Genomic DNA, 72,089 nt, shown 5'->3' on the forward strand with positions numbered 1-72,089 from the left:
GGAAAGAGAGGAGCCAGTAGGCTAGGTCAACCAGAGGTAGAAAGCTTCAAGGACAGAGCCAGGCAAGGGCGGGGCCAGGCAAGGGCGGAGACAGGCAAGGGCATCAAGAACCGCACTGTGGGAGGTTCTGCAGCTCCTGGGGCTATAACTGTGCTCATTTTCCAAGAACAGGCTCGTGTCCAGGCAGCTTTGGATTGGCCAAGCCGCAGCACACAACCTAAACCTCAGCAACCAGGGCCACTTAATCCCTTCCTTCTCTTATTCAGAATACCACAAATGCAGTTCTAAGGAATACTCAGGACCAGGCATAGAAAACAGAGAACCAAGAAGCCCCTGGTACCCAATCAGCCTTTTTAAATGATAAATTAATCAATATTTAGTAAACAAGCAAAAAACAATAGGGACGCAAGGCTGTGTCTTCTAATGTTTTTAGACATGTTAAAAGCAAGCCATCCAAAGTAGAACTACCTGTCTGCTTCATGACAGTCATTCAATGGGGTATGGTAGAGTCTCAAAGGGACCTGTTGGGGGACTCAGAGTCTGTTGAGAAAACAGGGGCAGCTCAAGACAGTCACAGTCACCTTCATCAATGGCTGCAGTGTAGCCAAGTCTCAGCAGGATGCTAGCCCGGGAAGCCAGCTAGCTGGGAGTCTCTTCCTTCTTCTTCCTTAAGAGAGATCCTGGCTGGGCATGCAACTTCTCCAGACACCCATGTGAAAAGAAGGAGGGGGCATTCTGTCCTAAATCATGAACCACAAGGACTGCTTTTGCCACAGGGAAGGGCCACGATACTTTTGTACCAAGAACTTCAAGTGTGTGGCACTAAATCGACACTTGAGCTGCGTATGCTCAGCCCCTGCTTCCATGTGCATCTGGTAGAAAAGGGGTCACTGACAACCCCTGCTTCCTTCGGGACAATTCTTCAGCCGAATCTCCAGCCAATGGCTTTCCTGGTGTGCCCCTCCCTAACAACCTGTCACTCTGTTCAGCCTTGACATGGTCTTTGTTTTCCTCCTGTGACATCTGTCGACACTTCATCACATCAGCATCCTTTTTTGATAGAAGCCACTTACTTTTAAAGACAGTGCTTCCCAGGTCAGCTCTGAGCCTTCCACCCTCCATTTTCTAGAATCGCAGGAGAGTTCGCCGTGTCCAGTTTCAGCACCTGAACTAAAGATCCCCATGCTCCAAGCTTATTCTGTAGCTTACCTTTCCTTTCCCTGCTCTTCCTAGAACACCCTCCTTGAGAGCAATTCTCCTTTTCCTTGTCTCTTTGGGGGCCTGAAACACTGTTGTTACAAGGAATCAGTTCCAACTTTGGGGATAAGCAAACATTCATTTGAAGCAGGGCTTGACGGTGTAGCTGGTGGTTGTGTCTCTTCAGGTGGATGATTTGACGTCTTCTTGACTCTTCTGTATAATCAGACTTTCGGTTGCCATCAGAGGGAGACATGGCCAGTGTGTCTCATGGTGACTAGAACCTAGCTGCTGGCCGGAACTCTAGTGTGTCATCTTTATTGCTTTGCGCATGCACAGTTTGTTCTAATATAAAGTTAATCGAGCTCCCTATTTGCCGTTCTACACCTGCCTAGCCACTTTCAATAAGTCCCTATCACTGGATACGATCCCGACTCTTGTCTGTGCTGCACCTGCTGTTGCTGGTCTCTAGGTGAACAACCAAGGAAGTGATGAGGAGGGTGAACCAGGATTTGGCGAGGATGCCTCTGGCACCTTTACTCTCACGTCTGGCACTGATCTCTGATCGTTTGCTTATCTCATGACACCTGTCCATCAAAAGGATGTCCTTGGCAGTAGCATGGTGTGTCTGGGCTGGGAAAGAGGCCCATGGACTTGCTATCTGGGATGCTGCTGGCTGGTGGAGCACAGTGAGAGTCAGGGTAGGAAGAATCAGGCATGTCTGCTTGGATGCTCTGTTTCTATGGAAACTTCTTACCCTCAGGCCAAGGTCCTACAGGGCAGGTGGTGAGTTGAGGAGGAGTGACTTATGCCGAGAAACTTCCAGAAGATGTCTTTCCATGGCAAATCCATATGCTAAGAGTGATCTTTCTCCAGATGCAAGAATATAATTGAGCTCTGACACAGGCCAAGCAATAGCCAGTGATACATTCCTGGTCCCCAAGGTGCCCAAAGTCAGCAAGAGCCCTGGCCCTGCTACAGAGAACCATCTGGAAGTACCTGGATGCTGAGTGACATGGGCAGAACACTGCTACAGACAGGGCCGTGAAAAGCAAGCTTGGGCTCATTCAAGAAGTACTGTGTAGTGCCTTAGATGACATAGTCACCAGACCTGAAGAAAAAGACAGGAGAGTGAAGACCTTCGTGGGGAGACACCACACTTAAAACGAAAAGAGCTTTACGAACTTGGGCCATATCTATAGAAATGAGGGGAATAGCATGGGTGAGAAATCGCACCAGACCCTGGCAAGTGTAGACGTAACCTAAAGGGTGCTGGTGGTATCTTGCAGAAGTAAAAACCAAGCCAAACTAGGGGCTGCAGGCTTGGGTCCATGTCCCAACAGCAGAAACTGGTCACTCATTTGTGAGCAAGCCATTGGACTCTCAACCTTGGTTTCCCATCCTTGGAACGAGGCCACAGCATCTCTCATGAGGGTTGAGGCGAGACCAGAACAGAGTCTGCAATAATGGGATCCACCGTCTGCAGCCGTGAAATCTAAATAGACTGTCTTGTCATGCTCCTGTCTCAGCTCTGCTCAGGAAAACAGGTGTGTGTGTATGTGTGTGTGTGTGTGTGTGTGTGTGTGTGTGTGTGTGTGTGTGAAGAAATTATGATGCCAACTTTTAGCTCCTTTCCTATTGTTCTATGACATCAAGAAGTCCTTTCTAAGTGGGCACCTCAGCTTTCAAATGGTAAACTGAGGCAGAGAGAAGGGTCCATGTTTGCCTGGATCTCATATTCTATCATCTGTCGAGGGGTGCAGAGTTCTATTCCAGCTGCACGGTTGGACTCTGTGCCCGAATACACAAAAGAATGTGTGGGCAAGTTGCCCTGTTGAGGGCAAGTTCTTGACTTAGGCAGAGGAAGTCAGGGGATGGGAGTGGGAGCAGGTGGGACTCCAGTCCTCATTGCTCATAAACTTGGCAAACTTTTCTGATGTTGGGAGTCCAGGATCAACCATTGCCTTCTGCCTCCATCAGGGCTCTCCTGGAGGTACTGTGGTAATCTATTCTGGCACCTGTCACAGCCTTAGACAGTCCCTCGTTGCAACTCAGGCTGGTGGGCAGCTCACAACTCCACCCAAGATCCATGAGAAGGTCAAAGGTGTGGGTGAGTCCCATGACTTTTGTCTCTTCTGTCCTGGGCTCTTTCCTCTCCCTTTCATGACTTGATTTTTGTAATGAGACTGAGCCAGTCTCTTGTACCAGAATTTTTCTGCTGGGCCAGAACCTCTTCTAAGACACCTTCTGATTTGAAGCCACCCCCCTCATGCACACACCTCTCTCTCTCATACCTCTCTCCCAGTGTCGCCCTCCCCATAGTGCTCCGGCTCTTTCTCCCGCTCTCTCATCTAATCTCACCCCACTGAGATCCCCAGCACCCTGCCTGCAGGATGGGAGCTGGGAGGCGGTGACTAATGTGCTTGGAGGTGAGTCATCCGCTAAATATAAAACCCACTCACATCCCTGGTTGCAAAAATCCTGAGACTCCGCATCCTTCTCCTTCCCCTCTCCCGCCTGGGGGCGGGGCACGGAAAACAAGTAAACACCACCATGCAGCTGCAGTGGCAGGAACATCACTCTGTGCCCTTCAGCTCCGTCCTGCCAAGGCGGCCAGTGCCCCTGGTCTATACAGGTCGTCTGGGACAAGGAGTGAGACAGGGAGGCTTGACCCGAGAACTAGCGTTAAGGAGGCAGGCATTTCTTGGGGGTTCTTCTCTCGTCTGTTTGTGCTCCTTTGTGTCAAGTGGCCTCAAACTGCTCTTTCTTCTGCAAAGGTGGTCACTCTCTGAACACACTCATGCCTGGCAGAGTCCAGGAAACAATCCTGTGTGCAGTATTGAAAGGCAGGGTTTGGGGACAGTGGGCCAGGACGGGTGACACCTGCTTCTTACACACATTCTTATTAGGGCTGACAGCTTGAATTTGGGGATCTTGTGTATGGATTCACACACACATATATACACACACTGTATCATTGACTTTATACATGAACACATGTATGTAACATCCTATATGCATTTAATAGTTGCCATTGCCTTTGTGTCCGATGGCATTTTCACTGGTTCACGTGAAGTTCCCCAGCTAATGTTCTTGCACACTTCTGAGATTAGGGCCCTCAATATTCTCCCTTGAGAAGGCTGGGGAGACCAAAGTTCTGTAAGATTCAAGCTAAGTGCCCCAAAGAACAGTGCCAGGACCTACGGCCTATATGCCTGTGTGTGTGTCATGTGCCTCACCTGCAGGCTAACCTTGAACTCTTCTGTTTTCTGTGGAACCAACCCATGCTAAGAAAGCGATCTTGGGTCTCAGCGCACATGTGCGTGTGTCCACATGCACTTACACATAAAACAGCATCTGGGAGGAAAAGCACGCATCTTGACTACCTTCAGATTTAGTCTCTTCTCCGAGCTCCATTCCATTCGACTGTACCCTACGCTTCTTAACCTTGTTTCACTCTGATTTGACTTTCTTAGTTACAGTGGCCATCACGTTTGTTCTGTGACCTTCCCCCCAGAGGTCAAGCTGCACCTATGAAAGTCATTGAGACATTGGAGTGTGCTCACGGCTTCAGCGGACAGTGGAGAGCTGCATCCTCGTCCTAGAGGGAGAGACTACCTCTGTGACTTTAGACAAGTGTCTTCACTCCTCTGGGGCCCATTTACAGAACCTGTTTGTCAAGGGGTCTTATAGAATGGCCTGGAAGCAGAGACCTTCCTTTCCTATAACCATCACAGATTTGGATGAGGTGGCCTCCCTGAGTGTGAGGTGACAAGGACGTGGCCTATGTGTGATGTGGGGAAGACCCAACAGATGGCCTGGCAAGCGTCCACTCTGGCTCCAGGGCACACTTTTCATTGTTGCACGGGGCATAAGGATGACATAATTTCTAACTTGGGAGTATTTGGGTGAAAACTCAAATTTTCTACGTAAAATGTTAATTTCATTTCTTGTCTCCTCTTATATTTGTCCTGCTTTGGGTTTGAGGAAGCCCAAAGCAAGACCATTTGAACTGAGATTAAGAGGTAAATACGGACAGAGAAATGCAGAGGAGCCGTGGGTCAGAATCCTCTGCCCAAAGGGACCAGGCCTACTTTCTGGTCGCTGCTGCGTCACTGGGTGGCTGCGTGAGTGCAGACCTGACGGCTGCCCTGTCCAGGAACCCATGGTCAGACAGGAGGCACCTGGGTGGGTCTTCTCTTGCATGCAGCTTCTAGAAAATGAGACAGGAAGAAGAGGACAGGTTGGTTCCAGAGCTAGCCCACGAGTCACGAGTGGGGAACACTTTGCTTTTCCTAATTCAGGGAGCCCGTCGTTCTCCAAAGCCCAGCCTTGTGTGCCTGTTTACAGTCATCGCTACCTTCTGCGGTGGCTAATGTTGGGTGGGGTGTTTGTGGGAGGTCTACCTGCCTAATTGTCATAGAATTGCCACAGAGGCCATCCATGGGCATTGCCTGATGTCACCAGTGGGGTTCATAGGAGACATGGCTCTCTTGGATCTCACTGAGAACCAGAGACTCAGAACTCTCAGGCTTTTTACTTCCAGATCTCAAAGGTCAGGCTGGCTCTGACTCTAAGGACAGTCAGGGGTATATCCAGGCCCTCTCCCTCTCTAGCATTGAGCTAGGCAATAGAAGGATGGTCTGTCTCTCCCAACCTCCAGGCATCCCAGGTCAACCCTGGCCAGGGAAATAGGCTCCATCCTTGTGTGCCTTTGTCGGCTTCTTGTGGCTATAATGAAGTATCTGAGGAAGGCTAACTTTATAAAGAAAAGAGGTTCATTGGACTCCCAGTTTTAGGGCTTTCGAAATTCAAAAAGCATGACACCGGCTGTGGTGAAGGACGCATGGCAGATGGCAGGAGTGCGTGTGGGAGGGAGGATCACACCTCAGCCAGAATGAGATAGAGCTGGGCTTTCGTAACAACCTTCCCACTGGAGACTCATGGGGAGCGTCTCAGAGTTTCTAAGGGGGGCACACCGCATCGACCTGAAGACCTGCTAGAAGCAGCCCCATTTTACATGTATGCATGTGTGGCGTTTGCGCATACATCTTTGCACATATGTGGGTGAATGTGTATATATTCTGCATGTGTGTGAAGGTCAGAGAAGGACACTAAGTGTCCTCCTTGTCAGCTTTCCACCTGACTTGTAAAGGCAGGGCTTCTCATTGATCCCAGAGCTTACCAGTACAATTAGTCAAGCTACACACTTAACTCCAGGGACCTCCAACACCCCCACCCCACCCCCATCCTCTGTCTGCCCCCAGAGCGCTGGGATTACCACCCAGCATTTCTATGGATGCTAGGGATTTGAACTCAGGTCTTCACGCTTGCTCACAAACACTTCCCACAGAGCCATATCTCCAGCTCCTAGAGTTCCACCTCTTAACAGTGCCTTAGTACTTCCCAAACCTTCAGCCCTGGAGACCAAACTCCCAGCATAGGATCCCTGGGTTGGCAAGCAGCACCTCTCTGCAGTATCATTTCTCCAAAACACAGCTTTCCTGGGGGAGGGGCATTATGGGAGGAGCACTCACCTGAGTCCTCTGACGATCCCACATCTCAGCATCCTCCCCTCTCTGGTAGGGGCTGGTGACCTTTGCCCTCTACTCTACTTTGGAATAAAGGGAGTCATGAGGGTGTCTTAGAATGCTGAGGCATATAGGATGAGAATTCTTGTTACTTGTGCCTCGGTGTCCTTCCCTTCCCCTACCGCCACCCCTTAGAAGTCACTTGGAGCCCAGTTTTGTAACTGGGCACTGAATTCATGCTCTGAAAAACCCTTGAGGAGTTAGCGCACCCCCTCTACTCTGTGAGACAATCCAGCCCCCGGCTGACGGCCAGACCCTCCGAGGAAATGGAATGCTACGCTACCCAAGAACCATAGTAGACTCTGGAGACCTTGCTCATGGGTGTTCTCTTCCCCTCTCCCTGAAGCATGGCTGCTGCCACCCCTGTCTGGGACTCCTTGCAGAGGGGAAAGGAGTACCATAGATTGTCACAGTACAGCAAGACAGGTTTGTTTTTCTAGAAGCTTCTGAGAGCAGCTTTTGAGAAAGAAGCAAGCACGCCTCTGTTTCCTTCCCCCAGAAGGAAGCACGCACTGAACACCTGCGCTGGACCCCACACTCTTTCTAAATATGTTTGCCCCTAGTGCCGGGCACATGTCTCAGGGGAGGGACGAGCACCTGCACCCTGCCATTCGTCTGACCCCTGGCGATGGCACAGACTTACTGCCTGCCTCCTTCCTGTCTGATCTCAAAAACCATTCTATGACCTTCTCATTATTTCAAGCAAGAGAACATCACAGAAGCTTCCAGTGCCTTAGAGTAGGAAGGGGCATCAGCTTGCAAAGCCTCCCCTGCAGTTGTTGCAGCTCAAACAGCTCTGCCGGCTCATGCTGAGGTCAGAACGGGCACCGTGGACTGAGAAGTGGGGTGCTGGTCACTCAGGGAGAAAGACCTGTCACCTCGTTGCTGCAGAGGGAACGGTTCTGCTAGAAAATGGCCTTGCCCAGCAGTGCCCCCTAGCCATATAACAAGGTACTCGTGACCACTGTATCATCTGGGCACACAAACCTGCTATTGGTACGAGAGGCAGTGACTAAGAAGGCAGGGCCCTATGGTCTGTGAGAGATTGTGTCAATGACCTTAGCCTAGCCATGAAACCACTGCTCAGCTACTAAGTGGAAGAAATGTGCCTGGCATGGCCCTCTGTCCTCAGGACATCTGAGTTCTGGGCTGCCTTTACTTTCATGAGAGCCTGGCTGCTTGCACTCACCCGGGCTATTCGCTGTGGTCCCTGCCATTGGCCTCTGCTGAGCCCTGTCTACTTCCACGGCTAGGAATCCCAATGAGGTAGGGACTGGAGAATAACGCAGAGAAACTGCGAACAGCCCGGGGCTTGCCCTACAAGGTCTGAGTCGGCTCTACCAGACCTTTGAGAAGGAGGACGTTAGGGCCACGGTCTAGTTTCTTTCCACCCGCCCTTGTCATTCTGCACAGTGGAGCAGCTGGGATCGCATCGCTGGGACCTGGGAGAAAGGAGGTGACTTCCAAAGAGAAGTATCAGAGGTTAGAAGTCCCTGAGTGTGTAGATCCCAGAGAACAGGACTGGGAGATAACTGGTGTAACCCCCCCCTCCCCCACTGAGATAATGAGACACGGGATTTGAGTGACAGTATGAGACCCAGGACCTGGGTGGCAGCGTAGCGCTTCACCCCTACATCCAGGGAAGATGGCCGATGGTGACTCCTTCCGTACAAGCCAATGAGTCCAGGGCCTGAATGTGTTCAGGAGCCAGCAAGGGTCAGGCCACCGGCATTTATAGATTGTCTGAGAAGGCAAAAGGAGACGAGACACGTTTGGCAGTCAGTCGTGTTTGTTTGTGGCAGCTTCTCCCGGGGTTCAACTGGCATCTCTAACTCCCAGGCTTCACTCCTTCCAAAATCCCTGCTCTCATGGTTGGCAGAAGCCACACCGTCTGTGTTAGAATCCCTGCCTGGTCATATTTCGGCTGAATGACCGTCACCTGCTTAACTAAGCACTCTTACTCTCAGTCCCTGCCCCTAAAAGTGTGACGTGACGGTGCTTACTGCCTACCCTGAGATGCCCGAACATGAGCCAAGGACACAGGCACCCAGTCGGCTCATGGGCCCGGCCAGGACTCTACACATTTCAGGACACACAGTGAGGGCCTTCTGCTTCCACTTAGCATGTAGGCCCACTCCACCTCTTAGCAGCTTCCTGGTTGGCTGTCATGCCTCCTTCACTAGGGAGCAGCAAGGTGTAGCTCACTCAGTGCTACCTCTGTATTTTGGTGCTGTTGCTTGGAATCAAAACACGGAAAGAAAGGGTCTCAATGCTTTTGTTCCTCAGCAGCAGAACAAGTAAGGATCACTTCAGCTTGCCCTGTGCACCTAGAGTAAGGACCCAAGATGTCTACTTCGTGTTTTTTTTTCTCCATGTGGTACCTCTGTGGCAATCCCTGAGTTGGATAGATTTTGGCAGAGCCATTTAACATTCGGCTCAGCCTGATGCCCAAGGTGCCTTTGCAGCCCGGCTGGCAGAGTGGTTGGGGCTGCCTTGAAAATATGGGAAGTATCTGCCCCCTAGTGGCAAGGTTGGGAACAACGGCTGCTGCTTCCTACCAGGCTTTGGCAGCCTCTTGGCTGTGAGACTCCAAACTTCACTGAGATGTGAGTTGAGCCACTGTACACACAGAAGCCCCTCCCAAAGAGCTGAGAACCAGGCAGCTCCCCTGTCTCAGGTCCCAGGAGTTTACTAAAGAGGCTACTGTGTGAAGGTCTCACTCTTAAGGAGCCTCATAGGTTGAAGGGAGGTGTTTACAATAAACAGTGCTGGCAACTTCACGTGCCGGGGAGGGAAACTGGATCCCAATACCGTGTGCAGAAATAAACTCAAAATGGATAAAGACTTCGGTGTAAAGCTTGAAAGTGCCAGCCTAATAGAAGAAAACAGGAAATTTCTTGACCTTCATTTAGGCGATGGTTGTTGTCCCCAAACATGGGTAACAAGTGAAATCAACACACACATTGTATCAGACTAAGGCACTTCCAGATAGTCACAAAACAAGCAACAGAGCAAAGAGACAGATGGGAAAGCAAGAGAAAAGATTCCCAGCCCCAAGTTGCTAGGGGCTAGCGTCTACAACATGAAAGGGACACAGGACACTTAACTTTAAGTAATAAAATGCCTGACTGAAATGGGAAAATGGTCTAGAAGAGATCTTTCTCGAGGAGACATGAACATGAGTGAGAGGTATGTGAAGGATAAGTACATTCACCAATCAATGAACACAGATAGCCCAAATCGTGGTGAGTTACCCAGGACGTCTGATAGAATTGCCTGCGATAGTCAACAGTTAGCAAGCATTGATGAGGATGTGGGAAGGCAGCTGCCACGCGCTGTTGGTGGCAATGCAGATATAACCATGAAGGGCAACAAAAAAATAAAAAACACGTCGACTACCACGTACGTTATCCCACTTTGGCTTCACGTCTTTATCTAAAGGAAATGAAGTCAGCAGGTCAAAGAAACACTTGCCCTCTGCGTTTATTCTAGCTCTGTGAAGTATGGCCAAGACCTGGAGTCAGCAAGTCTATTACACACAAATGGATAAAGGTGTGTGTGTGTGTGTGTGTGTGTGTGTGTGCACATACACACAATGGAGCATTTTTAACCTGGAAGGGAAAGCAAATGCTAATGTACTCTGTGCCACATGTAGACTTAACTTTGTGTTAAGGAAAGCAAGTCGGTTGTGTGCCTGCATGCGTGCTCGTGTGTGTGCATGTGTGCATGCGTGTGGGCGTGTGCACGTGTGTGTGTGCACATGTGTATGTGTGTGTGCTTTCATCTACGTTGAGAACCTAAAGTTGTCCTCAGGTACAGAGAGTGGAAAACAGGATGGTGAGAGGCTGTGGGTAGCTTCTAAGCTCCAGGCGGGATGGATGGAGCCCGGTGGAGAGAGCATGGTGACCACGGGTGATGATGCTAGTGTGAACCTCCATTTTCCTAAGACAATCTGAATGCTTTCGTGACACACAAACTGAGCGACAGGGATGTGAACTGGCTGACTGTACCAGTCACCTCACAATATACACACATCAGAGCTGTGAACTGGCTGACTGTACCAGTCACCTCACAATATACACACATCAGAGCTGTGAACTGGCTGACTGTACCAGTCACCTCACAATATACACACACATCAGAGCTGTGAACTGGCTGACTGTACCAGTCACCTCACAATATACACACACATCAGAGCTGTGAACTGGCTGACTGTACCAGTCACCTCACAATATACACACATCAGAGCTGTGAACTGGCTGACTGTACCAGTCACCTCACAATATACACACATCAGAGCTGTGAACTGGCTGACTGTACCAGTCACCTCACAATACACACATCAGAGCTGTGAACTGGCTGACTGTACCAGTCACCTCACAATATACGCACACATCAGAGCTGTGAACTGGCTGACTGTACCAGTCACCTCACAATATACACACATCAGAGCTGTGAACTGGCTGACTGTACCAGTCACCTCACAATATACACACATCAGAGCTGTGAACTGGCTGACTGTACCAGTCACCTCACAATACACACACATCAGAGCTGTGAACTGGCTGACTGTACCAGTCACCTCACAATATACACATCAGAGCTGTGAACTGGCTGACTGTACCAGTCACCTCACAATATACACACATCAGAGCTGTGAACTGGCTGACTGTACCAGTCACCTCACAATATACACACATCAGAGCTGTGAACTGGCTGACTGTACCAGTCACCTCACAATATACACACATCAGAGCTGTGAACTGGCTGACTGTACCAGTCACCTCACAATATACACACACATCAGAGCTGTGAACTGGCTGACTGTACCAGTCACCTCACAATATACGCACACATCAGAGCTGTGAACTGGCTGACTGTACCAGTCACCTCACAATATACACACATCAGAGCTGTGAACTGGCTGACTGTACCAGTCACCTCACAATATACACACACATCAGAGCTGTGAACTGGCTGACTGTACCAGTCACCTCACAATATACACATCAGAGCTGTGAACTGGCTGACTGTACCAGTCAACTCACAATATACACACACATTAGAGCTGTGAACTGGCTGACTGTACCAGTCACCTCACAATATACACATCAGAGCTGTGAACTGGCTGACTGTACCAGTCACCTCACAATATACACACAGAGCTGTGAACTGGCTGACTGTACCAGTCACCTCACAATATACACATCAGAGCTGTGAACTGGCTGACTGTACCAGTCATCTCACAATATACACACACATCAGAGCTGTGAACTGGCTGACTGTACCAGTCACCTCACAATATACACACATCAGAGCTGTGAACTGGCTGACTGTACCAGTCACCTCACAATACACACACATCAGAGCTGTGAACTGGCTGACTGTACCAGTCACCTCACAATATACACACACATCAGAGCTGTGAACTGGCTGACTGTACCAGTCACCTCACAATATACACACATCAGAGCTGTGAACTGGCTGACTGTACCAGTCACCTCACAATACACACATCAGAGCTGTGAACTGGCTGACTGTACCAGTCACCTCACAATATACGCACACATCAGAGCTGTGAACTGGCTGACTGTACCAGTCACCTCACAATATACACACAGAGCTGTGAACTGGCTGACTGTACCAGTCACCTCACAATATACACATCAGAGCTGTGAACTGGCTGACTGTACCAGTCATCTCACAATATACGCACACATCAGAGCTGTGAACTGGCTGACTGTACCAGTCACCTCACAATATACACATCAGAGCTGTGAACTGGCTGACTGTACCAGTCACCTCACAATATACACACATCAGAGCTGTGAACTGGCTGACTGTACCAGTCACCTCACAATATACACACAGAGCTGTGAACTGGCTGACTGTACCAGTCACCTCACAATACACACACATCAGAGCTGTGAACTGGCTGACTGTACCAGTCACCTCACAATACACACACATCAGAGCTGTGAACTGGCTGACTGTACCAGTCACCTCACAATACACACATCAGAGCTGTGAACTGGCTGACTGTACCAGTCACCTCACAATACACACACATCAGAGCTGTGAACTGGCTGACTGTACCAGTCACCTCACAATATACACACATCAGAGCTGTGAACTGGCTGACTGTACCAGTCACCTCACAATATACACACAGAGCTGTGAACTGGCTGACTGTACCAGTCACCTCACAATATACGCACACATCAAAGCGTCAGAGCTGTGAACTGGCTGACTGTACCAGTCACCTCACAATATACGCACATCAGAGCTGTGAACTGGCTGACTGTACCAGTCACCTCACAATATACGCACATCAGAGCTGTGAACTGGCTGACTGTACCAGTCACCTCACAATATACGCACATCAGAGCTGTGAACTTGCTGACTGTACCAGTCACCTCACAATATACGCACATCAGAGCTGTGAACTGGCTGACTGTACCAGTCACCTCACAATATACGCACATCAGAGCTGTGAACTGGCTGACTGTACCAGTCACCTCACAATACACACATCAGAGCTGTGAACTGGCTGACTGTACCAGTCACCTCACAATATACACACATCAAAGCTGTGAACTGGCTGACTGTACCAGTCACCTCACAATATACGCACACATCAGAGCTGTGAACTGGCTGACTGTACCAGTCACCTCACAATACACACATCAGAGCTGTGAACTGGCTGACTGTACCAGTCACCTCACAATATACGCACATCAGAGCTGTGAACTGGCTGACTGTACCAGTCACCTCACAATACACACATCAGAGCTGTGAACTGGCTGACTGTACCAGTCACCTCACAATATACACACATCAGAGCTGTGAACTGGCTGACTGTACCAGTCACCTCACAATATACGCACACATCAGAGCTGTGAACTGGCTGACTGTACCAGTCACCTCACAATATACACATCAGAGCTGTGAACTGGCTGACTGTACCAGTCACCTCACAATATACACACATCAGAGCTGTGAACTGGCTGACTGTACCAGTCACCTCACAATATACACACATCAGAGCTGTGAACTGGCTGACTGTACCAGTCACCTCACAATATACACACATCAGAGCTGTGAACTGGCTGACTGTACCAGTCACCTCACAATATACGCACACATCAGAGCTGTGAACTGGCTGACTGTACCAGTCACCTCACAATATACACACATCAGAGCTGTGAACTGGCTGACTGTACCAGTCACCTCACAATATACGCACACATCAAAGCGTCAGAGCTGTGAACTGGCTGACTGTACCAGTCACCTCACAATATACACACACATCAGAGCTGTGAACTGGCTGACTGTACCAGTCACCTCACAATACACACACATCAGAGCTGTGAACTGGCTGACTGTACCAGTCACCTCACAATATACACACATCAGAGCTGTGAACTGGCTGACTGTACCAGTCACCTCACAATATACGCACATCAGAGCTGTGAACTGGCTGACTGTACTAGTCACCTCACAATATACGCACACATCAGAGCTGTGAACTGGCTGACTGTACCAGTCACCTCACAATATACGCACATCAGAGCTGTGAACTGGCTGACTGTACCAGTCACCTCACAATATACACACATCAGAGCTGTGAACTGGCTGACTGTACCAGTCACCTCACAATACACACATCAGAGCTGTGAACTGGCTGACTGTACCAGTCACCTCACAATATACGCACACATCAGAGCTGTGAACTGGCTGACTGTACCAGTCACCTCACAATACACACATCAGAGCTGTGAACTGGCTGACTGTACCAGTCACCTCACAATATACGCACATCAGAGCTGTGAACTGGCTGACTGTACCAGTCACCTCACAATACACACATCAGAGCTGTGAACTGGCTGACTGTACCAGTCACCTCACAATACACACATCAGAGCTGTGAACTGGCTGACTGTACCAGTCACCTCACAATATACACACATCAGAGCTGTGAACTGGCTGACTGTACCAGTCACCTCACAATATACACACAGAGCTGTGAACTGGCTGACTGTACCAGTCACCTCACAATATACACACATCAGAGCTGTGAACTGGCTGACTGTACCAGTCACCTCACAATACACACATCAGAGCTGTGAACAGGCTGACTGTACCAGTCACCTCACAATACACACACATCAGAGCTGTGAACTGGCTGACTGTACCAGTCACCTCACAATATACACACATCAGAGCTGTGAACTGGCTGACTGTACCAGTCACCTCACAATATACACACATCAGAGCTGTGAACTGGCTGACTGTACCAGTCACCTCACAATATACACACAGAGCTGTGAACTGGCTGACTGTACCAGTCACCTCACAATATACACACATCAGAGCTGTGAACTGGCTGACTGTACCAGTCACCTCACAATACACACATCAGAGCTGTGAACAGGCTGACTGTACCAGTCACCTCACAATACACACACATCAGAGCTGTGAACTGGCTGACTGTACCAGTCACCTCACAATATACACACATCAGAGCTGTGAACTGGCTGACTGTACCAGTCACCTCACAATATACACACATCAGAGCTGTGAACTGGCTGACTGTACCAGTCACCTCACAATATACACACAGAGCTGTGAACTGGCTGACTGTACCAGTCACCTCACAATATACACACACATCAAAGCGTCATATTGGACACTTGAAAAATGGACCTCACAGAATCTGGAGAACTAAAATTGTCCTTTTGTTTTCCCCTAAAGTCACACAGACAAGCCTGAGTACGCCTGGGGTTAGCATTCCAGCCAATGAGGTATTTTCTGGGGCACAAGCAGGGCTCCTAAATTTTGCCTTTCCCCTCAGAGATGCAGGAAGCTCCTGCCATTAGCCAGGGTTGGATTCCTGGCTTCATATACATTCCGTTTTGAAGTGGTGTCAATAATTAGACCCCGCTGTAGAAACAGACCTGGAAGACAGTGAGTGAGTTAGACAGTTGGTGCCTGCTTCCTCCACCTAGCAGTCTTGTGACCTTGGGCATGTCATTGGAAATCCCTCAAGCCATGCTCCCAGAACTCATGAGTTGCAAGTGAACTGGAGCATGCAGCCCCTGGGGCTTTCTCTTGCCATGTGCGGCTCTATTCCAGCCAAGCTAATGGGCTGACTTTTGGAAAGGTGGCTCAAAGACACTCCTTTCATTGCACAAAGAAAGGAAATAAAATCATAATAATGAACTTGACACAACTTGCTCAGATCCAGCTGTACACTATATCATCTGTGGCTGTGGATTAACCCCACATTGCAAGACTTAAGAAGACAATATTGTCACGTTTCCCTTGGATTCTGAGGTTTTAAGGGGATGGATGGGGCCGATTTTTTGTTTAATCTGATTGTTACTAGAGCTAGAATGTCCACAGTGGTATCTTCCCTTTTATGTCTGGTCCTCTGGAACCAGCCAGGGACTGATCAGGCATTTCTTTCTAATGGTGACTCCGCCTGCGTCCTTGAAACTTCCACTTGGTGACTTAAGACTGCACGAACCACAGGAGGTTAACAGAGAATTGCACCCCAGTGTGGATGTCCTTATGGCATTCTGGTTGTGTCACATGTGGCCAAGGGAGGTCACACGTCTAACTCAACCAGGGGTCACTGTTGGAGGAAGCCTCAGAAAAGCAAAAATCCTGGGAAGTGTGTCAATAGCCAGTTCCTGTACTGATGTGAGAAGCCCCTCAGAAAGAGGTGTGGCTACATCCCCAGGAGATTTAAGACTCAGGATATATTTTGTTGGATTGTGCTGCCCAGAGATGATTTTCAGCTAAGAAATTATAATGCTTTTTTCCCGGTTTTATTTCTGTTGCTGTGATGAGTACTCTGACAAAAGAAACTTTGGGGGAAAGGGGATTTTTTTGTAACTTTGTAAGTCCAGGTTATAGCCCATAACTAAGGGGATGCTGCAGTGACAAGAGCTTAAAACAGCTAGTCACACCATATCCACAGACGAGAGCAGAGTCACACCACATCCACAGACGAGAGCAGAGCCACATCATATCCACAGACGAGAGCAGAGTCACACCATATCCACAGATGAGAGCAGAGTCACACCATATCCACAGACGAGAGCAGAGTCACACCATTTCCACAGACGAGAGCAGAGTCACACCATATCCACAGACGAGAGCAGAGTCACACCATATCCACAGATGAGAGCAGAGTCACACCATATCCACAGACGAGAGCAGAGTCACACCACATCCACAGACGAGAGCAGAGTCACACCACATCCACAGACGAGAGCAGAGTCACACCACATCCACAGACGAGAGCAGAGTCACACCATATCCACAGACGAGAGCAGAGTCACACCATATCCACAGACGAGAGCAGAGTCACACCATATCCACAGATGAGACCAGAGCCACATCATATCCACAGACGAGAGCAGAGTCACACCATATCCACAGACGAGAGCAGAGTCACATCATATCCACAGACGAGAGCAGAGTCACACCATATCCACAGACAAACACAGAGTCACACCATATCCACAGACAAACACAGAGTCACACCATATCCACAGACAAACACAGAGTCACACCATATCCACAGACGAGAGCAGAGTCACACCATTTCCACAGACGAGAGCAGAGTCACACCATATCCACAGACGAGAGCAGAGTCACACCATATCCACAGATGAGAGCAGAGTCACACCATATCCACAGACGAGAGCAGAGTCACACCACATCCACAGACGAGAGCAGAGTCACACCACATCCACAGACGAGAGCAGAGTCACACCACATCCACAGACGAGAGCAGAGTCACACCATATCCACAGACGAGAGCAGAGTCACACCATATCCACAGACGAGAGCAGAGTCACACCATATCCACAGATGAGACCAGAGCCACATCATATCCACAGACGAGAGCAGAGTCACACCATATCCACAGACGAGAGCAGAGTCACATCATATCCACAGACGAGAGCAGAGTCACACCATATCCACAGACAAACACAGAGTCACACCATATCCACAGACAAACACAGAGTCACACCATATCCACAGACAAACACAGAGTCACACCATATCCACAGACGAGAGCAGAGTCACACCACATCCACAGACGAGAGCAGAGTCACACCATATCCACAGACGAGAGCAGAGTCACACCATATCCACAGACGAGAGCAGAGTCACACCATATCTGCAGACAAGAGCAGAGAGAAATGAACGAATGCACTCACTTGTTTGTTCGCCTGGTTTAGCATGATTTCTTCACACACTCTTACGCAGTTTAGGCCCGTCTTCCTCGCCCAGGGAATGGCGCTGCACTCCATTTTCTCACATCTCTGAACAGTGAGACAACTCCCCACAGACCAGTCCACAGGTCTGCCTACTGTAGACAACCCCTCCCTGAGACTGTCTTCCCAGGTGACTCCAAGCTATGTCAAGTTGACAAAGCTGACCATCCCAGCTCTCATAACCTGATGTTCCAGAGAATAACAAAGCAAGGGATGAGCAGAGTCTTTCTTGTCCTGGGATGCAGGCTTTAGGAACTCGCTGTCCCTGCTCCAGCTTACAAGCTGATATCCCCTCGCAACAATCCATTACTTCATCCCTGCCGGGACGGTTGTCTGCACCCCACACATAGCGTCCACCTTTCTCCTCTCTTGTCCTCCAAGTTAGCAGTGGCAGAAAGGCCACAGCAGGAACACTGGCAGTGGGGTCCGTGATGGTGAGTGCTGGGGATGGTTGTCAGGTTGCTTGTCTCTAAACACAAGCTGAAAATTGATGGTAATAACAATGATAATAGCAACAAAACAAATTTAATGTCCAGTGTTAGTTAGGTATTATCATTATTTATTTTGTTTTTAATTATTTTATTATTCTATATGTATGAGGGTTTTGGCTGCAAGTCTATGCGCCACATGTGTGCCTGGTACCTTTAGAGGTCTGAAGAAGGTAGAAGGTATAAATGGGCTATTGGCCATTCATTTCTTTATTACACCAATCACAGCAATGTATCTTCACACAGTTTGCTAATATCCCACAACGTAATGATGTATAGGAATAATAATAATGTATTATTCCAAGGCATCAGTTTTACTGATTTTGCTTTTATTTATTGGGTAGAATTCTGGGTTAATCAGACTCCCCAGACTGTTAAATTGTCCATGTATTATTTTACTTATGCATATGTTTATCCTTTGTGTTTCATGCCCCTCATGGGCTCACAAGCTCACAGGCTTGTTATGTATACACATGCCTCCAAAGCATGGATTGTGATCTTATATGTAACATGCTGAATTTGCAGAAAAGGTAAAAGTAGACAGTTTTGTATGGATTTTAGGCCCGCTCAGAGTTAGAGATGCAGAAGGACCCTGGAGGGGGCGTGGTATTAAATCTCAATGGCATCTGTTTTGTTTCATTCCTATGGCAACACTGATAAGCCAGGCACTGGATGGACAGTGTCTGGCTCTGTAGGTCCAGCCTTTGGGGACTCCCACCTTCCACTTCACCATAAATCATGGGAGGATTTTTATTTATATTGCCATCCCATGAGAGTATAACCCAGTGGCTGTTAGTGGAGCCACAGAGTTATGTGGCCATCACCCTCCTTCTGGAATGTCCACATAATTCCCCAAAGAAACCTCATCCCTATTTATAGCCTTGCCCATTTTCTCCCTTCTTCTCTTCCCTTTCTTGGCGTGACCACTGGCCAACTTTATGTCTCTCTGGTGAGAAATAAAAACAGACCTTCTTCTTCTAGACAATTTATCTAGCAGGGAATCCTATAATGTGTGGCCTCCTATGGCAGGCTTATTTTATTTACAGTAATATTCAAGGATCATCCATGCTGTGGCATGTATCAGTAATTCACTCCTTTGCATGGCTGAGTAGTATTCTGTGGCACACACGCATTTTGTTTGTCCTGCCATTTGTTGCCTCACTGGGGGGAACTGGGCACTGGCGAGAGTTGCATTTGAAAGCTGGAAATCAAGGATACAACCAAGTCAGGAGGATTTCTCAGTCAGGAGGCTAAGGAGACAAAATTAATGTTTTAGGAAGTTACTATGGCAGGCCTGTGGCACTCAGGTCTGCAGGGAGGCAGAGATAGGAGTGAAGCTAAGCAGACTACACCAATCAGGAAAGAAACGTCAGGAAGACCCCTGTGTTGGGTTCAAACCCCATCTCTCTCTGGCTCCCCCCAGTTCCACTCACTCGCTTTTTCTCCTCCCCTTCCCTCTTTCCAGCTCCCTCTCTTGTCCCTCTTTCAGCTCTTTTCTTTCTCAGTGCCTTCTCTCCTTCTCTCTTCTTTCTCCCTGTCTCTCTCTTTCATTCTCTTCCCCCTTTCTCCTTCCGAATTTTGTTTCTTCTTCTCTCCCTCTATTCTTAGTCCCCTGACTTCCCCTCATTCTCTTTTTCCTTCCTTTCTTTCTCTCTACCACTTCCTTTCTGATTCTCTTTTCCTCCCCCTCCCTGCCTAGTTCCTTTTCCCTCCCTCCTGTGCTACTCCCTCTTTCTTTCCATCTCTCCCTCCCTCCCTTGCCTAGAGCCACCAGCCTGGAAGCTGAGCTCATCCCAGGCATAAGGCCAGGGTGCTTTCAGTCCTGTCTCCTCTTTCCTTCTGCATGGCTGTTGAGGATCAGCTGGTCACACGCCTTCCTGGAATGTGCATGATGATAATTGCCTCTTGCACAATTATCTGCCAAGCCCTGTCAGTAATGAAATGAATGATTTAGTTATCCTTGTTAGGAATAGCCCACAATGCTCAGAAACTCATTATGGCAGCCACGAGGCTGGCAGGAATGCCCTCGGAGGCACCTGCGAGTGAGTGGCTTTTACAATTAGCTCTCTCTTCTCTGCCAGATACCACAATCCCACCCTGCCCCCACCAGGAGCCAAGTGCAGGAAGCTTTATAGAGGAAAACCAATAAACAAGGTTGGGGCTAAGGTTCAGCTGCAGAGCTTGCTGAACAAACACGGCCTTGGGTTTGATGTCCATCACCGCAAGAAATAGGAGGCTGAGCAGAACTCCCTCTCTGCCAGCTTCCATCCACACAACATGAAACCACTTTCTCACACTGCATGGGAAGGCTTACCCAAAGCTCTGTGGAGATAAGCGCAGTGTAGAGGCCACCAGGGTTCTGAGGGAAGCTTGCTTAGCCAACTAAAGGCAGGGCTCAAGTGGGCACATCCTATGCCACCTTCCCATCCCCCACTGCCTCTCTGGAGGCTTTCCTTGTCCCTCTTTTCATAGAGGTGCTTCAGCCTTGGCTCCTGCAGCAGTTTTTCTCTACTGACTATAGCTGTTGAGTTTCAAGGGTAAGAAGAACAAAGGAAAACAGAGATGGGTGTGTGCATGGGCATGGGTGTGGGGAAAGTTGAAGCCAGGGATGCAGACAGAGATGCATGGTGTTGAAGGAAAGCTGTGCCACATGCCCATGTGCTCTCTTGTCTTCTGGAAGATTCTATTCAAAAGTAACTTCTTTGGGATGGGAAAGAGCGGCCTAGAGCAGAGACACCCCCTCCAACACACATACAGTGGCAGTTTGGTTTTGAAACAGAACCATTGCTCATTGACCACTCTCAAGGCAGCATACCTCAGAGGCCTGCAGGGCAGGGAAGGTTCCTGAACCTAACCTGGCTCTGATGTGGGAAGTCCTTCTGTCAATGTGTTGCTTTTATTAGTTAATGAATAAAGAAACTGCTTTGGACCTATAGCAAGGCAGAACTTAGGTATTCAGGGAAAGCTAGACTGAATGCTGGGAGAAAGAAGGGCGGAGTCAGGGAGAAGCCATGGATCCACCAGAGTCAGACATGCTAAAACTTCACTGGTAAGCCACTGCCACATGGTGATACACAGATTAATAGACATGGATTAAATTAATATGTAAGAGTTAGCTTATAAGAAGCTAGAGCTAATGGGCCAAGCATTTAAATAATACAGTTTCTGTGTAATTATATCGGGGCTGAGCAGCTCAAAACCAACGAGCGGCTCACTCCCTCCAACCTGGCTCCACTCATTTCATGGTTTCAGTCTGAAAAAGCCATGCTCATACCCACCTGTACTTAATTCTACAGCCTCCAGAAAGTCATTCTATAAAAATGTTGAGGCAGCTTACAAAGATGATGATGAAACAACTGGACCAACAAGATTCTGTAAGAGGGATAGAACGTGCAGATTCCCCTGAGGTTGCCAAGACAGGGTCTGCCCCTGAGAATCTCTGCTGTGACCAGAGAGGCAGCCTTCAGAATGGAAGAGGTACAGCCTTGACTAATTTTGAGACTGAAGAAGACACAAAATCAGTAGGAGCTGAGTGTGTGTATATAGCGGTGTTCCTAAGAAAGGTCTGTCATGAGTCTCCCCAGGCAACACCAGCACGGTGGCCAATAAGAGCTGGGGACATGACATTGACTGACTCTGTCTTCGCTGCTACCACAGTCATTTCTAAGATCTAATGAAAATCACCAAGGGTGCTCTTCTATCACAATGAGGGATTTGGTGGTGGTGGTGGGAACAGAAACATCCTCCTATTTGCATGGGATTGAGGACCATTTCCCTAGGGTGCCTTGTTCCCCAAAAGACTACCAAGGTTTGTTTATTTTATATCCCCAAAGTTAGAAAACTCTTTCTTTGATCTCAATGGAAGAGGCCTTATCAGAGAGGGAAGGTGGGAGGGAGGAAGGAGAGAATTGGGATGGAGAAAGGGGCAGAGAGAGAGAAGGGGGGAGAAAGAGAGGGAATAGCGGAGGGAAGGAGGGTGTGAATGCAGGAGAGAGGGAGGCAAAGTAGTGGGGGGTGAAGGGAGGTAAGGAGAAAAGGAGGAAGGAAAGAGGAAAAAAAGGAGGAGGGAATAGGAGGGAGGAGAATGGAGGAGGGGAGGAGGGGAGAAGAAGAGGGAGGAGGATGGAGGAGGAAGGGAAGGAGGGAGAGAAGTGGGAGGAGGAGGGGGAGGAGGAGCAGGAGGAGGGGAGAAGAAGAGGGAGAAAGATGAGGAGGAAGGGGGAGGAGGAGCAGGAGGAGTAGGGGGGGAGGAGCGGGAGGAGGGAGAGGAAGGGGGAAAAGGAAGGGCTTTATAGATGCTTGCACTGGATGATTGTCAGATCCAACAGAAAAAAGACTATTTTGAATGTGCATCAAGGTTGATTATGCTCCACCCTGAAGGACAGTCCCTGACCCAGTGAGCACAGTGCATCCCACTTACCAAGTGTGTATCTCTGACCTCCAGACTGTCTGGACCTAAATCTCAGCCTCACAAACTGTGTGATGTTGGGCAAGTTCCCTAACCTTTCTGTGCTTTGCTTCCCTCATTAGTGAAAGCTTAGTGTAGGTACAGTTTCTCGTTCTCTGCCTCAGGGAAGAACCATGTCTTACCTGGGGACCCCAGGGATGACTTAACCCACTCAGCGGTAAGACAGATGACCAAGGATCTCCCCACGGGCTGCAGTAGCTGTTCTGAGAACAGGTGGGCTAAGCAGGGCTGGGGGCAAAGCATGAGGGTCTTTCTACTGTTTTGTTTGGGGTGGACAGAGATCTTGGGCAGCATTTAATCACACTTCCTCCTCAGTGTGGAATGCCAGTAGACACACCTCTCCCTAGTGTGGATGGCCCATAAGCCGATGGGAGCACTTAATGGGGGTGGGGCTCAGTGAGCACTGGACTTCCTGGTAGACATCTAGCCCAATTCTCTTGCACTGACCTGCTATCCCTAGAGTAATGTGACTTCTCAGGATTTCAGGTCCTGCATGGCGGTCTCCCAAGACTCCCATGGCAATTGTAAGGATTGGGAGTGTGAAGACCCAGGGCTGGCAGCGGATGGCAACCAGCCTTCAGATGGCAGAGGTTTACCTTCCAAGAGCATCATCTCCAGGATTTGGTCCTAGGATGCTTGCATCAGGCTATTCAGGGTAGCCAGTGATCCAGTCCCCACAGGGAATTCGCAGCCTGTCTCTAGGATTAGACTTTGCATGGTACTGACAATGCTTGTCATGGGTGTGAACAAGAGCAGAAGCAGTGGGAGGTTTTGTTGCAGATGGACAAGGGACTTGGGTTAACACGAAGCAGGATGTGAGTTGTCAGACACGGAGAAGCAGGTAGTGAGTGTCAGGGCACGAGAGGATGAGACTAGCCCATGCGCAGAGCAGTACGCAGGTCTCAGGCCCGGAGGCTCTGGAGCAAGGGCCACCTGCAGACACTTTTGGAGCCTTCAAATGTGATTCTTCTGGGTAGGCAGTGGCACATGATAGGATGGTGACGGGTGTAAGGACTTGTGTTCTGGTTGGAGACCAGCTGAGAATCTGTGCAGGCAGGGTCAAGGGCACACAGGGGTGACTGCACACGCAGTGTGTACCCACAGGAGTGTGCAGCCCGGCAGGTGCAGCCCGGCATGGTTCCAGGCAGTCACTGTTTTTTCCCCATCTTGAGATCGTGCCATTGTCCTGGCCCCAGGTGTAGAAACTGGAGAGTTCCTAGCCGTGGTCCTTGGTGTCTTTACAGGGCTACAGTGCACAGTCTGTCAGAAGAGGAAACTGAGGCATTATTTCGTAAAGAGCCTGGTAGGAGAAGATGCCCCGGGGTCACTGTAATGCCAGATGCAAGTGTTCACAGACTGCATTGGCTCCTAAACTGGGGTGCTGTCCTTTGTCTTTGAAACGAGGAGGGTGAATGTGTGTAGGAGAGGTCTATGGACAGCCGTTTAAATCTCGGCTCTGTAGGTTCAGGTTAGGGGAAGTCGTGGGAGGAAGAGGAGATCCGGAGTTTGCAGTGACTACAACTGTCCTGCAGGTCATTGCTACACAGGGAACTGAAGGAGAGATAAGGATTCCGCAGGTTGAGACAGACAGAGGCCTGATCCTTCATCTCTGTGAGAAAGGGGCAGGGAAGAAACAGACTCAACACTGGGACAGGAAGCCAGGATTTACGCAGGGTCAGACAGGCCACAGGGCGCTGGAGAGGCCCGTGCACACAGCTTCTAGGTAGTGCCACTGATTTTACTTTGATGGTTTATTTATTTATATTTTATTATATTTTGAGACAAGATCTTGTCATGTAGCCCAGGTCAGTCTTGAGTTCATGCCTACATGGTAAGAGCACCTTTGCAAGAGACGATGGTCTGAGACAGTCCACACCGGGACGGTAGAAGACTGTCCGCCTCCTGTGGTGCTCTCTATCCTGAGGGCCTCCTGATCCCTGTCCCCTATTCCTCTGGTGCCTCTTTCTCTCTTTGACTTTAAGAAAAGCAGGGTGAATGGTCAGAGTGGACACAGATGGCTTTGTGTCCACAGATGGAGTAACTTTTGCCACCGTTCAGCCATGACAAGTTCTTACGTTCCAGGGTAGGGTGTGTAGATTAGAAATGTTAGGTAGGAGGAACAGGGATGTGAAAGAAATACAGAGACATAGGATCGTACTGGGAGGGCAACTCGGTGAATATTGAATATTGAATTCGCCTGTATTAATTTTCATATACATTTATACCCCTATACAGAAGTGGGGGAAGAAAGCAAAAGACAGCTTTACCATGACACAAAGGACAACCAGAACAGTTGCTTGCTTCAGTACTTGAGATATCAAGCCATTATTTCCTGAGTAAAGCATTTTGAGGCAGGAATATGCAGTGAACACACCTTAGACCAAGTATCCTGTAGGCAGCCACTCCCAATATCAAATCCTCCTATTTTAAAAGAAGGAGCACAGGAATAGGCTTGAATTCTCTGGCCTTTGGTCAGGGTGGAGCAGATCCACCTCTATGGGCCATCTTGATGTCCAAAACACCAAGCAACCACACCTGACGTCAACAGCTTTGAAAGAGCAAACATAAGCTCAAACTCTCTGACCTCCAGTCAAGGTGGAACAGGCTCACATCTGTGGGCCTGCATGTGAGTGTGTGAATGCGTCTGGGCGTGTGAATGTATGTGTATGTGTGCATGCCTGAGAGTGTGTGAGGGGACAGGACTCACCAGCAGACCAGAGCACAGGGTCAGAGAGCTTCCAGGTGAGGTGGGGCCAGAGGATGCTTCAGCCGGACTCCTGACAGCCTTCACAGCTGGAGCAACAATCCTGGTGGCACTCACCGAGGAGCCAAGAACAGCCCCTGGAGGAGTAAGTAAACAGTGAAGGACCAGAGGGTTCTGTGGGAGGAGGAAGGAGTCAGGGATGCTCCGTCGGAGCCAGCCTTAAAGTATGAGATGAGAGAAAAACAGAAGAGGGGGCTCCTTTGCACCTGCGTGGCCCTGACCTCCACCCCTTACTTGACGCACTTATCTCTAACCCTGTCCCTTGAATCCTGTTATCTCGAAGCCACTGCCATAGACTGCAACTTTCAAATAGAGCAACCAAGGGTGGACACAAGGACCAATGTGGCCAATAACATGCTTTGCAGTGTATGGACGGTGCATGTCCAATATCCCAAAGCAAGTCCGGAAACCAGTGGCCATGTCAAGGAGGTGGGGAGGAGAGTCATAGACTCACGGAAGGAGGCAGGAAGTGCAGGCCGCAAGGGTTTAGACGAGATGCAAACCCTGCTTCTACTTACAGGTGCTGCCTTGGCATACCCTGGAAAGCTGTGGAATACACAAGTCCAGGCCTCAGACAACAGAGGTAGGAGATAGTGCTGGGCAATGAGAATGTTCATTTGTTCACTCGGCCTACCTGACATTCTGAGGTTAAGAGGTGGGGCTGAGCTTGCTTTGGAGCCAGCTAAGGGAGGGCTGGGGGTGGTGGAACTGCCATCCAGACAGCCATTGTCCCTCTCTGCTTCTCTGGATTCAGGGACACTCCTGGCTTCTGGTACCTATGTCACTCCCAGAGAATCAAACAACCTTCCTAGCTCTCAGCTTTCCCCAGGCAGCAGTAAGCCCTGTGGTTTTAGTCCCAGGGGGACCCTTAGAACTGGCAGGATCTCTTGCCTGCAACTTGGGCCCACTGTTCTTTCCAGGTCATGTATTCTGATAGGTGTAGGTCCTTTTGGGGGCACCTAAGGGATAAGTCAGAAGGCCCTGGAGGAGTCACCGTAATGCCTAAGAGTTCCTTTTCATCTGTGACCATTCTACCCCTGTGATCAACCTTGGTGAGTCATCTTAACCAGAAGTAGGCTTAAGATCTGGTGGCTAGACAGACGTGTGAATTCACCATGGCTCCAGACCACACAGCCACTACCATTTCTGCCTGTTGCTGCGAAACTCTGTCCAGCTCTCTAAGCCCACAAATGGGCCTTTCCTCGGATCTTTGGGAACCACGATTCCACAGGCTCGCAAGGAGCTTTTGCTGTGACAGTCACAGCACGTACCCCAGGAGGCTCCCAGTGGGGACTAAGGCAGGGGTGTCAGTTGATTTAGGTAATTATGAGTCAGGGGAAACAGTTAAAGGCACAAGTTGGGGGCACATAGGAGGGGCAACACCTGCCCCTGGGCAAGGGCTTGGGGTGTCAGATAAAGCTTTTCATGAAAGGTGGTAACAGTTTGTGCTAGTGACAAGAAATAAAGTGAGCTGGGCTCAGAGGCCCTTGTCACACTGCTGGTGGAGGCACTGAAGCTGCAGAGGGGTCAAGCACATTACAGATGTCAGGAAGCAGGGTCAGATGCAAAGCGAGGTGCTGTGACTGTAGAGCCTGTACCCCTCCCCCATCCAGAGCCAGGTGTTCTGACTACTTATCCATACCCTCTAGAGGAACCAGTGAATCGTCCAGATGGTGCCTGGCCCGCCTGCTCCTTCCTTATTTGTTTACCGTCTGCCAAAATGGCAGAGTTGACCCACTCCAAACACCAAAAGATCTAACACTACCTTCTTGGGTGGCTGGCAACTTGGCTGAGGTTGAAGGGCCATAGTTGTCCCTCCTTCTGCCATTTCCAGAACCTGTGGAGGAGCCACCTCTGGGCTCTGGTTTTTCTCCTGATCTGTGACTTATTTCTGTCTCCCTCCTGAAAGGCCAAGTTTAAAGGCAGGGCCCATGACTTAGCAAATCTCTTTAAATAAAGGTAGGCCCTGTAGAGTGGCTGGTACTGGGTGGGGCACACAGATACCTCACAGGACACGAAGTATGCCCTAGAGAACTTGTCATTTTATTGGGAGAGCCAGCCACTCCGTCTGCTGCCACTCTAAACCTTGGCCACTCCCCCTCTCAGCCATGCCAGCTTCTTGCACAGAATCCTCAGTAGCTCCCTTGGCTTCCATGACCCTGGAAGGCAGGTGTTCTGCCAGTGTGACTTGGTGCTCAAAACGGTGCTCATATGGACAACCGTTGAGCGAACCAACACAATATTGCCATTTATCATAAATAAATAGTAAATCAATCAATGGCAGAAGCCATGTTCCTTAACCAGCCTCCAGCCCCTTCCTGAACCACCTCTTTTCCTTTGATTCTGGTGGGGGCCTGCATCCCCGGTCAGGGATCTCCATCCACCTAAAGCTCCCCTGGAGCTCAGAGCATTTGGTTGCTGTATTCTTGAAGCAGTATCTCCTCCGTTTTGTTGGCATTTGTCCATCTTCAGTCTGCCTCTGACCTATAGAACAACTCCTGTTCTCTAGGCACCAACCTTGGAGGTTGGAGTGCATCTTCCGTCCTCAGCCAGACTTTGAGCTCCTTGTGTATAGGAAGGATGGAGGTGCAAATTTAAGTTCAGCCCAGCCCCTTGATCCCTTGATACCCAGCAGGACATCATACATTGTCGATATCCCGAGGGGTTTGTAGTTGTGGTCTCTAGTTTCACACACGCACGCACGCATGCACACACACGTACACACACACGCACGCATGCACACACACGCACACACACACGCACGCACACACATACACATGATCTTGGACACAGTGGAGTGTTCTCACAGTGCCACTCAGTATCAGTCTTCAAAGCCATGAGTTTCAGTGTCCTGATCAAACTTTGTGACGTGATCCTCAACTTTGCCCCCTCCTTCAGGTTCATGACTGTCTGGCTCCTGGCTGACCACAGTTCCTTCTGCTCGCCTCTTAACGACAGGGAGCTGGGGCTGAGGCTGGGACTGAGCACATGGCTGGAAGTTACGGAGAAAAACACGTGCCTGAAGAACCACTGTGAGCGGCCGGCATGAGCTGGGGTCCCCGGAGCCTTCTGAACTGGGGCCGTGAAAGGCTCCCCTGGACTTTACCAGTTTGGATGTCAGTTCCGCCAGTTCCTTGTCATGTGACGTGGAACTTTCCTGAAAGTGGGGTTGGGGTGCAGTTTGTATGTATAAATGCAGAACTACAATACCCACTAACTAAATCGCATCATTATTGTTTGTGCTTCTATTTCAAGTGGAAGCAGAGGGTTAGAAAGTTCAATCTGAGGCCCGATAAGCCACTGGATGGAAAATGAGTGTAGGGTCATGGGACCTGGGCAGGGCCCCAGTGTGAGAAAAACAGCTCCCAGGGGAGCAGATCCAACTCAGGTCTCAGCCTCCACCTTGTGTGCAGCAACCAAGAAGCCCCTTTGCTTTTCTCTTCCTTTCTTTCCTCTTTACTTTTATTAGCCTTTTTCATGGTTGGGGACTGAATAACCTAGGACACGGCACACGGCCTCTGCCACAGAGCTGTGTCTTAGCTCTTTCCATTTTTATTCATTTTTATTTTTTAGACAGAGTCTTTTACTAACTCTCCCAAGTCAGTCTTGAACTAGTAATCTTCCTGATTCAGTCTCCCTATGAGCTGGGATTACAGGCCTGGCTAACAATCTAAGTTTTCAACAACAACAACAAAAATCCTTCCACGATCAAGGTTAGGCTTGGCATGTTCAAAAGTCCTTTTGCGATCACCCAGAAGTTTCTCCCCTTCTTTTCCAAGCTAGGGGCCATCTGCCTGCAAACAGGTAGACACCATGGGAACAGAAGGCCCATAGAAACAGGCAGAGTGGCAGTTGGGCTCCCCTGGTTAGCCCTGACAGTAGCATGTCGTCTCACTGAACTTCCCCTTCACGCTCAGCAGATGGCGACCGTGTGCTAGTGCTGCTGATTCCCTGACGCCGCGGAATTGTTTGCAAGGTAAAAAAAATAAATCCTCCCCCTGCTCCTGTCTGGAGCTCTATTAGGCAGGTCCACATGTCATTCCAGGTATCCACAACAGGTGCTTTCCTTCAGCTGGATGTCAGAGCTTGGTGCCGGTCCCTGGACAAAGAGATGCTGGGGAGGTAGCATCTCCCTTCCTTGGGCTTCTCACTCTTCATCTCTGCACCTGCATGGAGGTGGGTACCTCTCGCCCGATAGCAACGGGATTCTAGATTAAATGGAAAATGAACAATCTAAAAGACAATATATGGCAAAGGTCATCAGACAGCGAAGGCATCTTTACATGTCAGTGGGGGAGGAGCCTGGCTGGGAAACCCTGAGGGTCTGCAGGATCACGTGGATGGATCAGATCGTAACTCACGTGTGGCAGTGTGAAAACGAGGGGCCTCTTTCTTGTGAGCCTCTTACAGGTCTTGTTGCCTGGGTTCTAGAAGGAAGAATGAGATGTCGGAAGGATCCTAGTCTCTGAAACCAGACTACCCAAACCCAGTTTGGCCATTTATTAGTTGTGTGCCTTTGGACAGCATCTAAAATTCCAGAACCTCAGTTTCCTTATCTGTAAGGCAGAGGCTGCAGGAGCTTAAACTGCACACGGTTATGTGTAGTCTGATTGGTTTTAATAATAAAAACCCAGAGTCAGATATTGGGGTACATGCTGAAAGATCAGAGAAGTAAAGGAGTCAGCCACTAGAGAGACTTTTTAACTATTCTGAATCCTCAGACTGAAGGGGTCAAGATCCTTTCTCCATGAATCCTCATACTGAATTCCTTGAGATGTCTCTGCCTGCCCAGCCATATTCCTTCCCGTCTCCACCTCCAGAGTGCTGGGATTAAGGGCATGTGACTCCCAGATACTGGGATTAAAGGGGTGAGCCACCACCACCTGGCTGTGTTTATCTTTGAGACTGAATCAATCTCATGCAGCCCAGGGTGGCCTTGAATTCACAGAGATCTGTCTGCCTCTGCCTCCTGATTGCTGAGATTGAAAGTGTGCGCAACCATTGCCTGGCCTCTATGGCTAACTAGTGGCTAGCTCCGCACTCTGATCTTCAGGCAAACTTTATTTGTGAGATCACAAACAAATTATCACCACAATTATGTATTGTTTAAAATGATTATAGAGTCATAATGTATCTGGTATAGCATAGGTGCTAAGCTAATGTTTGGCTGCTATCATTTTTCTTTTGTTTTAGTTTTTCCTTGAGGAAAATAACTAAATCACCTGTCCTTCCCAAAAGGGTGTCTGAAGTTCCAGGAGGAGACGAGCCTGGAGAAAGAAGACCCCAAGAATGGACACAGTTCCCTTCTCCCTCTCAAGGTTTTTCTTCCGCAAGAACCTAAATCAGGTCTTCCAGCATGTCTATTGGCATGGTACCATGCTCTTCAACTGGTGGGCCAGAGTCCAGTGTGTTCTGGCTGGGAAGTTATGTGATGTCCCTGTGGAGGTTCGGGAGGAAGCAGGTCGCTGCTGGGCTGAGTGACAGCTTGGGAGATGGACATCTCTGTGTTGGCATAGCTTGTCTCAGAGCTGGCCCTTCCCTGGGGTCATGAGGTCAGACCTTTGCTGCTCCTTAGCACCTCCTGGAGGCAGGGAAGGAGGCCTTCCAGGAGCTCAGTCAATAGCCCAGATAGTGAGCTAGGGTGGGGGTGGGGGAGTAATTCACACACCCACATAGTATCCTGCACCCTCAGCTGGCTCTCCATCGTCAGCTTAGCCAGATCTCAAGGGGAAGCTTACTGAGGATTTTCTCTACAGGTTTGTGGGAGTGTGCCCAGCTGTGAGGGAAACATCTCCATCCTCTGACTGGTGAGAAGACCCTGTTAGCTCCAGGATCCTGAGCTGAACCCTCAGTTATGCTTTGAGCTACAGTTGTGTTGATACATGATCCTGAACAGGCCTTTCTTATCCCAGCGTCTTCCTTGGTCTTCCTACATGTTGGAGTCTCGGTAGCTACCACCTTTGTTCTTTGAGCTAACCACAATAAATGAGCATGACAGGAAATGTTTAGCAGGTGCCCAGGGCTCATTCCCATCAGCTACAATGTGAGAGCTTCAGCTAGATGACCCATAAGGGCATATGTCCTGTGACCCATGACTGCTGACCAGACACAGGTGCCTGAGTACCTTGAGGCGTAGGGGCCATCACTGGCAGATACTGGTGACAGTCATAGGGACCGGGAGTCCCTTGGCTCATCGTCATTGCTAGCATGACGAAACTGGACAACACATGTGGGTGGCTGATAAGGAAAAGGTTTGGGAAGATTCCTGGAATCATGGGCTGGGGCTAGAGGCTTTTTCTGAACAGTGAGAGGTCTTCCTTCTGCTGGTGGACAAGGGGCCTAAAAAAGAGGACCCAGGGAAGGGTGTGGTCCCTCCTCAGGATGGCTTCTGATGCTCTCCCCTTTTCCTCCTATGTTTTCCTTCTTCTAGGATCAGTCTATGGCCGTCACTGCTCACTCTTTCTGCCATCTCTTCACCAAGTGCCCCTCACAATGACTTTCAAAGCAACCATGGTTTTCCATGTTGGTCTCACCATCCTTCTTCTCTTCAGCTTCCACCAGAAGACCTCTCCCAAGGGACATGGGAAGAGGCTGACTGAGGACGACCTAGGTGTCTCCATGGAGACCTGGGTAGAGCAGCTCTCAGCTCAGCAGACCCCGCCCCCAGAGCTGCGGATCATCGGGATCATCCAGTGAAAGGAGAATCTCTTCCCTCCTGGAGTTCAGGAGGAATGCAGTAGAACCAGGCTTCCTACCCACTGCTCGCAGGGATTTGTAGCTATTTGTGTACCTCCTGCCTCTACTAGATAGAGTCCCCTAATGGAAGGGACTGTCGTCTTTTCATTGGCCACTGCACTGCTCATTGACTTCATCCCAACAAATGTGCCTCTAAGATTTGGCGTCTGCAAATAGTGGTCATGGCCACTGGTAAAGAACAGGCCTGGGTGTGGACACAGTCAAGGATGCCTTGCTATCTGGCTTATGGGAAACTTACGTGGTTTCCAATGTGGCTGTGAACAGTTACCCCCTCCCCCACCTAGCTTTGGGCTCACCATCCTCTACACACGTGTCTCTGTAGTTCTCTGATTCCATAGTACATGGTTAGGAGGGCAGAAAGGGACATATGCATGGATCAGAATTGTTTTGTCAACCTGTGGGGTTTCTTCTTTGTTCAATTGTTTCTTCTATAAATATCAGCAAATAAAATTATCTAAGATTGATGCTTCTCCTGTCTCAGTGGGAGACACTAAGAACTCTGAATGTAAATTGTGCAACAAGCTTCTACCGAGGAATAACGGGACTGGTGAGAAATGGTTGATCTTCATTTAGTTCACACATAGAAGTCTCCTGACACACACACCGTGAACAGCCGAGGCAGGTGAGTGAGCTGGCCCCAAGGTCATAAGAGCAAGAGAGCTACCACTGTCTCCCACTAGCTGCAGCACTTGGAGGAGCCGGCCCTGAGCATCGCCAGGGCAACCCGACAGAACCAAGCCATCCTGTTGGTGGAGATGTGGATGAGCTGGCCCCGAAGTTGTGAGCATAGAAGAGCTGTCCCCATCACTCATCTGTCATATGGCGGCACGGGTGGCAGAAAGATGCCCCTTCCCTTGCCCATCAATGCCTGAGGCAGGTGGGAGAGCTGATCCTTACTTTAATTAGGGATATATTAAAGTTCACTTTTTCCTGTGTATAAAAATAATGTGTTTTTTTTATTTTCCAAACATCAATCTATATTATACGATTGAACATTTTTTGACTTTCAAACTAGCCTCCCCATCCACACACACTGTTTAAAGTGGAAGTCCCAGGATCACTGCTTTGACTTCCTGGTTGTCCCTCTGCAGCACTAATGAGGTCTGTGAGCCACCCTCCGATCAAAGGTGTGCCACATTCATTCCTTCCTGTGCTTCCAAAGGACATAGCGCTAGCCCGTGGGTGTGCGAGCCTGTGGGTGTGCGAGCCTGGGAGTGTGCAAGCCTGCGGGTGTGCGAGCGTGTGGGTGTGTGAGCCTTTGGATGTACAAGCCTTTGGATGTGCACGAACCAGACACTTCTCTTGCAAATGAGAGAAGTGAGCCTGAGAGGCTCAGAGGTCAAGTGATTTGTTCAAGGTGACTCAGAGTATAAAGGAACGCCAATGGAGGCCAGGCTCGTCTTATTTTGGAGCCTAGTCCCTAAAAGTGCTTGGAAGGCAATAGGATCAAGCGCTGACTCCTGCCAAGGAAGTTCCTGAGTAAAATGGAGTCTTTAGTAATATCTGTCATGAGGTGCGTACTCAGCTGTGCCCCTTGGCAGCGGAGTTCTATCTTGGTGCACAATCTCATTTCATTTCTAGTGTTTGCAAAGTACTCCTAGGGGAGGGGGAGCCTGAGTTCCTTTCCTTTCTCATGCCTGCTTTCCTTCCTGGGCTAGAGCTGGCCTGCCAGAGAGCAGCCAGCAGGTGGTGTTGTCTCAGTTAAGACGCTGTGAAATGGCAGGAAACTGGCTCCCAGCCTTTACTGTGTGGACGTCCCAGTCTTTGGTGACTGTCTCATGACCCACACCAGGACACTGACTTGTCTCCATTTCAGTGACTTGAGGGAGCCAAGGGCTTGGTGGAAGAAGAAAGTTAGAACAAACAAAGACCTTCCTCTGGCCTCAGCTCTGCAGAAAAGGCCTAATGACACCCCTACCACCTGGAATGGCCATGGCCCTGCCATTTGCCCCTCAAGACCCTCCCCCACCTCCTTATCTGAACTAACACTCCGGTCTCCAGATCTATGAAGTAGGGTCACTCGCAGCACCCCCTTTCAGCATTGACTGTGTTGGCACTAGCGTTCCGTTCCAACCCAGTTTACTTGGAGATAGGGTCAGATACAGAGGGTGAGGGCCCGACTGTAAACCCAGGCTGATTTAGCTGGACTTCTGGCCCAGTGGTTGTGAATCCTGATGCCCACAGCCCCCTTCCAGACTGACCTATGGGCCTTGGAGAGATTCATGTATTAACCTATTCAGTCTAAAGACTGCAGATAAAGAGAGTCACAGGACAAGGCCTGGATGCTGCTGAGCACACTCCAGGAACCCATGTGTCTTCAGCACGCAAGCTCCCTGGACTCAACTCTGACATTTTCATGGAGATTTCATTGCATGGACATAGCTGATGAAGTTGTTAGCTGCGAGTAACAAACTGACGTCCGTCTGTCTGTCCTCCTAGTTCCCCCTAGCTCTCAAGTCCTGCCTTAGTTCTTCCAGAGACAGGCCCCCATGAAGCTCCCTAGGGACTTCAATCTTCAGACCACTTGCTGTTATTGAGAAAAATCCACCATTTTGAAGATTCCAGGCCTCTTAGAGGTCTTGTTATAGGGCACCGAGATGAAAACCAAACATCATGACTGCACCGCTCAGTTCACGTATTCTACACGGACCCCAAGATAACCTAGAAACTCGGTACTATCTTTTCCATCTTATAGAAAGAAAAACAAAGGTTTGGACAGGTTAATTTACTTATCCACACCATGTAACTAATAATAAGAAGTACAGTCTGGGGAAGCTAAAGAGATGGCTCAGCGGTTAAGAACACACACTGCCCAAGCAGAGGACCGGAGTTCCCAGAACCCCCTTCAGTCAGCTCACAACCATCTGTAGCCCCAGCTTCCGACACCTTCTGACCTGCAAGGACAGCTGTACTCCTATGAAAACACCCCCACAGAGACACATATGTATACATACAATTAAAAATAAAAAAATACAAAACAGGAAGTGTATGGGGGCATTCCAACCTTGGACTTTGTCTCCCAAATGCATGCTCTTTAACCACCCAAAGTGTTAGTAGCCTTCTTCCCCCCACCACCACACACATAGGGGAGAGAGAAAGAGAGAGAGGGAGGGAGAGAGAAGAGAGAGAGAGAGGGAGAGAGAGAGAGGGAGAGAGAAGAGAGAAAGAGAGAGAGGGAGGGAGAGAGAAGAGAGAGAGAGAGGGAGAGAGAAGAGAGAAAGAGAGAGAGGGAGAGAGAAGAGAGAAAGAGAGAGAGGGAGGGAGAGAGAAGAGAGAAAGAGAGAGAGAGAGAGAGAGAGAGAGAGAGAGAGAGAGAGAGAGAGCGCGTGCTCTGGCTTGAGCTGTAAATTTGCATCTCAGGAGGTTGGGAAATGACTTCCACTAATCTAGTAGAATAATCCCAGGGTTCTAAAGGACCATGTAGCTCACGCAGCCAGACACAGAGACTGTTGTCAACAATCTCTTTGTTGGTAGAAAGAAAGGTGAAGCCTTCTGAGAGTTCCAGTGGGTGGTGGCTGACCACCAGCCAACAGACTACGATCCATGATCACAGCCCTTAGTATCAGAGTCCTGCTAGCAGCTTCAGCCAACTGAAAATACGTCAGACTTTCTCCCCAGATTACTAAAACAGAAGCAGGGTAGGAGGGTGGAATCGATCAGTGGGCTGAGCCGTTGAGGGAAAAGAGAAGACAGACATTAAAATAGCAGCAGATGAATACCACGTAATTTCAAGCAGTCAATAATGTCACGCCAAAACGCTGGTACGGCCGCTGAGATAATTGCCCTTCTCCTGATTAGCATCTTTATGAGAAAAGGAAATGATTGCTGTGTGTGAGAAATCACGCTGCCTCTCGCTTCATAGGCAGTGGCGGTAATGGGAGACCAGGCTCCCAATCTGTAGGCTAGCCACACGTATAGCCTTTAAGGAGTGGGCATGGGATAAGTTAGTCTTTGGGGTCACCGTTCATCATTCAGGAGGTATGGGGGATACTACCGACTGAGCTGGATCTTATGTGTCTGGGTTTGGAGACTCTCCGATCCCTCATCAGAGCAAACATCCCCGTGTTTCACGACTGTAATAGGCTATTTGACAAGCTCACCTCTTATATCCCTTGCGGCTTTCCAAATTAAATTCCAAATCACCGAACATGCTCCCTGGGATCGGAACAGTGTGACAGTTCAATAAGTCATCCATTAAGGATGTCCGCATCTTCATCCCCAGAACCCCTGAACATGCTACTTTAGATGGTAGAAGGGACCTTGCAAACTTGAGTTCATTTTAAGGACCGTCAATTAGGAAATGTTTTGGATGAGATGGATGGAGTGAATGTAATTACATTCTCTTAAGAGAGAAGAGGGTGAGGATGGGTCAGGATAAGAGGGATAACAAAACAGAAGTTAAATGTGGGTGATGACATGGGGCCATTAGCCAGGGGGTGCAGGTGGCCCTGAGAAGTTGGAGCAGACCAGAAAATAAATGCTTCTAGAGTCCCTGAAAAACATCAGACCTGCTGAAATTTTGATTGTAGTTCGAAGAAGGTAGTTTTGAACTTCTAGCCTCTGGAACTGCAAAATATGAGTTTATTCTTGGAAGTTTGTTATAGCAGCAACAGAAAGCTGATGCTACCTCGGAAGGCCTAGCGCAGATGATGTCAACATCAAGATGCCAACACCTCCGATGACACAAGTTAGGGTTCTCTGAGAGGCGGAAACCTCAATTGAGAAAATGCCTCCATAAAATCTGCCTATGGGCAAGCCTGTTGGCTCTTCTCTTGATTGATGATGGATGTGGGAGGGCCCAACCCTTTATGGTGGTCCTGGACGGTGTAAGAAACTAAACTGAGCAATCCATAGGCAGCAAGGCAGTAAGTAGCATTGCTCCAAGGTCTCTGCTTCTGTTCCTGCCTATGTGTTGCTGCCTTGAGTTCCTGCCCCAACTTCTCTCGGTGACGGAGTATCCTCTGAAGCTTGTAAGCAGAAATGAACACTTTAATCCTCCAGTTGGTTCTGGTTTTATCACAGTAATAGGAACCCTAACGAAGGCAACGAAACTCTCTCTTACCCCCATACCTTCCATCAGGGTCTCCCATGCTAAAGCTGATATCCCAAGATTCACTTTTCCCAACTTTCCACTAACGCCGAGAATCACAGCTGCATCATGGTGTCAGCACAGGGAGAGGCCACTAGTGATAGTGTCAGTCACTGTGAACAGTGAATGGGCGTGGCGTCAGCGGATGCTTGTTATAGTCGAATGGGGCAGATTGACTAGTGTCGATAAACACATTGAGCACTGTGGTTTCTGAGACAGTTGATTCTTAGAAACTCTATGGGAAGTAGTGTTTACTACTGTGTTCATAGTGTCTTCACACAAGGGAAATGAGATATCATATGTGGGATTGCTGAGTCTCTGCCCAGGTCTGCTTCAATCAAGATCCCCAACCTTCACACAGGAGAATTCGCGACCCAGCCCCAGTCCCAGTCCACTATGCACCTCCAGTAAAAAGAGCAGGCTCTTGAGTGGACAGGCTCTCTGGGAAGTCTTCTCTAGCTCTAGTGGATATCCGGATCATGTAGGAACTTCCTATAACATTGGTTCCTGAGCCCATCTCCAGATATTCCAATGCAATATGTGCGGAGAGGGCACTGGGAAACTCACTTCCCAGGATGCTCCGGTTTCATCCAGTATTGCTGGTCAATGAATGACGTTGGGGTAACATGCAAGCTGATGACCATTGCACCTCTAAGACCAGCTGCTTCAGCACCTCAGGGCCTCAGGACTCTGCCACGATTCGTGCGAGGTTTTGCCAAATCAAAATAAGCATACTTTGATAAGCATACTGAGAGGAAATGGATACAGAGATGAGTATTGCCCACGAATTGTGTACCATCCTCATGTTCCCCCCAGATTTACAACAGCCAAGGGATCTTACATGTGCTTAGCTGCTTTTCAATAAAATACTTTTGTTATGCATCTTGATAACCTCACCAAGATTCAAAACCACATCTTCCGATACAGATTGCAATGAGCTGAAAAAGCCGGTGGATCTAATATGCTAAATGCACATGAATTATAGTTAGAATTGGAAAATTGAAAATACAATTCCACCATCCCTAACCTTCCACGATAGGGAAATTATTGACTAATGATCTCATAGAAGGCTTTCACCCTATGTGAGTGGGGGCTGTGGTTAGGTAGTTTGAGAGAGGACAAGAGGGATAATAGAGAAAGAGAAATACTCGCAACTCAGCTTTAACCTGCAGTTTGCCAGTGGAGGAGGGGTGACCATGGGGAAGCCCAGGAGAAAGCAAGACACCCAGGACTCACCAAGGCCAGCTGCTCCATGAACTTCCGGCTACTGTGTATTTAGGTCACATTATGCTCTGTTTGTCCTCTGGAAATGCACTGGACCCATTAATGAATTTATTCCGTGATTATCACTGTGTAGGGAGGCAGAAAGGAAGGGGTGGGAGGGGGAGCCAAACTCCAGATGTGAGCATTAATTTGTGAATGGCCTCTCATCTTAATCCTTCCAAACTGGAATCTGGGTCAATGGAGGCATAATCTCTTTCCCCTCCCCCCTCACTCTCCTAGGATGCTCCTTCCATGACCACCCTACTTGGTTCCCATCTCTCCACAGGCAAGGGAAAGACCTGCGTCTCCAGCCTGCACTCTGACTTGTGTGTTCTGTTTCCTTCAACTTCTGTGCTTTTTCAAACAGGAAAGGGAGGTCGCTTCCAGGGCTTCCTTCCAAGGTGCTGGATTGAGGGGCAATGAGGAGAGAAGAGGTGGAGAGGAAGGAGACCTTCTCCCTTCCTTTATGCATATGCTACACATAGAGGAGGGAAATGTGTCTGGAAAGAAGATTATGCAAGAGAAAAATATCACCATTCATGTTACACGTGGAGGAGGGAAATGTGTCTGGGACAGAAGATTACACAAGAGAATAATATCACCATTCTGTTGTCAATGATTGCTTGATCATGTATCTTTCTAGTGTGGCATAGAATTGTATATTTTATAAAAATAGTAAAACCCAAACTACCTTTGATCATTGATCAACTTTTATTTATTTATCAGAGAAGAAAAAAATACTTCGGTAGATTTCAAACAGACTGATTTCTATTGGGCTCCCACTGGTGCAGACAGGAAAGTCTTAAGGTTGCTTTGCCTTCTCTGGACAACTCCTCAAAAAGATGCTGCCCTGATCTGTGTGACTGTGTCCTTCATCTAGAAAGGGTAGTGGTTTTGTTTAATTGCTATTTTGGAGGGAGGGGAAGTTCGATGACACAGGGCATGCATGTGAGCAGGATAATGTGGGAGAGTTCCTTCTAAGAGTGATCAAAGAGCAAGGAAGATGTAGCCCCAAATTCAGCATCTCTCAGTTTGATGGTGGAATCTGCCAGAGCTATTGTTCCAGCACAGCAGTCTCTGGTCCACCTCCTTGAATGGGAGAGCTGGAAGAGGCCTGAGTTCTAAGACTTGGCTCCCTGGTTACGCATTTTCAACTTGTTTGCAGATATGCAAACATTTCTGATGAGGGTCTCTTGTGGATCGCCCCTCCACTGTGGAAAGGCGCAGTTGATACCTGGTGCTGTAACTAGAATCAAATGTTATTTCTGTTTCTTTCTGTCCATTTAAAATTTGCTCAGTAATGGGAGTCCCCCTGCCCAGATCTAGATGAATATATAGGTCTCCATGTTTGGGGTTATATTCTATATTAATGTAATAGCATTATATTAATATAGTACACAGAACTATAATGACTATATAGGAGTTATGTAATCCAACATGCTAAATTGGAATTTTACCCACAATATTGTTTTTACCCACGAAGCTGATGTGACTTGTTTGGTAATAAATTATTTAGTAATTTAATTTGCTCTGAGCTAAGGGTCAGAGCAAACCTAATTTACTCCTTGCCCTATTTGGTCATCTAAATGGCTCTTACATTTATCTGGTTAGATATCAACTCCTCAGTCTCTGTGAGTGTTCGCTATTGTTAGAAATCACCTTTGCTTCTGTCCCTCACTTTCCCCTTCCTGCCTTACTGACCCAATAGCTGCATTTGTTATTAGCTCAGCTGCAATCAGTGTATCTTCACTAAAATGTATAATATAGAGTTCACACAATGTATAATTTTGTAAGAAGTCAGAAGTTCATAAAGCATAGCCTAGTTCACATTCTCTCTTCAACTCTCTCATTTACCTACTTATGTATTTACTTGTCTATTGATAGATGATAGATAGATAGACAGACAGATAGATAGATAGACAGATAGATGATAGGTAGGTAGGTAGATAGATAGATAGATAGATAGGTAGATAGATGATAGATAGATAGATGATAGGTAGATAGGTGGATAGATAGATAGAAAGATAGATAGATAGATGGTAGATAGACAAATGGGTAGATGATAGGTAGACAGATGATAGATAGATAGACAGATAGATGATAGGTAGATAGGTAGATAGATAGATAGACAGATAGATAGATGATAGGTAGGTAGGTAGATAGATAGATAGATAGATAGATAGATAGATAGACAGATAGATAGATAATGAGTGGTTGGAACCAAATGTAGGTGCTCACATACACCTCCTTAAGCAGAAAGACAAAGATACATTCTAGAGGGAGCAGAGTGAAGTGGGGAGAGGTGTAAATCACGCACAGGAGGAATGAAAGACAGGCACATCAACACAGCTGCTTCGATCGAGACACGAGAGAAGGGCCTAAGTGTGGAGAGAAGGCACTCCTGGTCTAGGGCTGGGAAGATCATTAAGACATGGTTCTTCCTTCATGAACCGGCTTCCATCCACCTGCCTGGCCAATCTCACAGAACCTTTCCTAAGCCTGCTGTATCAGCTCCATTAATGTTTTTATCTGGTCCTCAAGCCAGACCTGGGATTTCCTTTCTGAAGTCATAGTCTTCTTTCCACCTAAACAGCCCATCTTCCGCTCACCCCCTCAGGAAAGCCTCCCTAGGTTCCAAAAAGAGCCTGACCCCCACTGTTCTTACAGCACCCTGTTTTCTGTGAGGAATCTCTCAAAGTCGGAATTAAATAAGAAATGTAAAATTAGGCATCAGTGTGTTTTTCCTACCTTGGGGTGTATCACCTGCCTTGGTCATTAATGTATTACTTATCCACTGGGGACATAGCTTGCATGCAGTAAACATTAATTAAGTAAATGAATAGTTTTCAGTTTTATCTCATGTAGCCCAGGTAAGCCTTGAATTGTCTATGTAGCTAAGGGTGACCTTTTGAACTCTTGATCTTTCTGCCTCCACCTCCCAAGTATTGGATCTGCAGGTATGTGCCATGTCTGGCTTAGTGGGTATTTTGTAAGATAAAGTCTTGCTGTGTAGCCCTGGTTGGCCTCAACTGTGCTGCCTCTACCTTCCAGGTACTGGGATTAAAGACGTGCAGTACCATTATTGACTCTGTTAATAATGGCTTAATAAAGTTGACATTTAGAACACCTTTTTCTATTTTCTCTCTCCCTTCTCCTCTAGCCCCAGTGCTCTTTCATTTTAATACCCTCCTTGTAACTTCTCTCTTTGGTTATGCAGTCTTGCCAAGGCTTCCCGTGGTGCAGGAGGACCACTCTTAGGAATCAATGTCCTTTCCTTTTCTCTGTACATTTTATCCTGGGAAAATGGTGAGGTGTTGCAGAGAATTCCTTAAGGTCATCATCCGAATCTTATCTGAATGAGGTTGCTATTCAAGGTGTGACTTCCAGACAGCTGCATTGGCACCGCCTAGGAGCTTTGTCTAATGCTACAGTCTAAGATCCATGCCACCCCAGAGTCTACCTTTCGATAGGACCCTAGGGTGGTGAGTCACAAAACACTGTGAAAGGTGTGTTTCCTGATGTGGGAGGCCCTTCTGCATCTTGTGAATATGTTTCTTTACCATGTGTTTGGTTAATAAAGAAGCTGATTTGACCAATAGTTAGTCAGGAGACAGCTAAGCAGAAAATCCAAGCAGAGATAGAGGGGAATAGGAGATGGAGTCTGGGAGACATCAGCAGCCACATGAAAAGCAAGATGTGAGGTAATAAGTCACAAGCCTAGGGTAAAATACAGAATAATAGAAATAGGTTAATTTTAGTTGTAAGAGCTAGTTAATAATAAGCCTGAGCTAATAGGCCAAAAGTTTGCAATTAATATTAAGTCTCCGAGTGGTTATTTGGGAACTGGCAGGCTCATGAGACACCTCCTGTTATAGTTTCCTACAGCTACCTAAATAAAAGGGAAAGCCTACTGCAATCATGTGCTGTGTCAAGGCAAGGGGGAGCATCTTGGAGTGATGATAACGAACAGGAATGGCGGGAGGCCAGTCTTGAGACCACAATGCTGGAGTATGAAAGGAGAGAATAACAGTTGAGCAGGGAGAGTCAGACTTGGCTAGCTCCTTGGTGATCCAGAGATATGTGTGAGTGGGATTCTAGGTGCAGGAGCAGAAACCAGATCTTTGTGAGCCTGCTGTGTAGAAGGCTGCCCAGGAGGAAAGTGGTCTTTACAGGAAAGCCAAGTCAGAGATAGAGGCTGAGGGTTCCCAAGCCTAGGAGCTGTCAGCTGACTTTCCTTTCGGTCATGAAGAGTGGTCGCATCAGCCTGCCTGTATGGCTGCCACCTGTGACACCCGTAGGTACCTAAGCAGGAAGTCTAGGAGAACTGCTAAGTATATAAGAAGCAGATTTAGAACAAAGGAGGCCCGGCTAATGTGCTTGCCTCCTGTCCTATTCTCTAGGAGATAGTTTTCCCAAAGATTGCTGGAAGACAAGCTCCAGAGAACTCATCCCCCTGGGGAGCTCAAGGGTTGACCATATGAACCAATAATACCCATCCTTGTATGTACAAGATGCACAAGTCAGTGACTAGAGACAAGGCTGTGGGTCTGTGACTTCACCCTCTCCATCCCAGCAGGGAGGAACCTAAGTATCTGTAAAGAGGAGGTTGCAGGTGTTATACAGTAGAACAAAGCTTGTCCCAGCATGTGTAAGGTCCTAGGCTAGATCTTCAGCTACTCAATAAATAAAGAAAAAGGAAGTCAAGGTGTAGAGAGCACAAGACCCTAAGGCTAGCCACTGATGCGGCCACAAACCGCCTTTCACATCCAGGCCCAATCCTCAGCCCTGCACATTTGTAGAGAACACATACACAAAGTCATCCGCAACCAAACATCTGCTCGAACCCAGTTCCCAGCAACTGCCTTATACATGTCCTTTAAAAAAAATCACACCCATGTGCATTTCCAGGGCCGACACAAGTTTGTGTGCCTCTTGCTGTTCCAACGAACTTTGCATCAAGTTTCCAAGACACCCACATGTATGGACCCATTCACAGCCAAGAGCCTATGACATCCCTGGAGTAGAATCTCCAACAATATGCAGGAAAAGAAATAGACAATTATATATAAGTAGACATTCAGAACAGCAGCAACTTCACAGCAATACAAAACTAAGAAACATCTGGAGGTGGCTGTATCTGGAGTTGCCAGGCAGGCCTTGAAAAATCCTCCTCTTGGTTTTTGATGCACACAATAGCCCCATGGACTAAAAACAAAGGTAGAGAGGCTGCAGGAGGCAAAGGGACCCTGGAATCTATAGGTGCCTAGGACTATATATTATCTCGGCCATCCTACTGCCTCCTGCAATGGAAGAGAATGCTCTTGGGACAGATACGGACAGGCATGACTCCAGCGGCTTGGATTTGAATTATAGCTTTACTGCTTTCTATTTCTGTGCACCTATGGAATTTTGTCAGTCTTTCTGTGCCTTGCTTTCTTTGTATGTTGAAGGTAGTAATGGCACTTACTTACAGAGTAAGATGAGGCAGACATGCCAAGAACAAGTAAGTTCCTCAGACACTCTCCACGTCCCTCTCCGTACACTGGTCTAGATGCGGCTCCTAGTTACTAGCCCAGAGTTTCCCCTGCACACTCTTTCCCCACCAGGATTTATAAATTTATATCTCCTCTCGCTTTTTTTTTGTTTGTTTGTTTTTAACAGTTGAGGATTTGGTGGAGAGTTTGGAGGAATAGTGTAGAATGCAGGCTCACGAGACCAGACAGTTTCTCTCTTGATGGGGCTGTCCCTGAGCCTGAAGATCAGATCACCAATGTCTGGGCTGAAAACCAGGTTCAAGGGGTGCTGGGAGGTCTCAGCCTCCTACCTTTCAATGGGTGTGCAGGAAGATCAGAAGAGCTCTCTCCCTCCTTCTCCCTCCCTCCCTCCCTCTCTCCCTCCCTCCTCTTCCTTCCCCCCCTCCACATACACACAGTTCACCACTCCTCTCCAGTCTATTTCTTTCCTAAGAAAGGAGGCTGGTAATACTCTAAAGCAGTAGTTCTCAATCTATGGGTGGCGACCCCTGGATAAACCTCTATCTTTCAAAGTATTTACATGGCGACGATTTCCAACACTGACAAAATTTCAGTTATGAACTAGCAACGAAGGAATTTTGTGGTGGTGGGGGTCACCGCGACATAAGGAACTATATTAAAGGATGGCAGCATTAGGAAGGTTTGAGAACCACGGTTCAAAAGAAACAATATACAAAGGACTCTCTCTAGTCTCTCATTATTAGACTCAGCTAAAAGCCTTTCCCTTCCATCTAAAGCAGTTCCCATCCTCTGGTGTCCTCTTGGCTTTCAGTGCGCTCCCAGGTGATCTGAGATCCTGAAGCTATTCTCATCCTGTTGCCCTGGGAATTTCAGCACTCCTGGAACAACCTGTTCCTCGCTCCTCCCGCTGCCTCCTCCCCTTCCAGTCCGTTTTTCAGCGGGGCCCCAGCTGAACTCTCCGGAGAGACACTCTCTGACTCTGTCCCCAGAGGAGAAAAAGGGAGGGGGAGGAGGAGAGGAGGGAGCCACAAAGGGCGGAGGCCGGGGAGCTCAACCAGAGAGGGGCTGCTGAAGGCTGCGTCTGCAGCAAGAAGGCTTTTCTGCTGCCTGGTAACCAGCTGCTGGAATACACAGAGAGAGGCTGGGAGTAGGGGCAGAGGCTTTTTGACGTCAGGACCAGGCAAGGGGATCGGGCCAGCTATCCTAGCCAGACCAGAGACAGCTGGGCTTTCGGCTGGAGAGAAGCCCAAAGCAAGGCGCGGAGCGTGAGTGAGTTGGGGGTGTGGAAGTCGGTTTCTGGGGCGCAGCATGCCCCCTGCCCCTGGGTCATGGAGATCTCCCTGGTGCCTCTGGAGAACGGCAGTGCCATGACACTCAGAGGAGGAGGGGAGGCAGGGGCAAGCTGTGCGCAGACCCTCAGGGGAGAGTGTGGGTTCCCTCCGACGGCTGGGCTCAGTAATCAGTCCAAAGAACCTTCACCGAGGGGGCGCGCCACGCCAGGGGATGAGGACCAAGGGGGGAGGCCTTTGCCCTCTCTGCCTCGGAAGCTGCCACAGCCTAGAGAGCCATCTGCCAATAATGAGGAGGAAGAAGGCGACCCTGGCCTGGGCACAATGGAGGAGGACCAGGCTCCACAGGGCGCAGGGTCGCTCCATCACCAGCGTGTCCTTATAAACATCTCAGGGCTGCGCTTCGAGACGCAGCTGGGCACCCTGGCACAGTTTCCCAATACCCTCCTGGGGGACCCAGCTAAGCGCCTGCGCTACTTCGACCCCCTGAGAAATGAGTACTTCTTCGATCGCAACCGGCCCAGCTTCGATGGCATCCTTTATTACTACCAGTCAGGGGGTCGCCTGCGCAGGCCGGTCAACGTCTCGCTGGATGTGTTTGCAGATGAGATCCGTTTCTACCAGCTGGGGGACGAGGCCATGGAGCGCTTTCGGGAGGATGAGGGCTTCATCAAGGAAGAGGAGAAGCCCCTTCCTCGCAACGAGTTCCAGCGCCAGGTGTGGCTAATCTTCGAATACCCAGAAAGCTCCGGGTCCGCAAGAGCCATCGCCATCGTGTCGGTCTTGGTCATCCTTATCTCTATCATCACCTTCTGCTTGGAGACTCTGCCTGAGTTCAGGGATGAACGGGAGCTGCTCCGCCACCCGCCAGTGCCGCCCCAGCCCCCAGTCCCCGCCCCAGGGGCCAATGGCAGCGGGGCCGGCGCCCCTTCCTCTGGCCCCACAGTGGCACCACTCCTGCCTAGGACCTTGGCTGACCCATTCTTCATTGTGGAGACTACATGTGTGATCTGGTTTACTTTTGAGTTGCTTGTACGCTTCTTTGCCTGTCCTAGCAAGGCAGAGTTCTCTAGGAATATCATGAACATCATTGATATTGTGGCCATCTTCCCCTACTTTATCACCCTGGGCACCGAGCTGGCAGAGCAACAGCCAGGAGGCAGTGGTCAGAACGGGCAGCAGGCCATGTCCCTAGCCATCCTCAGGGTGATCCGCCTGGTCCGGGTGTTCCGCATCTTCAAGCTCTCCCGGCATTCCAAGGGGCTGCAGATCCTGGGTAAGACTTTGCAGGCGTCCATGAGAGAGCTGGGGCTGCTCATCTTCTTCCTCTTCATCGGAGTCATCCTCTTCTCCAGCGCCGTCTACTTCGCAGAGGCGGACAACCAGGGGTCCCATTTCTCCAGTATCCCAGATGCCTTCTGGTGGGCAGTAGTCACCATGACCACTGTAGGCTACGGGGACATGAGGCCCATCACGGTGGGAGGCAAGATTGTGGGTTCACTATGCGCCATCGCTGGGGTCCTCACCATTGCCCTGCCTGTACCTGTCATTGTCTCCAATTTTAATTACTTCTATCATCGGGAGACTGACCACGAGGAGCAGGCTGCCCTGAAGGAGGAGCAAGGCAACCAGAGGCGTGAGTCTGGGCTGGACACAGGGGGTCAGCGGAAGGTCAGCAGCAGCAAGGCCTCCTTCTGCAAGACTGGGGGTTCCCTGGAGAATTCTGACAGTATCAGAAGGGGCAGCTGCCCCCTGGAAAAGTGTCACCTCAAGGCCAAGAGTAACGTGGACTTGCGAAGGTCCCTATATGCCCTCTGTCTGGACACTAGCCGGGAAACAGATTTATAAAGAGATGGGTGACAGTGGAGCTAGGAACAGGGATGGGTGGCCCTCTTGAGCTTGGTTATCTGTTTTATACCACAGAGTATTTTAAGCCCACCTGGTCACTGATTTATGGATGTTTGCCTTTCTCCTTTTCACCCTCCCCACCTCCCTATCCTCTAAGGTCTCCATTTTTTCCCTCCTCTTTGCATAACCCCAAGGGTCACCTATTTTTAAGAAGTATCATATTCCATGACGCAGGAGCTGTTGAAGTGGTGGGCTCTGTGAGATGGATGTATTCCTAACCAGTTTTCTATACCCAGCAGAGGAATAACTCAAACAAAAAATGACTTTAAATAGCCCGGATCCCGTGGGATTCCATAGCCCTCCCTATCCCTACGTTCCAAATTTACTTTACATGTGATTATATTTGTGTATGGGGCAAATATTGTTTTTATGGCTGATGAGTACATGTTTGTACAGCGGTGCACATGAAGAATATTTGGGTGTGTTCTTAAGATATACTTTAAATTGCAAAAGAGTTGGGGTCATCTTTTCTTAGCACACGTCGGGTCAGAGACCCTGAAAAAGCTGTTCACGTTCCTGTGCTATTGGAGCTTTGTGTCTAGGGTAGAGAATGTTCTAGAAGACCAGCACATAGTTTTTCTTTTCCTTTCCTCTTTCTTTCTTTCTTTCTTTCTTTCTTTCTTTCTTTCTTTCTTTCTTTCCCCATAAATATTTCTTGTGATTTTTCAGAGAAGCATTTTAATGACGTTGAAAGAACGCATTTGAGAACTCATCCTTTTCATTTTGATACCAAGAAATAAAATGCGACTCCATTGGGGCAAGTGCTGGTTTTTCTACTGCTGTTGTGTGTTTTGACATGGTAGCCGTGAAGTCTGCCACTTGCTGTCTGGTTTCAGAGTCAGTGCAAATGAGTTGACGGGGCCAGACAACCTAGGGAGCTCAGCATTTTCCTTCTGAGCTTAGAAGGGCGATAGACAGATTGCTTGTGACATAGATGATTACAGTCAGTACAGACAGTCGAAGGGGATTAAAGAAAAGGGGTGGCGAGCCCGCCCTGCAAGTGTCCTCTTGTGGCACCAGCTCTGAGTTTCTCAAGGTTGTCTCCTTTATTCTAAGTCCTAAGTCCTTCTTGTTACTGTTCCCAGTGTTCTGAGAAGCAAGGCTGATAATGCTCACAGACAGGCCTAGTCAGAGGAGTACAGTCTGGTCAAGGTCACTGGGGGAAAGCGCCTGCCTGTTCACTACCCTGGAGCCTGGTTTGGCAGAGGTGTGAGCCATGGATTCCTGGTGGGGAATATGGGAGGTTTCCTTGTTCCAGCTAAAGGACAAACTGTGGGTTGGCCCCCATAACCCTTAAACTCAGAATGAGTCTTGTTGTTCCTCCTTCAGCTGGACGGTTTGGGGCGTAACCCCACAGCAGGTTTTATTCCAGCCGTGGTGTCTCTCTGGGTTCCTGAGCTGTCTGGGTTCCTGCTGTTGCTTTTTCTAGCAATACAGGCTGGTGGTTTTACAGCCTCCCTGGGGAAGGCGGCTGGTCCAGTCATCCCTCCTTCAAGATGACACTGGGTTTAGTGGCTAATTCTGAGGGTGTGGCTGGGCCCCCCTATTAATGATTCACTAAGTTCAAGTCTAAGAGGTGTGGCTTTCAACAAGGCAGGATATAAAAAGCGGTGTCTGAAAACCCAGTCATCTCTAGTCAAGAACTGTTCTGATAGCAGCTGATCGGCAGGGGTGCCAGAAGGACTTGGAAGCCTGCCTGCCTCTGTTGGTTTTCAGTTCACACTAAAGCTCAAGAGGGAGGAGCAAGAGGCCTGTTGGTTTGTGATTTGCGGTGTGCCTAAGCAGGGCACCTGCCAGAGTCCTGCTCCACAGTGTCTCCTCCGACCACTTGGTGCTTTGTTTGAAAGCTAGTGTTTGAGATTGGGCACGGGCCTGGGAATTGGATCTGGGAGGTAGCTGCTTCCAGTTCCATCTTCTCTCCTGGCAAAGTAAAACAGATGCCACACAGATTGGCAGGAAGGCAGGCCGAGCTGCCCTCAGGGTTCAGGTTTATCCCGGTGTTTAATGAAGTATTGGCCCATTTATAAAGACTTACATCTTTGAGGTGTCCAGGGAATGGGTGCAGTGTCCACACATGCTTAGCGGCAGAGTGGAGGAAATAAGGAAACAAGACTGTTGTTCCTCTGGGGGGAGGGGCTGCTGCTGGGGTACCCTACCCAGTTCAGGTCTACAAAAAGACACCAAGGTGGTTTAACTAGGCTTTCCCAGTCCCCTGTTCCAGGGTCCTACTCTAGATAGTGACGGCAGGGGACCTGTTCCAGGCCACTAGAAAGACACTCACAGAGTGATTCAAAGTGGCTCAGAGTTTCCACATCCCCCGCCCTGGCCCTGCTTCAGTCAATCTGCCTGCCACCGTGGTTTGCCTTGCGTTCTGGCACCAGGAAAGCTGCCTGAGGTTTGGACTATCTCTGGGCTAGCCTTGCTGGAGGTGTTTCTCCCACAGTCTCCCATCCTCCTCATCTCTGTAGCCTTGCTTTTCCACATTCTTCCCCTTGAAGAGATGAAATCAAGTAGCTTCAACCATGGTTGTTCATCCTCACGTTTCTTCCTGGCTCCTCCAGCAGGAAACCTGCCTTCCGCATGGATAAGGCAGACTCAGAACTGGGGGCTGTGCTTTGGGAGGGGAGCACTGCATCCCTTCCCCCTCCTTTATTTCTGTTTTGGTGTTTACAGGTTTTTCTTTACCTGCTGTGGGTTTGAGGTGGGGACGAAGAGAAGAATCTTGGACTTTTGCAGAATCTCCAGCTTCTTGGCGGACCCAGCTGGGGCTGCTCCCTGGAGAAGGTTCAGACAGTTCAAGCTGCTGGTCCTTGAGTTCTCCCAGGAGTTTGGATTGCATTATTCTACCTGATGCAACCCTCTCTGCCTTGGGGTGGGTGGAGCAGACTTTCTTTGGGGGAAGGGACACATAGTTCTGAGTGCCCTCCAGAAATGGCAAGATTGCTTACAGTGGAGTTTGGTCCTGGGTGAAGGTGAAGTGCTCTTTTTTCTCTGTTGTGTGCCTACTGTCTTCCAGTGTGGTGCGGGACGCTGGAACAAACGGTCGGACACCATCCCTTCTTTCAAATGCTTCCAGACTCACAAGGAAATAGCTGGTCAGTGTAAAACAAAACCCAAGTCCTACAAGACAATGAGTGATCGAGTCCCCTCCTAGGGATTCTCAAATGGTGTCGAGGGTCACGTGGACTTTGGTCTGTGGCACTGAAGACTACCTAGAGAGTTCAAAGACGAATTCCAGGAGCAGCCACTGTCCTGTGTCATTGTCCTTCCAGGTGGTGTCTTGACTTAGGATTGAGGGCCACAGTGCAAGCTCCAATCTTGCTAAGGTGTGGGGGTGGGTTTGACTTTTTACTAGTCGGCAGCATTTCTGAAAGGGACCAGCTTGTAAATGCTTTAGGTGCTGTAGGCGGAGGCAAAATCTAGCCTACTGTAGGTATTTATATAACCATTCAAAGCGTAATCCTTTACCAATGTAACATCTGCCCCTGCTGGAGAGCTGCACGCTGTCACTTTGGCTTAGCTGTCACACAGAGTTGCCTCTTGGGGGTTTCATCACCCAAGCCCAGATCTGTGCCCCTGATTTCCTGTGTTCAGTTTCATTTGTATTTATCAACAGAGCCTGTGGAGAGGGCAGTGCCCCACTCAGAAAACGACTTTGGGAAAGACTTAGCTTTCTCCTGCCAGTTTGTGAAGGTCGGCTTTTGCCACCTGCCAGTGGAGCAGCTTGCTCTGTGCTCAGGGAGGAGGGAGGAAGTGCCACATTGGACATCCTGCCCAGGGTTTTCCTTAAGTTGCTGGTGGAAGGGTGCAGCCTACAAGAGCGTGGACACCCTCCTTCCCATATTTGACATTTTACACTGCATAGGCAGCCCAGGGGATGATCTTCAGTGACCTTTTGTTGTGTGCATGCATGTGTGTATGTGTGTGTGTGTGTGTGTGTGTGTATGTGCGTGAGAGAGAGAGAGAGAGAGAGAGAGAGACAGACAGACAGACAGACAGACAGACAGACAGACTTTGGATTGGTTTAGCCTCTGTGGTGCACATGGTATGGACAAGCTACAGCATTAAGCACAGATGAGGATGAGGGTGTCATGGCCTCCCCTGGAGTGAGTGTGCTCCAGCCCACAGACCTCCAAACATAGAAAGATGCCATCACCCCTTTGGTGTTGATTTTTTAATGTCAAACTGTGTATCATGGGTTGTTTCATCTGGAAGAGCTCTTACATGTTACCTAGTTTGTCTCACCCATTTTGCAGATGGACAAGCTGAGGTCTGGAAAGAGGTGATTATCAGTGTGAGATCAGAATTGCTTCCCCTTGGCTCCAAGACTGGATTTCTCTCAGGAAGCCTACATGCAAGTTGCATACCTAGCCTCTAGAGGTGCATCCTCACCTCACAATGTATGATTCTTGCATCCAGCTCTCTGGGACAGCTCTTCTGGGTCCTTGTTAAGACAAATCAAGTTGTATTTATTCCTTTTCAAGCATTTATAGGCTCGGGGGGATTCATATTTTTAAAGAGGCAACAGTAAAGTTTAACAAGTCACAAGGTCAGAACAGGAATATGGGGCCCATGGGGACAGAAAGGAGATACCATGTTTTCCTACAACAGTAGAGCTCTCTGCTAGAGCTGGGGGCATGGAAGGCCCAAATGAAAACCAAAGAACCAGTTGCTGGTACCCCAGAGAAATACCTTTGAGTCTAAAGGCATGGGTGGTTGATAAGTCTGGAAGATAGTGAAGAACACATTATTTTAGAGTTAGCTAATACACAGGGTCCATCTTCCTGCCCTGGGCACCTCCACTCAACTCCACTGAAGTCCCTGATCCTGCAGTCCCTGACCAGCCTTTGGAACTGGTTGCTGTCCCCTTTCTTGTGTTTTAGATACTGGACTGGAAGGTGTTTGCCACAGACAGTGCTGATTTTTTGACACAGATCAAGTCCCTGTCATGTGACAGTGAGAGGTCATAGTGAGTTGTTGAACTCTGAGTTCACGTACTCAAAAACAACAACAACAAAAATAAATAAAGTGTGGCATCTTTGGGCTTTAAGTTTTTTTGTTTCTTACAATAATTGGTCTCCTAAAACAGGCTCCTTTGAGAATTCTTCAGTTCCATTGTTTAGTAAGCATATAAATTGTATGTGTGTCGGGGGGTTGGTTTTGTATATGTGTGTGTGATTTTTTGAGACAGGGTTTCTCTGTGTAGTTTTGGAGCCTATCCTGGAACTCTCTGTGTAATCCAGGTTGGCCTCAAACTCACAGAGATCTGCCTGCCTTTGCCTCCAAAATGCTGAGATTAAAGATGTGTGCCACCACCCGGTTTACACAGCATGAGACCGCATACTCATAAACGGTGTTTTAACCCAAGCCCCCCTTCAGGGTTCCCCAAGAGCCAATAACACGACACAACAACAGTGTATTACCCATTACAAGCCTCCACATCTTCTCTTTGGAAACGCAAGAGCTGATTGGCAGCTTTGCTCCTCACAGCCGTCACCTTGGTAGACTACCATAACCACGGAGCTCACTCCCGCCTGGATGATGTCAGAACCCTCTGCCCCTGACAGGACAGTGTCCTTGTGCTTGGTTTCTCTTCCAAGCTTTCCTCCACGGAGGCCAGTTTCATTTTTAAATGGACGTAGTCACCTAGGCGACTGAAGTGAGTGGTCTCATTCGCACCCAGGGAGCCACCACATCCAGCTGCCATTCAAGGTGCGTGTCCATCCTGGGCAACTGACATTTGCTGTCACATCTCTTCCCTTATCCCACTCCCTGGATCACACAGTTGCTCTTCCCTGTTCCCGTTTGGCTGTGGTGATGTCACCTCCGAAGCCCACGTCATCTCGGGTGGAGTCATCTAGGGAATCACCCTCTTCCTGGTTTTCCTGCGTCTCTTTCCCATCTCCAGACTGCCTTGCCTGTAATTTCCACAGTATTCTCCCCAGAGGACAGCTCTTGCCATCACATCAGTCCAGGGCTCTTGAGCTGTACCCAGTGCCCTAAACCTGACTCTGAAAGCCTTCCAGAGTGTGATGCCAAATCCATCTACTCCACGAAGCCGAACTCAGTCTCTCCAGTCCAAAGCCATTCTCCTTCTTGCCGGTTTCTTTCACAAATGTGTTCTACGCACCTGTGGGTGACTGGTGGCTTTCCCTCATCTCCTCCACCCGAGCTCAAATTCCTTCTTAGGGCAGGATATCACTCAGCACCCTCCTAATAATCTCAACATTTCTAATGTAAGAAAGAGGGCTCACTTGTTCGTCCCAGCCGCCTGGCTAGATTAGCCCTGAAATAACCAAACAAAAACTGTATTCATTAAAACACTGCTTGGCCCATTATCTCTAGTTTCTTATTGGCTAATTCTTACATCTTAATTTAACCCATTTCTATTAATCTGTGTATCACCACATGGCAGTGGTTTACCATGTAAAATTCCCAGCGTGTGTCTCTGGCAGACCCATGGTGTCTCTCCGACTCTGCCCTGCTTTCTTCCAGCATTCAGTTCTGTCTTCCCTGCCTACCTGAGTTCTGCCCTACCAACTGGCCAGGCAGTTTCTTTATTCATTAATGCTAATCACACCACACAGAGGGAACTCCCACATCTCTCTAATCCAGCTTTAGTAGCAAGTACAAACTCAACTTTTCTTTTTACTTAGAATGCAATTCCAGGCTCCTACGTGAGCATTGTCCTTGAATGAGTGATACACTGTTCTTGGCCTCCAGGAAGCTGTGGGAGAATGGCACTCATTCACTGGTCATGTCCCTCTGCTCTGTCCTGTGCACCAAAAATGCAGTCCAGGTGGATGTAATAAGTCCTGTGGGAAAGAGTGAGCCGAAGGGTAGAGGTGGCAAGCTAGGAAAGCCAGGACCCTGAGGACGGGTAGAGTGACCGAGTCTGGTTTCCCAAGGACAACCGCGGCATGCGTGTTATAATGACCACTCACGAGGAGGTGAGAGTAATATGGTGGCGGCATTTTCTCCTTCCGTTGCTATCAGCTCTATTTTGGGAGCCCTGAGTCACGTGGTTAGTTTATGATAATAAAAGCAGCAGCCGCGCCTGGAGAGCCAAGGTCAACCAGGCCCCCACAGATGTTCTAAGTTCCTCTACACCAGCTGTTCAGCTGGATGCTGGAGTTTCAGTATAAACCAGACATTGGGGAACCTTCTGTGGTTTTAATCCAGTCCTACAACCACAACCCAGTCCTCAGCTCAAGACTTTGGGATGTATGAAGCAAGGAATGAATGTAAAATTGAAAACAAAACTGTAGTAGCAGCGTAATTAAGGAGATTCAGAAAGTCCTGTGCCTCACTTACTGCTTTGTTGTTGATATTGAGAAATGTCAAATGTCTAGTTATTTCAGAAATACACTATGTTTTCTGTTCAGCTGGCATTGGTCACTCTGGTTGATGTTTAAAGTTTTTAGAATTTATTCTTGGACAATTTCATTCACACACACACACACATGCACTCTCTGCACACTCACCACACACACACATGCACACACACACACACACACACACACACACACACACACACACACACCATGATGTGCGACTATACCGTGAATAAAATGGCTTTGACTGCCAAAAGCTCTTTGGCCAGGAGTGAGACCTTATGAGCCCATTCCACATGTTGGAATGTTCACGGTTCCTTCTTGTATAGGTTTTGTGCAGGTAATCACAGCTGTGGTGAGCTCTAGAGCATGCTGGCTATGGCATCTCTAGAAGACAGCCTTTCACAGGCCTCTTCTAAAAAAAAAAAAAAGAAAGTTATTTTTTGCATATGAGTGCTGCTTTGCCTGAAAGAGTCAGAGGTCAGCCTCAGAGCCCCTGGAGCTGCAGAGTCACAGATGGTTGTGAGCTGCCCTGTGGGTGCTGGATATTGAACCCAGGCCTTTTGAGAGAGCAAGCAGCAAGCACTCTTAACTGCTGAGCCATCTCTTCAACCATACTCCTCTATGAGTTGATTCTTGTTAGATACAGACTGTATCTTCCCATTCTGGCTTAGCTACACCAGGGTCTTTATCTGGGTGGCTTTGAGAGCTGAGAATGGATTGCAGAGTGGAAGAGCTGGCAGCCACTGGAACAGAGGAGTGGGAATCTTCTTGAATGGGATGGAGGCTTTGCCTGCGGCTTTGAAAGAAGCTGCTTTCTAGAAGGATTTAGGGCTGAAGGTTAAGTCTACACAATCATCTACATATTATTTAATTAAGTGATTAAGCTCTCTGGCCTCTGAGGCTTCTTCTGAGCCACGCTCAGGCCGTGTGCAGTAGAGGAGAAATAGCATGACAAGGTTTTTCAGAGATGAGGGAGTCTGGCCAGAAGCAGAAAAAATGTCACCACAGTGGAAACTGAGCATTCGTGAGAATTGTATGATAAAGAGAGATGAATGAAGACTGGCTATGAACTCAATAGAATTTGTTAAGAAAATACACATGTGAATATATTTGGAGAAGACATAGATAAATGTTCAAAGGGGCCATTTTGGAGTGGGCTATACAAATAACCAGGAGGCTTTACCCTTGCCCAGTTGAGGGTTCTCTTTTGGGAGCAGATTCATAACCAGCCCTTGAAGCTGACACAAATGGCAAATTCCTATTGCAGTGTAAAGGACTAAGACTTGGTATTCAAACTTCCGTGTGAATTGGTTAGATCAAATAGGACTAAACAGAATCAAACACTCCAGGAAATGTGACTTTCAGATCTGGGATGGGGGAGGCCAAGCTTGGCCATCGGCTGCCCAATAGCAGAGCAGATGAGGCGCTGGGGGGTAGAGTGTGGAGTCTCCAGAGAGCAGCTGCAGAGCAAGCTGTGTCCAGGAGGAGGAGGACAGACGGGCTGGGGTCAGGGGTGAAGAATGGATGCAGCTAGGTAGGGAGACAAAAGAGGATGCTGGGTGTGATTGCTGATATTGGCTGTCCATCTGACACACCTGGGAAGAGAAAAACTTCAATTGAGGAAGTCCCTCCATCAGACTGGCCTGTGAGTGTGTCTGTAGGGGCATCTTCTTCATTGTTAATTGGTGAAGGAGGGTCCAGTCAACTACAGGTGGCAGATAGGTGTAATGATATTTCATTTGTATTTTAATAAATACATTGCGCCCAGTCTGTGGGGACACCAAAAGACCACCAGGGAGACCAACTCACTGAAGTGCAAAATACAAGCTGGCAGGGGCCCGGTCAAAGCAGCTCCTGGCGCAGCAGCAGCAAGAGGAGGTACCCGCCCTGCTAGAGGGCATTATTTAGAGGCAAAAAACCAGAAAAGTTACATTAGTAGGCTGGGGTGACGGGTTTCTAAGGTTTAGGACCCCTGATTGGCTGGCATTTGTCTAGGGGTGTCCTGGTGAAAAGGGATGGGTGTATGCTGGCAGGTGATCTATCTACAACAGTTGGAATGTTAGGAATTCCCTTCAGATGGTCGGTTCCTGGGTGGTGCCTGGGTGGTCTCAGTTTGTGGTCTTTATCAGAACCAGGGTAAACTACTGAGACTCAGGCCTCTATTGAGCTTGTCGTGGTTTGTCCCTGCAAACAAAGCTTGCCTGAGAGTGAAACAGCCCCACTGGTCAGTCTTACAGAGCAGGCAGTGGTGACACACACCTTTAATCCCAGTAACCACACCAGTTTGCCATAGAAACCGGGTGGTAGTGGTGCACGCCTTTAGTCCCAGCACTAGAGAGGAGTATAAGACGGGAGGAGACAGCTCACACACAGTCTCATTCTGAGATTCCTGAAGGCAGGATGGTCATTTTGGACTGAGGCCATTTAAGAAAAGTAGCTGAACGTGAACCTGGGAGTAAGCTAAGAAGGAGCATCCCTCCATGATTTCTGCCTTTGCACCTGCCTTAGCCAGAAGAATACCTCCATCAGTAAAGCACTCTGGTTAAATAAATGCTGTTTGGAGTCAAGTGAAGCTGAGTTCAAATCACCATTTTGCCATTTATTGGTTATGTGGTCAAATGCAAGAGATCACTTTCTAAGTGGCCTCTCGCAAGACAGTTTTGCCCGAGTGTGAAACAGGTCCACGGCAGGATGCCTTTTAGACGTGTCACAGAGCAAACCAGACTTGGAATCTTACTCTGCACGAGAAACACAACCTAGAGAGCATCGAGTCCTGGTTCCACCCCCAACACCAGAAAATAAAACAGCTAGATAAAAAAATAAGCCACGTGTCTGTCAGGCAGGAAGCCTTCAGCGAAGGTGAATGGTTGTTGTGATTACAACACAAAACTCCAGGAAGAAGCCTGGAAGCCGCCTTCAAAACCACCCAGCTCATTCAGGTTTGCCAATAGCCAGGAGCAGTCACAATAGGGAACCAGACACCTGGGGAGAGTAAAGGAGGCACTGAGTTGGAGGGTGTGGGGACAAAGAAAGGAAGGGGGCGGGAAAGGGAGGGGCGAGAAAGGAAGGGAAGGGAAGAGAAATAGCTTTCAATATACTGGAGGACTTGTTACTGGGATTTGGAAGACAAGCAGATTCCTAGCCATTCTGTTTCTAAGTTTTAAAATGAGGACCATGATCTGTAGAAGGGAGCTGGGGACGGCACAATAGTCTATGACTTTGAGAAAGAAGTGATTTGGAGCAGCCACTGGCCCCTTGGGCCCACGTGTCATTTACCATCATTATCAATGCTGAGCTGCCAGGAGCTTGTTTGCTCAAGGAGAGACTTTGGCTGACACCCCCAGTCAGGGAAAGCCAGGGTATGCTTTGACAACCAAACCCTTAGCAAGCTGTCTGGGCTCCCAGGCAGTTCAGAAGAGTTTCAGCTGCTGAAACAAGGCTGTCACCATTCTCAAGGACTTTCTCCTGGAGAGTACATGCTGACACTCTCCCAAGGTTGATAAGACATGTTCTTCAGCTTGGAGAAAGTGCTGGTCAGTTGAAAACAGAGCTGGCCTCAGCTTCCAGCATCCTTGTTTATTTTCCAAAAAAAAGAAAAAAGAAAACAAAAACCCCACCAGAGATCTTGCAGCACAAATATCTGGAGATCTCATAAACCATCTTCTGAACATCGCTAAATAACCAGCAGAGACCTAAGTGCTGTGGCAGGTGTGGGGACGATACAGGGAAGACTCCAAGATCATCTTGAGATACTAGCGTTCCACACAGATGCTGCAACCGACTGCTACTGCAGGCATCACCTGCTGAGCATCTATTGTGCGCCATGTGTGGCTGCTGATCTGTCACAGACACCATCCTCAGTCACTAAGACAGTGCTGCAGTGCTGTGGCACTCAGGAAAGTCTAAGGCTGTGATGTGCCTCCTAAGCCCCACAGTGCCACATGGATTGAGCTGCATTGGAACACATAGGCTTGTGCCTGTGAAATGTGTCTATCCTTCTGCTGCTGTCTTGTAAGAGCTGAACTTGTAGCTGGAGATGGAGTTGGTGGGAAATTGGTAACAGAGGCCTGTGCATAGCTGAGGCAGAAGTCATGGACAAAGGTCCAGCAAGGAGCGGGCAGAGGGGCTGTCGCTGACTCACCAGCTGCTCTCCCTAAGTACCCTTTTCCATCCTTTCTGCACAACTTACCACAGCTGCTGGTGTCCCCAGCGTAGCTTTTGTAAGGTACTGTGGCCAGCTCCCACCAGGCTTATGCCAGATCTCCTTGAGGCCAGGGCTCACCACCTTGAACCAAGCTCACCAGGCACGCTAGTCACAGTAGGTGGGAGCAAGAATATTTCTCTCATCTGATAAAATAGTCTGACCACATGCTGCCACCATTTCTAAAAATGCTCCTGATAATTATAGTGGCAACTTGGATATTTTAGACTGTCATTTATTTCCCCTTCCCCATTTGAAAAAGATGGAAAGATGTTTCTTATTTGAGATGGGCGTCAACTTTCTGTTACTGTGAAGAAACCTAAGATATTACTTTTTGTAAGTTATTCACAGGAGGGAAGGTTTAGTTCGTGCTTAGTGTTAGGAAAAATCTTAAGAAGAGCCTCTCTGCCAACAGAAAATAGCTCCAATGAACCCAGATTAGACCAAATCAAAAGTGCCTGCATTTAATAAATGTTCTCTGGTGGCTGGGAGCATGGGGGGAGGGGGACAGAGAGCATAAGCAAAACCCGAAACCATGAGCTCCTTTTTCCAGCACAAATAGCATAAATAGCCTGTGGGAGTGGTCCTGACCCTCCCTAAGGAGGGGGTCATAGCTGGATGGGCTTCCCAGAGGTGGAGTCCAGGCCAAGGTAACCCCCAGGAAGAGGGGCTGGAATGACACTTCCAACTCAATATTACAGTTAGGTCATGCCTTCAGAGGTTTTAGTCCATGACTTCACTGACCAGGGGTTGAGGCCTGCTGTGATACAATACACCATAGAACCACACTTACTGGAGGAAGGCTGCTTTATTGATGGAGTCCAGGAAAGAAAAAGAGAGAGTATGGGGGCAGGGACAAAATATCCCCTTAAAGACACACACCTAATGACCTATGACCTCCAGTTGTCTTATCTCTTACAGGTTCCACTCCTTTCCAACACTACATCAAGCTCCTGATCTAATCACCCCCACTAGTCCTATCTCTTTTGGGTGTAGACATTTGAAATCAAGCCTGCATCAGTGTGTGAGCTGAAGTCAAACATTCTATAATATGCATATCTTTTGCTGGAGAATTGTTCACTTATGGAGGTGCAGATAGGATTTTACATCCCCCTTCCATATCCTGATGCTATGATTTGGATGAGTGTCCCCTAGGATCCGTGTGTTAAAGGTGGGGTTCTGTGATGGCTCAACTGAGAGATGATGGAATTTTCAGGAGTTGAGACCTAGTGGGAGGTTCTTAGATCACCGAAGTTATACCCTCAAGGGAAGTGTGGGACTCCAGTCTTTCCCCCTCTCTCTCTTTAGACTTTTAACCTCAGCATTTTGCTTTGTTGCATTCTGCCTTGAAATGGTACCCTAGTCAGAGGCCCAAGGCAATGAGGTCCCTCCTGGACTTTATAATGATAATCCCAAGGAAATGTTTCTTTCTCTAAGTTAATTGCCTCAGCTCTTTTATCTTAGCAGCATAGAAAGGGTTAACGTTCTCTACAGAAGAGTCAAGGCTTGTGGGAAAGGCTGGGTCACTTTGAGTAAGAGACAACTGTTAATGAGTAGATTTGGGGTTGCTATGAGCACCTTAACCTGGGTGACACTGCTATGTAGCTATGAACATGATATATGGGTGTTGAGACCAGAGAAAGTAGTGGTGTTGAGTGCTCAGAGATTCCCAATCTTTCCATACCTGAGAGCTATTGTTTTTTTTTTGTTGTTGTTGTTGTTTTGAGACAGGGTTTCCTCTGCAGCTTTGGAGTCTGTCCTAAAACTCAATCTGTAGACCAGGTTGGCCTTACACTCACAGAGATCCACTTGTCTCTGCCTTCCAAGTGCTGGGATTAAAGGCATGCATCACCACTGTCTAGCCCTGGGAGATATTCTTAACCAAGAGAAACTGTGCCCAGCTGATCTGCCAACAGGGCTCAAGAGTTCCTACTGTAATGGTCTGTTCTGTGTTCTGTCCATTTATGAGACAAGACACACCCACTCCCTCCCCATCTGCTGAGGCAAGTTGATCTTTAGCTTCCAGTCTGAGTCCTTTCCTTTTCTGTCTCCCTCTCAAAGAGGCAGCTTTTGTCTCTTCCCACTTCTCCCCTTCCCCCTTCTCTCTCTCTTTCTCTCCCTCTCTCTGCTCTTCTCCCTTATCCCCTTCCCTTCCATAACCCACTAAATAAATATCCAAACTCACTCTGCATGGTGTGCCTATCCATGTCTCTGTCTCTTGCCTGCCGCGTGGCTCCCTGCCCAGGACCACACCTGTGGCATGGTCTCATGGTGTGCCCATCTGTTTGTCTTTCCTCGTGGGACTTGCTGCCACTCGTGGCCCACTACAGCCACTTGGGGAACTGTGCTGTCCCTGCTTGGAACTGGCTGCTCATGGGACCTGCTGCCCACTACCTGCCCTTGCTAGGGACCTGCAGCATTTTATTTAATCTATTACATCTACCATCAGACAGGTACTTAATCAGATACTGACTGAGTGAGAAGGTGCCTCAGGGCAAAGTGTTCTCAAGTTTTCATCTAAGAACCACCTGGGTGCTCCTGAAAGAATCTGAGTTTCTAGACCATCTCTCAGAGCTTCTTGTCTTAGTTCACCAAGGAGTCTGCATTGCTAGTTGGAACTCTGTAACACTCAACAGGAACTGAGTCTTATATGTTTAAGTTGGACAAGAAAAATCATCCTTGTGACTGAGGTCCTCTGGCACATTCTAGAAGAGCAGAGGAGGAGTGACATCTGAGAAAAAGCTTTCTGATCAACCTGGTTGCTAAGTACTAGCTCCATATTAGAGCCTTACAATAGCATCCACACATTTGAAGGCACATTCCTTTAATGCCCTTAGCTATAAACCTATAAATTCAAATCACGGATCAATTCCTATAATTTGATGTAGGCTCTTATTGAGATTACCTCTCCTTACAAAATGGAAGTCACTGGTCTGTTGAGTAGATATATAATTTGTGTTACAAACCCATGATATATTTATTTAGATATAATACTTATACACTGACAACCACACAGCCCCTGAATTTGCAGACTCCCCCATAAAGCAATACAGTGGCATCCATACCAATTTCTAATGATGAGGTGGCATTGGGGCACTTCAGGCTTGTTCTTGTAAAACGTACTATTAATATGCATTATTTTTTACAAGCAATCCTTGCAATCCTTGAGGAAGATTGTTGTCCCACTTTCATTCTTATTTTATAGATAAAGAAGCTAAGCCCTCAATGATTAAGCAACATGAGAAAGCAGGAGAGAAAAGATGAATTTCATGAGATATAAACCTAGTTATTTTCTTGCTTCCTTGTATTAGTTAATTTTCTATTGTTATGTTAAAAAACTGCGACAAAACCAAGGTAAGACAGTTAGGGTTTATTTTGGCTCGTGGTTCAAAGGTATAGTCTTCCATGACAGGAAGTCCTGAAAGCAGGAGCTTGGGGTGGTTGGTCACATTGCAGTCACAGTCAGGAGGCGGAGAGTGATGAATGTTCATTCTCAACTCACCTTTTCCCTTTTATTCAGGCCAAACACAGGGTAGGTTGTCCTAATTTACATAATCCCTCACAGGCATGCCCATGGGCTGGTCTCCTAGGAGATTCCAGATTACCTCAATCATCATAATCTACATAATCCCTCATAGGCATGCCCAGGGGCTGGTCTCCCAGGCAATTCCAGATCACCTCAATCATCCTAATCCATACAATCCCTCACAGGCATGCCCAGGGGCTGGTCTCCCAGGTAATTCCAGATTACCTCAATCATCCTAATCCATACAATCCCTCACAGGCCTGCCCAGGGGCTGGTCTCCCAGGTAATTCCAGATCACCTCAATCATCCTAATCCATAAATCTCTCATAGGTATGCCCAGAGGCTGGTCTCTCAGGTGATTCCAAATCTTGTCATACTGGCAATATTAGCCATTACACACACACACACACACACACACACACACACACACACACGTGCACACACGTGCACACACATCTTCTAACTACCACACTGGGCTCTCTCTTTCTTTGGAAATTGTCTGAGTCTTTGAGCAGAACCACATGGGATTTATTTCATACCTGAATGCAACTAGAGGTTTTTTTTTTTTTCTCAAGCCTAAATAGGCTACTGTTATGTGACAGATTTTTTTCCTAGGGAGATGCAACATACTTACACATCAACTTACCCCAGAATGGAAGCCCATGACATGTAGAGGGCTGGTTTTGAACTGCATAGAAACTCTGTGCAAGGGAGACTTGAGGTAGCATTCTTGCTGATAGGCTTGGCAAACCAAGTAGGGAGAAGGCAAACCTCTCCCATCAGTAGAGTGCTTTGCCAATGGTCAGTCCTTGAAAACTCAGATGTGCACTGTAGTTCAAAGGCTCTGATTAGGTTGTGGTTTGTCTTCTGATGAGGTGTTTTTACATATTATATTACAACAAGAGTTATTCCCATAACACAGAGCTTTTTGTTTAGATTAGCTAGGGCATGAAACCCTTGAAATTAGTTGCAACTAAGTGAGTAGTCTATGAAACTATTTTCATGTATTATGGGAACCTATTTTGAATCATGATTTGAATATTATAAAAAGATCACAGGCTTTGCAATAAAGTATGCAGGCGTATCTCCTACTCTGCATCCCCTGTGTCCTGATTTCTGCAGTACTACCCATGGTCATCCATAACCGAGGAGGTTGGGGAAGGGTCCCCAACAATGACAGGCCAAAGTAATCATTGCACTGGTGCCCAATTTTGAGAACCAATGATGCTTTCTTGGGGTTACTAACAGAAGTCTGGATGAGTGGTTGTTTGCAAGGAGCAGAGATGACGCAAAAGCAGCTGTATCACTCAGAAGCTGACTATAACATGGGTGACAATTTCCCAAACTTGTAACCCTGAAGCTCTCTGTGAAGCTTGCAGATAGCTCCATGGTCCCAACATTCTGTTCTTTCTGCATTAGACTGACCAGAGTCTGCACCCCAGCAACTCTTTCATACTATTGTTGGGGACCTCAAGAATCCCCTAAGCTTCTGTTCTTCCCTATATGTGACCTGTTGTTTACCTCCTGTTTATTACCTGAGAAAGGCACCCGAATGCCCTTTCCCCTCATGGAACATATGTTTTAATTCATAGGGAATGTTGCAATTCAGAGGAACAGGCCATACAACAAATACCTACTGGATTTTTTCCTAATCCTATACCCCTATGACCTGTTATAGCCAAAGATCCCCAGATTCCTTCAATAATCTCAATGGGCTATTCTGTCTCTAGTTCTGACTCTAGATATAGCCACTAATTATCTTTGAAAATTCCACTTGAAGAATCTTACTATTATTTTTTTTAAATCTCAACCTTCAACATTGTTTCCATGGGTAAGTATAAGGCATAGAACCTCTCTCCTTATATCATTCAAAGGACAAAATCAGAGCAGCTGCTTCAGTTAAATGTTAAGTATTTCCTGCCCAACAAACCTCTCTGACAATGCAAATAATCCCAATCAGACCAAATCAGACTGAATTAAAAGAGGCCCAGGTTTAATGGATGGCAATACTCCTTGGTGGCCACTGGAAAACATGGAGAGGGGAAGAAGGGAGATAGCAGGGAACTGGGAGACCATGTGTTCATTCTCTGGGAGGCAGTTTAAATAGCCGATAGGAGTGGTCTTGACCTTCCCTGGGGAAGAGCTACTGTTTGGTGGGCTTTCTAGATCCTCCCTGGGGAGGGGTTACCATTTGGCAGGATTTCTTGGAGGTGGAGTTTGGACTGAGGCAACTCCCAGGGGAGTGGTATAGGAGGGTCATCTGTCTTTGTGTTACTTTCATTGGTTAATAAAGAAACTGTCTTGGCTTTTTGATAGGGCAGAATTTAGATAGGTGGAGTAGACCAAGCAGAATGGTGGGAGGAAGAAAGCAGAGACAGGCAGACGCCAGGATTCTCCGACTTGAGATGGACCGTAGGTTAGGATATTTCCCAGTAAGCCACCACCACGTGGTGCTACACAGATTATTAGAAATGGGTTAATTAAGATGTGAAAATTAGCCAATAAGAGGCTAGAACTAATGGGCCAGGCAGTGATTAAATGAACACAGTTTTGATGTAATTATTTTGGGTGAAAACTAGCCGGGCGGCTGGGTGGTAGAAATGCAGCTCGCTGCTCATCTTTGCAACAGGGGAGGGAGCTTGGAATGAAGTTTTCCACCAAATATTCCAAAAATGGATGCCAGGGGGCTAGGGTGAAGTCCCTAGCTAAATATTCCAGACTCTTTGTTTAAAGGGTTGCCAGGGAGCTGAGGTGATGCTTTCAACCAAACATTAATCACAGGGTAGTTAATCTTCACTGGATTGTCAGCTTAACTGGACTATGAACCCCTCTGTCATGAGTGAAGCACAACTTCTTGTATGTCTAGGACAGCATTTGCAGATAAGGTTAACTGAAGAAGTAAGACCTACCCTGAACGTGGAAGGTATCATCTCATGTATTGGAATTTTAGACCAAAAATGGGATGGAGGGCCCTTTAGCTGAGTGTTGAGCATCAAACCCTGGCATTTTTCCCCTTTGTTTCCTGGTCTACCCATATGTGAGCAAGCAAATACACATGCTCCTGTCACCACTTCAGAGCCACACCCATCACTATACTTTCTCTATCATGATGGACTGTATCCTCCCCAAACTGTGAGCCAAAATAAATCCCTCCTTTTTGAGTTATTTCTTGTCTGGTCTGGTATTGGATTACAACACACCCACCATGTACAAGCAACTGTACTCAGAACATTTTCATTAACCACATATGTTTGTCAGAGATTATTTTAAGCTTTACATGTACTATTTATTCGTTTTACTCCTCAGGACACTCATATGATGCACTACTATAATAATCATTTAGACCTAGAAAAGGAGGCGAGAGAGATATATTTGTCTAAGGTGCCATAGGAAGGAAGCTACAAAGCTAGGATTTAATTCCAGGCAATCCACCCCCTGAGCTGGCACTGAGCTAATCCACAGCCTAAGCTCCTTCTCTCTTGCCATGCTACAATGAAGACAAGTTTATCTGCTTAATAAATATTTATTGGGTGCCTGCTGTCTGCTGGGAAGGACCACATCATTTCTGATTTTGAATAGCTCAGTCTAATGTGGGGGAAAAACACAAATCATACAGCTCTATAGAGTTTTGTGAACTGACCTGATGAAAAGGCACTGAAGGATTCACTGTGCCATGAAGACATGTATTAGGACATTACCTGTTCAAATACATCAAATATATGGGTCTCACATGACCAGGTCCTATTCTGCAAGGCCTTCTGTGACCACTCCTATTGGAAGCCCCTTGGCCTAAGTCAATCTGCAGGATCCTTGGATGGAAGGAGAAGTGAGGCAGGTGAATGCATTATGCAGCCCTTTGGGAGACTGCTCTCCTCTATTCCTAAGGAAATGACTTGGGAGGATGGAAAGGCCTAAGCCTTGGAAGACAGCCCAGAGGCTTGTTCTTCCCCAAAACAGAACTCAGAGTCAGATTCTCTGTGGTTAGAGAAAGTTCTTTAAAAAAAAAAAAGCCAACCACATCTGGTCTTTCATAAATGGGTGTCAATAACAATTCTCATATTGAGCTCACACCTTTGGTTGGCTGCTAAACTTAGAGCATGCAGAGGAGGTGGAAGATTGTGCAGAATTGGGGTCCCACCGACCTTTTTGGCAAGGCCTGTATACCTAGGACACTTTCAGTGACACTGCCTAATGGACTGGCATGAATGTCACTGCACACATTTCTGTGGGAGGGTCACAAACTCAGGGGCTACACTGTAGGTTTCTACTTTTTATTTTGCTTTAGGCTTTGTGTGAAAGGGTCTCACTATGTAGCCTAGGTTGGCCCCAGACCCTTGACAATCCTCCTGCCTAAGCTCCTTTAGTTCTGAGATTGCAAGACATGTATCACCTGGCTTATGTTCAAAGTGTTTTCTCATGGGATGGAGTATGTTAATTAGAGAGGGAAGGACAGGGCTTCCCCGTCACCTCTGAAGAACCATGGTGGAAGCCTCCAAAGGGGGGGTCTCTGAGTGCTTTCCTCCTGAGACGGTCTCTGGGCTATTTTTTTCTAAAGAGGTTTCTAAGTTCTTTGCCCCTTAGGAGGTCTCAGGACTCTTTCCTCCTGAGTAGGTCTCTGAGCTATTTCCTCCTGAGTAGGTCTCTGAGCTATTTCCTCCTGAGTAGGTCTCTGGGCTTTTTCCTCCTGAAGAGGTCTCTGGACTTTTTCCTCCTGAGGAGATCTCTAGACTCTTTCCTCCTGAAGAGGTCTCTGGACTCTTTCTTCCTGAGGAGATCTCTGGACTCTTTCCTCCTGAGGAGGTCTCTGAACTCTTCCTGAGGAGGTCTCTGGGCTCTTTCCTCCTGAGGAGGTCTCTGGGCTCTTTTATTCCAATTCTCAGTTCCCAGGAATTAGAGACTTAGAAAATGAACCAATTTCATTCACTGAAGCTCCTCAAGGAAGAAAATCACAGTCCAACCATGGACTTAGAGGAAAAACACAATGTCTAGAAACTTGAGTGAACATCGGGTAGCCTGGTGTAGGCTGTGGCAAGCAAGCAAGAGATCTTGCAAGAAAGAGATTGACATTTGAGATTGTCCTCTGACTTCCATGTGTGCACCATGGAGTGGGCACACTCACCCCAATACATGAATATATACATGCCCATGCACACACATTATGTATCTACACTATCTCATGCATCACACATGCATGCATGTTGCAGGGTGAGGGCCTGCTTGTTTGTCCCAGCCACCCGGCTAGCTTAACCCCAAAATAACCACACAGAAATTATATCAAATCACTGCTTGGCCGATTATCTCTAGCCTATTATTGGCTAACTTTCACATCTTGATTTAACCCATTTCTATTAATCTGTATATTGTCACATGGTAGTGGCTCACCTGGAAAGATTCTAACTGGCAGCATCTGTCTCAGGCGGAGGATTCATGGCTTCTCTGACTCTGCCCTTCTTCCTCCCAGCATTCAGTTCTGTTTTCCCACCTACCTAAATTCTGCCCTATCAAAGCCCAAAGCAGTTTATTTATTAACAAATGAAAGCAACACAAAGACAGAAGAACCTTCTACACCATTTCCCCTTTTCTGTTTAAACAAAAAGGAAGGCTTTAACATAGTAAAATTACATATAACAGGTATGTAGCAAGAATTACAGTTACAATATTTACATCTACTTTATATTTTATCATAACTAAGGAAAACTGTAACTATTTATCTATTCCTCAACTCCATCAAAGACTCTAGAAGGATATAATATTACCTAAGTAAAGAGGAAGTTCATTGTAAGCAACTTCCAAAACTCTAGACTTGACAGAGACATCTCTCTGACTGAACAGTCACCCAAAGTTCTTCTGTACTGTTGGGTTATCCATCTTCAGTCAACAGGCCCATAATATCCAGAAGACTTTTCCATGAAGCAGGAAATTTCAAAGACAGTTCCACCTATATTGGCAGTTTTTCAGTCACCTTCTTCTGTATCCTGCAGAATGTCTTAAGACTCTTTCATGAAGTAGGAACCCTGAAGGACATCTCACCTTTAGGCAAGGTCAGCAGTCATCTCTCGGTGGGTACTGCCTGTCCAATGAAGCAGTCCAGGCAAGAGCAGTTTCTTGCCCAAATGGCTAAGGAGCCTCTTCGATGCCCATCTTCCTCTCAAAGTAGCTTGGTGCTGCCAGGAGTAGATGTGTCTCACTGTCATGAAAAGTCCTAAAATTTTAAAACATTTAAATGCCATATTCTAAAGGTCTCTGAAAGATTTGAAAAATACATAACTGAAATATATCTCTATACATCTAGAAAATCTAACATAACTACAAACTTGACTATTATAGAGGATTATCTATTAACCTATATTTCTTAATTACACATTACATTTTTAAATGAACTACACAAACACAATACCTTAATCAAAAGCATAAATATTTATATAACAAAATTGACCTTAAATTTGTATCAATACAACCAATATCCATACTAATGCAAATTATTCATATCTATATCAAACATATCACCTATATATGCATATATATATAAAACTACATACACAGCATAATTATAAATAGTGTACCTCCTCTATACAGTTACACATTCTGAGCTTTCACAACAGGGTTCTGAGTCGCAGCATTTTTGGGAGCATGGTGTGAACGATGCTCTTTGTAGTTGTCAAAGCACAACTAATTAAGATAAGAAGCATTTCAGTCTATAGTTTTGACCTATATTCCATAATGCTATTGTATCAGGAAAACACTAACAGTTCAGAGTCCCGTATTAGTTACTTCTAGGTGGCTGTGACCAGATAGCTGACAATTTAAAGATGTATGTTTTGGCTCACAGTATCAGAGGAATACGTCTATCATCATAGGGGACAAGGTGGCAGGAGCGTGTAACAGTGGCTGGATCAGGAGCAGAGAACTCTAAGCAAGCATTTGAGGCTGGTATAAATACTCAAGACCCATGCTCTGGCCCAATTCTGCCAGCTGGGGCCTATCTCCTTGAGGGAACACAACCTCCCAAAACAAGGTCTTCAGCTGAGGACCAGTGTTCAGACACATGAGCCTATGAGGACATTTCCCATTGAAACCATAACTTGGTAATTAATAATTCATAATCATTTTTTTGATGAAGCAGGGAAAGGCACAGGAAGGAGACATAATTCTAAGGTATGTGTATTTACTGAATAGACAGAAGGGAGTGGTGTGTCAAACAATAGCATTAGTCTCCCACCTATTAGCAATGCCATATACACAGGCAATCTTAGGCACTTAGCAAATGGACTATAAAATATGAACCTCTATCCCCAGTGGCTCTGAGGATCTGAATTATAAGCAGATCTCTGGTTCTGCTGGCTCTAGCATCTGCGTTTCAGACTCAGCCCTTGGCCTCTTGCCATGAGTAAATCCCCTTTTACTTGTAGGAAAGAGGACGCTCCTCTTGAGGTGGGTAGTTGAACCTCCCCTGAGGCCCACCTCCTCTGCTGAACCCCTGTTCTCCTGCGATAACAGTTTCCAAAAGCAGAAATGGGTGGCCAGAAAATTCTCACTGTGGGTCAGCGAAGAGAACCCCCTGCCCATTGGCTGATGCCTGAACATTACCACCAAGACAGCTGCCCCTTGAGAACCATTACCCCTCTCCTGCCTCCTCAGCTTCCTCCCCAAAGACATGCACAGTGAATGCATAGCAACAAAACAGTAGTCAGGATGAGAGAGCTGCCTGACAGTGTGTGAAGCCCACAGACAACCGCTTCACTGCGTCCCCTGCTCTCCCTGAGGGAAGAACTCTCACCTCTTCTGAAGGCAAAAACTTAGACTCACTGAAACAAACAGCTGTTCAAGGAAGTCCAGAGGGAGAACTGAAGACCAGAATGTTCTCCCTCTAAAGTGGTGGGATGTCCTCCTAGAGAAGAAGGCATGCAGTATTTCGTCTTCAAAAACCTTGTCAATTTCAATTTGTGAACACATTTTAATCTCTTATTATCTTTGCTTATTGGGAGACTTGTATCTCCATATTTTTTTTACAAAGAAAAGTGAAACAAGATATGGGATTTAATTGACTTCACACGCACGCGCGCACACGTGGGCGCGCGCACACACACACACAGACACACACAAGCCAACTTGCTTCCTGCTTTTCAATTCCATTATGGTGGCTTTCCTTGGGGATTCAGACTAGGGTCTCCAAACAGGTTCCATTTTCTCACCAGCATCCTTTGGGTCTCAGTGTCTAATATCCAGCTTCAGTGAGTGACCTGTTACCCAAAACTCCTGTGAACCAATCAGAGGCCACAAAGGTGGAACTCAATAGTTCCTGTTCCTTGTCACAGAGCTTACAGCATCTTTGACTAGAACGCCCTTCTCATCAGCAACTTCTCTAGATGAAAATCTCCGCCTGGTGCTGCATCATTCCCACCCCTCCTCTGCATAGAGGTAGAAACTTCAGTGAGCGTTTTCATTAGGAATTAGGTTTTAATTTTTGCAGTGCTGAGCTGGGGTTCTTCCACACTAGGCATGTGCTATACCATGTGATAAAGCCACAGCCCAGTTAGGTGTTTCCCAAAGCATTTTCAAGATAAGGAGGCCTGCTTCCAAAGATTCCTCAGCCTGTACCATTGCCAGCTTCCCCTGGACACATGAGTTCACAGCCAGGTCCAGGAGATTCCTGTCACTAAGCTCTTGGCTGACTCTTTCTGCAGTGTTTCTAGGTCTGTATTGTCAATGTGATTATGCCTAAACTTTATGATATTTTCAACAGTGATTTATGATCCACTCTGTGAAAGACAAGCATTTTCTAGGCAGCATGAAAGAAACAAAGATGCTTGAGTTGTGAGGCTAAGCCTGGGCTTATGGAGGACATGAGACTTGCATGTGTGTGCTCACAACACAGGCGTGTGGTTAAAGAAACTGACAGGGGTACAAATAAACACAGGCCAGTCTCAGCAGAAAAATCACTTCAGCTGTGAAGGGGTACTTACACTGCCATAGAAAAAAGCTAACGAATGCTCCCCACTGCCATGGGTTTCCCTAAGCAGCCTCCCTCCCCTTGATGACCACAAGAGGCACAGGTGGCCTGTTGCATCTAGGAGTGCACTTACCTTTTACTTCAGCAGGAGTGATGGGAAGCCATTATTGTAGGTATTATTAGCCCTAGCTCTATGGAGGTCCCCCTTTGTAATGAATAGCATGCTTTCTGAAGTATAAAATGGGTCAACTTTGTCCAGTTTCATCAATAACTTCCTGAGCTGGGTGCAGGGCTCACAAGGGAAGCACACCCCACCCCTGATGTGGGAGTGTCATATATCAATCTGTTTATTTCATTGGTTAAGTAATAAAGAAACTGCTTGGCTGGCCCTCATAGGTTAAAACATAGGTAGGCGGAGTAAACAGAACAGAATGCTGGGAGAAAGAAACTGAGTCAAGGAGTCGCCATGATTC

At 47.8% G+C, this 72,089-nt stretch overlaps 1 protein-coding gene and 1 long non-coding RNA gene across 3 annotated transcripts; both read left to right on the forward strand.

Moving 5' to 3' along the window:
- Positions 1-23,465: 23,465 nt before the first annotated feature.
- LOC142855999 (uncharacterized) lies at positions 23,466-33,022 on the forward strand. 2 transcript variants are annotated; one of them, XR_012911577.1, is made up of 5 exons: positions 23,466-25,887; positions 26,323-26,385; positions 28,701-29,978; positions 31,041-31,749; positions 32,233-33,022. It is a non-coding gene; the product is annotated as an uncharacterized LOC142855999 (long non-coding RNA). The 2 variants fall into 2 exon arrangements; XR_012911576.1 differs by having other exon boundaries at positions 23,466-26,385.
- A 12,370-nt stretch (positions 33,023-45,392) lies between these two features.
- On the forward strand, positions 45,393-48,358 carry Kcna5 (potassium voltage-gated channel subfamily A member 5). The gene has a single exon (XM_075982708.1). The coding sequence runs from the start codon at positions 45,734-45,736 to the stop codon at positions 47,540-47,542; it is 1,809 nt and encodes a 602-aa protein (XP_075838823.1). The 5' UTR covers positions 45,393-45,733; the 3' UTR covers positions 47,543-48,358.
- The last annotated feature ends 23,731 nt before the right edge of the window (positions 48,359-72,089 follow it).

Source organism: Microtus pennsylvanicus, chromosome 8, assembly GCF_037038515.1.
Source record: "Microtus pennsylvanicus isolate mMicPen1 chromosome 8, mMicPen1.hap1, whole genome shotgun sequence".
Taxonomy (NCBI): Eukaryota; Metazoa; Chordata; class Mammalia; order Rodentia; family Cricetidae; genus Microtus; species Microtus pennsylvanicus.

Bases quoted from the DNA above. Each gene is read 5' to 3' on its own strand.
- Kcna5 (XM_075982708.1), top strand. From the start codon at position 45,734: ATGGAGATCTCCCTGGTGCCTCTGGAGAACGGCAGTGCCATGACACTC.